Raw genomic sequence first — 70304 nt, forward strand, 5'->3', positions numbered from 1 at the left:
CCGCAGGTACTCTTGAACGTGAGTTTGAGATACACCCTAGACTCTTCATCAGGGAGCCTGTTTCCTTGACTCTAGCTGTTATATTGGGCTTGGGAGTGGCTACAGGTGTAGGGACAGGTGCTGCTGCATTGATACAGACCCCTCATTATTTTCATCAGTTAAGAACTGCCATTGATGTAGATTTGAGAGCTCTGGAACAGTCAGTAACAAAGTTAGAAGAGTCATTGACATCCCTCTCAGAAGTTGTTCTACAAAATAGAAGAGGACTAGACTTGCTGTTTCTTAGGGAAGGTGGCTTGTGTGCTAGTCTAAGGGAAGAATGTTGCTTCTATGTAGACCATTCAGGAGTGATAAAAGACTCTATGAGTAAACTCAGAGAAAGGTTAGACCAGAGACAAGAAGATAGAGAGACTTAGCAAAGTTGGTTCAAAAGTTGGTTCAATAAGTCCCCTTGGTTGACAACCCTATTATCCTCCCTTGCTGGACCTTTTGTGATTTTACTCTTGCTTTTAACCATAGGCCCCTGCATTTTAAATAGATTAGTGACTTTTGTTAGAGAAAGGATAAATGCTGTTCAGCTTTTTGTGTTGTGCCACCAATATTGAGCTTTAGGTCAAGAAAATGATAATTATGACACTGGAGTTTAAACTTCTCTAAAGATCCAAATCGGAAAAAGTGGGGTGAGAATAGACTTATTAATAATTGAGTTTTTATGATTAAAAACAGCCAAATCGGAAGAAGTGGGGATGTAGAGTGAAAAATTATAAAGGCCATTTTATGAAATATGTAGACTTTTTCTTTGCCCTTAGACCTAGGCAGAAGTGCAGATTCCAGAACGAGGAATTGAATGTAAGATTTTCACCACCCCAGGACACATTCCAGGTGAAGGACACTCTGCCCCTGAATCAAGCCTCAAACAATAGGCCCACCTATGGTGGGAGAGGCCCAAGGCAGGAAGACACATTCCTGACTACAGATAAAGATGCTGCCACCTAGGTGGGGCTATAGCCGTAAGATAGTTAATCTGAAATAGTTGGTAATGGCAGGATAGGACATAATGACATGATAAAAACCACATTTTTGAGAAGAATGCAGGGTGATTTCCACATGACACTAAACATTCAGGGTGGGTTTCTCTGGAATGTTTCGCTATTCTTATGTTATGTATCCTTGGCAACCCCTCACTCCCTCCCCACTCCCCTGGTTTGTGGTTTTTCCCTTTAAAACCCTCTATGAACTGGATGTTGAGGTTGGACCTTACTCCTGCACGAGTACGTGGTCAGACTGCTGGCTGCCAGCTCTTTCCCTAATAAACCTCTGCTGATTGCATCCAGGTATGGTTTCTTGTGATCTTTGGGTGGTCGTGATTTTCTGAGACTTGAGGAAGGGTCTCCCGAGTTTGGGGCTCTTCAACACTACTACTCAATTTCTAAATAATCAAGGAAAAGGAAAACCTAACCAGATAGGCATAGCCCAAAAATGTTATTCTTGTGGTCAGCCTGGACGTATTCACAGACAATGTTCTAACAGAGCAGGAGGTGCTATTAATTTCAATGCTCCTAACTCTGCTCAGAACAGAAACCCAAACAGATGTTTTTCACTGTGTCCTCATTGTCAGAGAAGCTTTCATTGGAAAAATGAAAGTAGATCCCGATTTCATAAGAATGGCACTCCCTTATCTGGTGACATTGTAATCTCTAACAATACTGGAATCTTATCTAAGCAGGGAAACTGGGTGAGGGGCAACCTCAGGCCCCTCAAACATTAGAGGTATTACAACAGCCTCAGGCGACCAATACATTTGTCAAAGAACTATACACAGGAAGCACAGGACTGCCTCTCTTACCGGTTGTAAGCTCTGGGGGGTGGGGATGTTGAGAACCATCTCTTTTCTTGGCGTGGACAGCTACTGTTGGCCTTCCTTCTAGATATAGCCGAGGTAGTTGACTTCAGTCTTGCAAAGATAGGCTTTCCTGTCAGATGCCCGATACCCCATGTGACAACCCCCCCCCCCCGAGGTCCTGTAAGAGATTCTGGGTCTCTTTCTGGCACCCCTCTTTCATTTCTGCTGCAACCAGAAGGTCGTCTATGTACTGTACCAGAGTTATGCCTGGGTTATTAACTCTGTACTCACCCAAGTCTTCCTCTAGAGCTCCATCAAAGATAGTGGGGGAATTTTTGTAGTCTTGAGGCAGATGGGTCCATGTGAGTTGTCCATGAATGCCTTTCTCAGGATCATGTCATTCAAAGGCAAAGTACTTTTGGCTTTTGGGGGCCAGAGGTAAGCTGAAGAAAGCATCTTTCAGGTCTATGACATAATACCATTTCTGATCTGGGGACAGAGAGCTTAATAGAGTATAAGGATTAGGCACTGTAGTGTGTATGTCCATCATTCTGTAGTTGACCTCACATAGGTCCTGAACAAGACAGTAGTCATTTGACTTTGGCTTTCTCATGTGCAATAGTAGGGTGTTCCAGGCTGACTGGCATGGCCTAAGGACTCCCAAGGCCACTAATTTCCGGATCTGTGGAGTAATCTCCTTCTGTGTCCCCTGTGACATGGGGTATAAGCAGACTCTTACAGGGTCTGCTCCTGGTTTGAGTTCTACAAACACAGGGGGTTGATGTTTTGTCAGTCCCATACCTCCTGTTTCTGCCTACACCTGGAGAAACTTTGCCAGCCAAACCTCCAGATCTTGTTCAGGGGTTCCTGGTGGCTCGTATAGTCTATATTCAGTCTCAGAGGCTAGGTCAATTGTTAGCACTTGTATTGGGTTACCATTCTGTTCTGCCAGCTGGATTTCCCCAGGATTAAAATGAATCTGAGTTCTCATCTTGGCTAGCAAATCTCTCTCCATTAAGGAGTAAGGGCATTCAGTAATGACAATGAATGAATGGGCTACCCTTCCCATTCCCAAATCCACCATCCTTTGAGTAGTCCATGAATATTGTTTGGCCTCAGTGGCGGCTTGGATACAGGATTTTTTTACTAGACAGTGGTCCTTCAGCCTTCAAAAGCACTGAATGTTGAGCTCCTGTATTTACCAGGAAATCTAAGGGCTTCCCCTATCTAAGGGTGACCCTGGGCTCCGGGATGGGATCTGAGCCCAGACTTCCTCAGCAGTCTTCTTCCTCGGTGACCATGGTCTTCTTTGTGCAATTTTTCCATTGGCATTCTTTGTCCCAATGCCCGTCCTTTTTACAATAGGCACATTGATTCTTACCAAACGCTGGCCAGTAGGTGACCTTCTCCAGATCCTGGCAGACTGTATCCTATCTCCAGCCTTGAGCAGGCCTGAAAGACCTTGTTTACCACAATAGACCAAATAATAGGACCTAGGTGGAGTTACCCATCTTGGCTGCACTTACAACCTGCTACAGGAACTTAGAAGAATAGACTGCCTGCTGAGCTTGCCTTGAGACATCTCTGGCTGTGACAAATAATGGGTTTCCCCACCCATCTCCTGCTGCGACAAAGGATGGGTCCCCACACCCATCTCCAGTTGAAACAAGAATGGGTTCGGTGGGACTATCCCTTTAAATTAGAAGAGCTGAATATTAAACTTTGGGCCTTGATCAGAAAACTATGTCTTGGCTTCATGCTTTTCTCACCTCTCTGTTCCCTCCTTTTTCATTTCCAGCCCCCCTTTCTGGTGAACCCAGTTTGTCTGTGGCTGCAGGTGCCTACAAGTGGGGCCTCGAATGAGGGACCCACTGAGAAACGCTGTCTTAGGTGGAGCTCCACAGAAAATAGAAGAAGAATATCTCCCACTTGGTAAGTAATGAACAAACTCTGATACCAGCTCTAGTGATCTTTTGGAGGCCATGTTCCAAGTGTGTTTTTAGTGGATACGGTCTAGGCTGAATAGGTGTGGACACAACACCGACTTCACCTAGTGGATGACAACAAATTCTAAACAGGCATTTGTCCACAGCCTAAAAGAGCTGCTTCAGTCTGGAGGAGCAGGGTTTTCTTATTTATTTATTTATTTATTTATTTATTTATTTATTTATTTATTTGTGTTGATTAGCATTTTAATTTTTTTAGATGAAACAGAACACAAGAGAATAGACTAAGAAAATATTACAATGTGCCACATATCACAAGAGCAAATACTGGCCTTTGGGACTTTCCTTTCAGTTAAATATGTAAATCCATTTGTGTGTCATGATATAAATACTGGCCACAGTTGCTTCAAAATAATTAATGTTCCAGACCAGGGACACAACCATGTGGGAAGATCAGGAGGATACGATGCAGAGATGGGTGAAGATGATGAGTTTTAATGCCCCAGCCAACACCCACAGTCACATCTGGCACCTTAGACATCTTGATATTTGACTATGGACTTTCATACAGAGTCAAGCAAAGTGCAGAAGCCCCTGGTTTCGTGGGCAACACTCCTTCAGAATGCTAGAGAGGAAGGCAAGGTGATTACATCTCATATCAAAGTACTTTTTATTCTTAAATACTTTGATCTGCGCTGGTTTCCAAAAGGCTCTAACCCCAGGCCCCAAGGGTTCATTTCAGGAAATGTCTTTTCATGAGGGGCCAGCTAAGCAGCAGGTGCCTCTCCATGGTCACCTCTAATAAAGGACATATACAGCTAGGTTTGCACAGGCAGGAAAATTGTGACACAAACTGCTTTGGTGGTATGAACTCCGTAGTGTTTCTTCACTGGATTTTCGTAATAGCTTCATGAATGTAGGTAGCGACATAATCTAGATTCTTGGTGGTCAAGCCGCACATGTTGACCAGACTGCTTGGCAGGAGATAGATGTGCTTCTCTGTGGGGAGCCGCCAGAAGGAGGATATCATCCTTGCAGCCATCTTGAGCCATATACCCTGAGAAGAGGCTTGTTACAATAGCCTACAACAGCTGAGCACACTCTGATAACATCTTGCTTTAGATACCCAGGATTTTCCCTTGGGTGTGTGAGACTTAAAGGTTTGTGACTTAAGGGTGTGACTTAGAGATCTGATTTAGAGACAAGACACAAGGGCATGTTTAAAGGCATGACTTAGAGGCGTGGCTTAGAAGTGAGACATATAAAAGGCGAGAGGCAGACAGAAGGTGGAACAGAGAATCAGACACTTCAGAGAGTACAACTTGGAGTAGGAATAAGGCACTTGAGTCTTGGCACTTGGAGGAAGAGCTTGGAATTAGACATTACACACTTAGCACATGGAAGAAGGAACTTGGAACTTGGAAACACTAGGGACAAGAACTAGGGACTAAGAACTCAAGACTTGGAACTTGAACTAGGAAGAGAGACTGAAGAATAAATGGAATTGAATTACACTCTGTATGGTCTCCATTCTTCATGTTCATCTTCACTCTCTCTCTTGCTGAACCCCAACCCATGGAACAGAGCTGCTTGGAACAGTGCAGGACAAATGAGCCCCCAAGGCTTTTGGGATTGCTGGTTCCAACACTGACAGAATGGTCTGAGACAATTGTCCCCAAATGTGTGGCAGCTTGGGCACAAAACTTCTCATTGACTATGTACTCAACTTGCTTGGGGTTCAACCAGTGAAGCTGAACATTCCAATCTGCTCAGTGATGTGAGACCAAGTCCCAGAAGTCTTGAGAACTTCTAAGCATGCCCTGAATTTGGATCTCATGGTCAGAATCTGGTCAGCCATTGTCTTCACATTACCTTTCCACTCCTTAAAGAGCTCTGGATCAGAGAGGGTGGTGACCATGATCCAAGCTCCCTGGGCTGGGGATTGGACCACTTGATTGGTACAATCTTCTTCATCTGGGAAAGGACCCACAGGATGCTGTCAGATTCTTTTCTGACCACGGTCAGATTCCCCACTGTCTCATTATAGAGCCTGAAGTTCTTGGAGAAGGACTGGGCACAGAAGGGCTTGAAGCCTTCAGACACAAAATAGTAAGTAGCCCATGCATCTTTCTTTAGGTCTCCAGATGCAAAGCCCTGATAGGCTGAGTCAAAGAAGGGAAACAGAAAATGGCATAGTGTTTGTAATAAAATTTAGAAGTTATTATCTATTTTCTTCTTTGGACTTGTCTTCATTTTCCAGATCCTTCAGTAAGCAGGCTTTGATTCATGGCAGCAGTGATCTGCTTCCACTCCTCTTGAGTTGGTTTGGTCCCCATTTGGTTGTGTGCACAGGCATGGAGGACAAAGATAGAGACCTTGGGAGTGTTCTGCAGATCATTCAGAAAACTCTGGAGGTTAAGTCCTCTATTCTTTGCATCCCAGTAGCAGTAGGACTGAATGTCTTTAAAACAGTGGCAGAAAACACAGCATAATGTTCTTCCCAGTTGGCGATGATACATAGATTGGTGTATTCTTGTTGTCTGTGCGATTGTACCATCGCCCTAAGAAGTCAGTTCTAACTAGAAGTGTGCCTGTCCCTGCCAAAGACTGCACACCTCCCACAGGCCAGAGGTTCAGTCCATTATCATCAAGGCAGGAAGCATTGCAGCATCTAGGCAGGCATGGTGCTCCTAATAGTGCTACTCCCTAGGCCAAGCATAGTCAAACCACCACAGATGAAGTACTAGAACATTTATCTAGCATGTGAAGGGATCTGGGTCCAATCCCCTAGAGAGCAAGCGAGAGAGAAAGAGAGAGAGAGAGAGAGAGAGAGAGAGAGAGAGAGAGAGAGAGAGAGAGAGACACAGAGACAGAGACAGAGACAGAGACAGAGAGAGCACTGTCATGAGCAGGGTTTTCAAATCCTATGTTCGACAGATTATTGGCTCAAATAGATTCATGTTGCCCATGGTTCCCACAAGAAGGAACTTTGAATAACAAAACCTGGGAAAGAGGTGGAGAAGTTTTGAGAACCACCCAGGCAGATCCTAATACTGTCTGCATCTGGGAGCTTATGAAAGATGCTATTGATAATAAAATAGATAAAGAGATCTTGCAGGCATTAGCTGCTGCCCAGGCACAGCTTGAAGAAATTCAAGAATGCCCATCAGAGAGTACTTTTACAGAAAAAGGCCCTCTCAACTCTAAATTAGAGAATATATAGACCCAGTACACCTTTTGGCTCAGATAAAAGAAATTGGAGATTGTGATGATGAATTAGACCCAGAGGAGGGAGCTGATTTAAAAGAAAGGGCTACCAAATATTACAATGAAGATTGGCTTCCCTATGTACCTACCACTCCACCTATGGTCTTGGATGCATTAGATGCTGCCCAGATGGACATGAAGGTATATAAATTAGAGATGGAAATTAAACTGTAGAAATTGACTAACAAGCTACAGGAGGTAAAGTGTTTATCAGGTACAATAAAGAGCAATGATTTTGAGATATGCCAATCACCTTTAGAAAGAGCTGTGAATCAGGCTTGTAGGGAGAGGCAAGATATATCTGAAGTGTTAGCTTTTCCTGTAGTTCATACAATCGACCATCAGAACAAAAGAGTCAGACAATATCAGACATTGGAGTTCAAAGTGATAAAAGAATTAAAACCAGCTGTGGCACAATATGGGCCTACTGTCCCCTTTACACAAGCTTTATTGGATACTGTGATAGAATCAAATTTAACCCCCCAAGATTGAAAAACTATATGTAAGGCTACTTTGTTAGGAGGAGATTACTTACTTTGGAGCTCGAAATAGTGTGATACAAGTAAGAGAACGACTATAATGAATGCGCAGGCTGGCAATGCAGATTGGGATATCAACATGCTTCTAGGAGAAGGTCAATACAAAGGTAATGCTAATCATGTCAGGCTACTTTCAGGAGTGTATGCACAGATTTCAATGGATGCCCCCCATGCTTGGAGTCAATTACCTATTAAAGGGTATCTCAGTTGGACTTTACCTTGTATTAAACAAGGCCCTGATGAATCATTTCAGGAATTTGTAAACAAGCTGCTGAAAGCAGCAAAGCAGGGGGTAGAATTTTTGGAGATCCCCAAGCAGGAGTTCCTTTTGTTACACAATTGGCTTATGAGAATGCTAATGTCCCCAGCGGGGCAGCTATCCATCCATACAAAGCAAAGACAGACTTACATGGATACATTCATCTTTGCACTGAAATTGGGCCCTCATACAATTAGGTCCCTTGCCTTACAAGGGACCACTGTGCAAGCAATGTTTTCACAGAACTTTAAAGATAAAAGATGTTTTAAATGTGGAGATTTAGGTCATTTTAAAAATGATTGTTCCAAAACAAAGGCACAAGCATACAATCAGGTATTGTGTCAGAAGTATGTCCTCCTTGCAAGAGGAGTTAGCCTAGGGAATGCAAATCTAAAACAGATAATCAGGGTCGTTCCTTGTTAGAAAGCCAGTGGAGGGGTCAGCCTCAGGCCCCCAGGACTTAACATGCAACAGCTTATGGGGCCATGAAGCTGTTGCCAAGTCAGGGAAATGTATTTCTGAACTTTTCCCAACAACCCCAGGAAATACAGGACTGGACCTCAGTTTCACCACCTAGATGGTCCTGAACTCAGAAATGGGAGTTCAAACTCTGCCCACAGGAGTTTTTGGGCCCTTGCCTTCAGGGACATGGGGATTACTTTTGGGCCAAAGCAGCAGTATTGTAAATGGATTGTAAATTTATCCAGGTGTTATAGATAATGATTATGAGGGAGAAATTAAAATTATGGCTGCTTCCCCCCATGGCATTATAACTGTATCTGCTGACAAAAGAATCGCTCACCTTATTTTAGTTCCTTTGCATCTGGTTCCTTCCAAATTTGTTAAGAATGAGAGAGGACAAGATGGCTTTGGTTCCTCTGATGTGTACTGGGTTCAATCTATTACTAGCAAGAGACCTAATCTTAAGCTAATTGAAGGAAATCTTAACAATTGAAGTAAAATATTTTGAAGGATAAATAGAAACTGAGGCTGATGTAACAATTATTAGAAGACAAAATTGGCCTTCAGCTTGACCTTTATCTAATACTCTCACTCACCTTCAGGGGACTGGTTATGCCAATACCCTGAAACAGAGTTCTATACTTCTAACTTGGAGAGACAAAGATGGCAATTCAGAACAAATTCAATCTTATGTCCTGCCACATTTGCCTACAACCCTCTGGGGAAGAGATCTCTTGTCACAGATGGGTCTTATTATGTGCAGCCCTAATGAAGTAGTGATTAAACTGATGCTAAGACAAGGATTTTTTGCCTGGCCAAGGACTGGGAAAAGAAGGACAAGGTATTACAACTTTTCAAAGGCCTAAGCCTCATTCTAGCACTAGAGGTTTGCGGTATTTTCTGTAATGGCTACTGTCTTGCCTGCATCCCATGCTGATAAAATTCAATGGCCTTATAATGTCCCAGTGTGGGTTGATCAGTGGTCTTTATCTAAAGAAAGAATAGAAGCTGCCTCATCACTTGTGCAGGAGCAATTAGGGTTAGGGCACATAGTAGAATCTTAGTCACCTTGGAATACTCCAATATTTGTCATCAAGAAAAAAAATCTGGGAATGACGACTGTTACAAGATCTAAGAAAGGTTAATGAAACCATGGTACCTATGGGAGCTTTACAACCTAGTCTTCCATCTCTAGTAGCCATTTCTAAAAAAATATTATAAAATAATAGTAGATTTGAAAGATTGTTTCTTTACTTGCACCCTTGCACCCTCAGGATTATAAAAGATTTGCTTTCAGTGTTTCTTCTATTAATTTTAGAGAGCCAATGAAAAGGTCTTACTTTACCTCCAGTCTCCCCTTTAGGTGTCAACCCAAGAAGCCTTATGCCCAGCCATATTTGGCAAATGGATGTAACTCATTATGCAGCATTTGGATAATTGAAATACATACATGTCTTTATTGACACTTGCTCAGGATTCCTTTTTGCCTCTCCACATATGGGAGAAACCTCTATAAGTGTAATTGATCATTGGTTACAAGCCTTTAATGCTATGGGATTAGCTAAAGTCATGAAGATAGAAAATGAGCCCGCTTATACTGGAAACAACTTTACATTATTTTGTAATGAATTTGGAATTGAACATAAAACTGGAATTCTTTATAACCCAATGGGACAAGGGATTGTTGAACGTGCACATTGCACTCTGAAAAACTGGCTTTTAAAAACTAAAGATGGTAATTATAGCCTCCAAGGTCACCAAAAGCACACCTTGTTTTTGTCTTATTTGTTTTCAATTTTTTTTGTAAACTGATGCTAAAGGTCAGTCTGCAGCAGATTGCCAGTGGCATCCAGTTACTTCTAGCTCATTTGTTAGGGTCAAATGGAGAGAGCCCCTAACTAATACATAGAATGTTCCTGACCCTGTTTTAATTTGAGGTTGTGGTTTGGACTGTGTTTTTTTCACAAAAAGAAAACGGAGCCAATGGCTGCCTGAAAGATTGGTCCATCAAGTGGACACAGGTCCTGCACCTAATGATTATGATTCTTATGATGAAGATGGCTCAGAATCTCTATCAACCAGCTGAGTTAACCTGGCATATAGTCTCCACTCTTACTGGAAAGTAAGTGTTTATTATCACTACTGAAAACTACCCACTATATTATACTTGGTGGCCAGGTGTGGGGAGCCGACAGAAGGTGACTATCATCCATGCAGCCATCTTGAGCCATATACCCTGACAAGAGACTTGATTACAACAGCCTACAACAGCTGATCACACTCTGATAACATCTTGTTTTAGATACCCAGAATCTTCCTTGAGTGTATGAGAGTTAAAGGTGTGATTTAGAGTTAAGACCTAAGGGTGTGACTTAAGGGTGTGACTTAGAAGCATGGCTTAGAAGTGAGACATATAAAAGGCAAGAGGCAGACAGAAGAAAGCAACAGAGAGTTAGGCATTTAGCACTTGGAAGAGAACTTGGAACTGGGAAAGAGACTAGCAATTGAAACTAGGATTAGGACCTAAGACTTAGTACTAGGAAGTAGGGACTTGGAGAGAAGAAGAGAGACTGAAGAATAAACGGGATTAAATCCCAATTTGTCTGGTCTGCATTCCTTGAGTCCGAAATCACTCTCTCTCTTGCTGAACCCCGACTTGCAGACCAGAGGAGCTTGGGGCAGTGTGGGCTCTAATAATTTAGCCTCAAGGCTTTTGGCAGTGCAGGTTCAACACTGATAGAGCTGTCTGCAATATTTTAGCCCCCAAACATTGGGCAGCTCAGGCCACAACAGCCAGACTTTTTTTTTGTCTGATCCCTGCCAGTTAACAGTTGGTTTAGATAAATGGAACAGTCCCGCTTACAACTTTATTTCCTACACTGCTTGGAAAATCCTGTTGCTTTAAACCTTTGAACCTTGTATCTCAAACAGATTGGTTGCCTTCACACAGGATCGCTCTCAGCAAGCTCAGCTATTCACTATGGCAGTTATCCATCACTATGAAGAATTGCATTGAGTGCATGTTCACAGGTCCTTTGGTCTGAATATGTCTTTGGTCTGTATGGGAAAGATTGTGCCATAGATGGCCAGTTAGTCAAAGACAGGTAAGAGTGTTCTTGAACTACTATAGACCTAAGACAGAGGCATACATCAATAGTGCTATGTATGTTCTCCATGAAGGGTAAAAGGAGCAATATAGACACCAACCTAAGGCAGGCATGGTCTCCTGGATACTCTTTACCCTAGGTGAGATGAAATCTTGTGTCCCGTCCAGCTGTTGGTACTGCTCATTTTCAGAAATCTAATAAGGGGGAATTGTGCCCTACTCCCAGCCTTCAGCAGGCCTGAAAGACCCTGTTTACCATAAGAGACTAAATAATAGGACCTAGGTGGAGTTACCCACCTTGGCTGCACATACAACCTGCTATAGGAACTTAGAAAAATAACTGTCTGCTGAGCTTGCCTTGAGACATCTTTGGCTGTGACAAAGGATGGGTTCCCACATCCATCTCCGGCTGAAAGAAGAATGGGTTTGGTGAGGCACTTCTTTAAATTAGAAGAGCTGAGTATTAAACTTTGAGCCTTGAACAGAAAAGATTGTCTTAGCTTCATTCTTTTCTTGCCTCTTCATCCCCTCTTTTCATTTCATCTCACCTTTTAGGTGAATCTAGTTTATCTGCAGCTGAGACAGCTACAGCCAACAGCCTTCTTTGGGCTCCCTCCCTTCTGTAATGTTCCAGAGCTGCTGCTTTCTCTCTTTCCGGTCTGGGTTATCATTGGCTAGCAGGACCTTGGCCAGATCCCTGTTTAGTATCTTTCCTGTTTTAATCTTTTTTCATCTTTAGTTTCTCTGTTATGGAACACTTTCTCCACAACCTCTACTAAATCTCTCAATGACTTTTCTCCTAGTGTTTTGTTTGTTTGTTTTTTGTTTTATTTTTTTTTATTGGATATATTATTTACATTTCAGATGCCATTCCGTTTCCCCACTTCCCCTCCCTAGAAAACCCCTATCCCATGCCCCCTTCTCCTTTTTGCTTCTATACAATTTTTCAAAAATATTAATCAAAGGCTTTATAAGTTTTGTAATGCTCAATATCAAGATGCCCATACATTCAGATTCCCAATACCTAACCTAGATATATCAACTATCTTTGACTGGCAGAGACACTTGAACATCTGCCTCCATGTTCCACCACTCTCATTCTTTCTCCCATCACCTAGCTCTTCCTCTCATTCTTCTCTTCCTCTCTGTATTCCCACCTTAGCTCCTCCTACATATCACCCTTCCTGTTAAAATAAAACTTTTCTCTCAAAATACAATTAGAGCATAAGTATACCAATTTGTGTCAGTAAGGTACAAGATAAACCTAATACCCAGTCCATTATTTTTTTTGACTAATCAGAACCTCTGTCATCTCTCCTAACTAAAATACTTAGTTCTGAACCTGGCTTTTTCCTTGGCTTTAGAATGAATGTCAGCTGAAAACCATCCTCTCAAATCTTTTCTCTCAAAGTAAATAGCCAGGATTGGCTATGAGACTGTAAGTCTTCAACCCGTCAGAAATCAAGAATGACTGAGTTAACTGAAATTATGGGAAGAACAAAGCATAGCTTCTAAAACTTCGCCAATTTATAGAGACTGCTGAACACCTGGACAGTCCATATACTACAAAACGTTGGAGCATCCTGTCTTTAGCCTTCTGGCCCAGGATCATCTGACAGACCTACTGATGCAGAATTATTAAGGGCTGATTATTCTGCCTTGGTAGATATAATCAGTTGACTATTCAGCAAGTGTCCTTTTCTGGATAGTAATTTGACTGTAGATGCAAAGAGGCAATTCTTGCCTAGTGGCTGTCTCACCACAACTGGAGTAACTCCAAAGATGCTCAATTTCTTCTTAGAATCTAAGACAGGAAGCTGTCAGGAGCAGACAGGTCTCTAATCAATATGAACATTAATACAGAAATGTTTGTAACATCAATTCTGTGAACTTCTGATGTTTTGAAAACCAACTATTTATGCAAGGCAACCTGTACTGTTGTCTGTTATCTCCTCTCAGCTATTTCTAAATAAAATATAGAAAACACCCTAACAATAAACTCAAAGCCATGAACTTGCTATAGGCCCTTAACTCACAGGCTAACCATCTCAAATCATTCAAAAAAGTTAAAGAAGGACTGGGTCTAAGCCTTGTATTCCTAAATGTGTTATATAGGCACAATGTCCATGAGAGTAACAATATTAATCTCACTTTTATATCAATAGAAAGCTCTTACCAATGAAAACCTTAAATTTGAAATCAAAGTAAATTTTGTACCATTTAAGAAATTATAACTTCACCTTAATAACAATTGTCCATATTTCTACCAATAAGTTATGGCTATGCAATAAATCCTAGCTAATCCTCCCTGTTCCAACAATACCACTACATTTCCCTAGAAAGACAGCCCAACATTAACCACTTCAGTCCCCAACCTCAGGGAATAGGGGTGCTGACTCTTCATTAACTTCTTCAAGCTGATTATGAGCTTTGAGATATTAGAAGAGGGACAGGGGGAAGTGTAAATTGAGAAGCCTCTGATGCTGTGTCTTCACTGCATCCAGCTAGAATACCAGGATATCAGAGTTTTGAGCAGGTCTGCTCAGGTTGCTTGATGAGTAGATACACTGAGGCTGTGTATTCTGCAATATACAATTCTCAAAATAAATTTTAGTAACAAGATAATTTTTTGTTTGAATTCTGAAATCTAGTCTTCTGGCAGCCTGCCTCTGTCATGTCTAATCCATATAATTCTGGGAGTTTCTATTAGGGTGTGCTCCTACCATCCTCCCATTTCTGCCTCCCTGCTCTCAAATTCCCCAGCAGTATCTCCTAGTCTTTCTAACTTCTGTAACTTCCTCTTAATGTCTGGTGCTGACTGACTTATAAATGCCAGTGCCACTGTGTTGGAATTCTCCCTGTCCTCGGGATTCAAGTGTGTATAGAGATGGAAAGCATCCATGATCCACTCCAGGAGCTCTGCTTGGCTCTCATCTCTCTGCCGTGGGGAGATGAAAAGTTTCTTCTGGTGGCCGCCCAACCCCGAAGGTGGGCCACTCTGAGTTGCAGTATGTGTGCATACTTTTTTTTTTTTTGTTTGTTTGTTTGTTTACATTGACCTAGAGACTGTGGCTCTGGGCCTCACTTCCTTAAAATGAGCTAGAATGATGGTAAGTGGATGAGAAGGAATGGTTTGCGAGTCAACCTGTCTCATTGTGTCCATCACAGTCCTGTATAACACAGACCAGACTCGCCGGCAGTAGGCTCTTCTGACTGCAGATTCTAGAGGTCTATTGGGGAATACCAGATGGGATGAGCCCCTCAAATGTTGTGCCAAGGTTTCGGGGTTTCCAAGAGATCTCAAAGAATTGCTGTATCTACTGTAGAGAAACATAAGAACCTTTTATTTCAAACCCAAGTTTGAACTGCACATTGCACAGAGCAAAGTTGCAGCCCCGGGTCTAGGGGAGGAGAGTATATATACAAGCAGATTACATTGTGGGCAGGGCGGCGGGTGAGGGAAGTTATAACGTTTTTCCAAACCAGTCACAGCTGCCTGGGAACGCTCAATTGGCTCGATTTCTCTCAAAGAATGTATGGTTTTTGTTTTTCCCAAGGCTATAAGCCACCTGTGTTGGGGAATGTTTGGCCATCCATCAGAGAGGGTGCCAGCTTCAGGTGGCATGGAGACTGAAGACTGCCTTTGTTTACCTGTTCTCAGGCTGATACCATCATTCCCAGCATGGGAGTGCTATTGGAATGAGGATTTTTGGGCCTTTGGTGCCAGCTGTGTCTTTTGGGAGAGTCAGGTGGTGGGAAGGAATGGGGGGCTTCTGTGTGAGTTGGGGCTGAGGGGGAAGTGCTGAGGTGAGCACCAGCCCCTAGGCTTCTGGGGAAGTGCTGAGGCCGGTGCTAGTTGCTTGGCTCAGCATCTTCAGAGCCTTTCTTTTCCTTACCTGAATCGGTGTACACATATTTCTTTCCATCTGTCTCTCCCATTCCCAGTTTCTACCAGATAACCCTTGTCACAAGAGGATGGGAAAGTATGAGAAATGCAGATCAGCAACCCCATATTTGTGGGCCTGTGACGGTTCCCTTTTCATTTCCCACTTGGCCTTTCCCTGTGCTGCTCCCATGAGTCAACTCTTCTTGCCTAATTGCATGGTCCACACCTCTCAGGCTCTGTTCCTTTTTCCTGGTTTCCTTCCAGAATTTAAAAGGTTAAAAAGTGTTATGTAAATACAGTAGTGTAATGTGTGTGTGTGTGTGTGTGTGTGTGTGTGTGCATGTGGTGTGTTTGTATGTGTATCATTATGAGTGTGTATATGGCATGTTTCATTATGAGATGGTGTGTGTATGTGTTGGTTTGCATGTGTGTATGTGTTTTGGTTATGAGAGTATAACTAGTCTTCAACCCTGTCAGAGATCCAAATAAGGAATTAAACATTACTTGAATATATAAGAAGCACAAAAATGTAGCTTCCAAAATTTAAACAATTTGTAGAGACATCTGATTCCTTAGACAGTTCCCTATATTCCTTATAACACTGTTGGAGCATCTGTCTTCAGCCTTCTGGTTCAGAAGCATCTGACAGACCTTCAGTGAAGCAGGAAATATGAAGGCCTAGCTTACCTTGCTTGGCAGAGCTAAGCTGTTGACTATTCTGCATTTTGTGTTCTTTCCTGTGCAGTATTTTTTTTTGTCTGCAGATGAATTAGGGAAATTCTTGCCCAGTGGATCCCTTGCTACAGTTAAAGAAACTTTATATGGAGGTAATGATTTTAAAACTGTTCTTTGAAGTGTGAAGGAGGTACTGTCAGAAGCAGACATGGATCCTAGTCAAAAGATCTATTAATAATGAAATGCTTTTAAGTATCATATTCTGTGGATCTCTGATGCTTTTGAAGACTATTTTTATATAGTATATCTGAACTGCTAAAGCTTGATGACTCTTAGCTATTTACTATTTGAATAACATTGAAAACCTGTCCATACATAGCATTGGCCTGAGAGGAAGGATGGAGACTGGGCCCTAAGAAAGTCTCTTGATACCATGGGGCAAGGCTCATGGCACTGGACTCTGTCCTTGACCTTTGATTCTTCTCTTGATGTAAGAGAAGCCCAAAGAGCCTTGCCTGAGTTATTCTGGAGAAGGAAAGTTTGTTTATTGCTACCATGTAATATTCTGGCCAGTTGGCCACCCTACTAGATGTTAAAATACTCTGCTGTGGTTGACATTCTCCTCTGGCCTTGACCCCAGTAGTATTCTCCATGCCTGGGCTTCCAGGGGTGCCCCTGAGCAGGAGGTGGCATGGAGGAGCCGTGGGTGGATGCTCTCTAAGTGTGGAGATCTCATGTTAGGGGTCAAGATATGGAGGTGTGTGAGAAAGGCAACAAGGCTGCAGAGGGAGGATGAAGAGGCTGACCACAGGGTTAAGGTCTCCAGGCATGCTTCTTGTGACTCTTATGTGTCGAGAAAGAACTGAGGCCCAGAGGGATGACAAGATCCTTATGTACTGGGCCTGAGTGAGAGGCAGGGTGGGCCTGTGTCGCCATAGGGTGTGGATATTTGGTGTACCATTCTGGACATCCTGGTGTCTCAAAGACAGCTTCCAAATCCAAATGATAATGCATTGGAATGGAAATCCTTTAATATTTTAGAACTAGAAAGGACTGCAGCTACCCAGCCCAGACTCGTCCCTGTGGAGGGAGAACAGGCACAGATAGGAGAGGTGAAGGGCGTCATGATCAATGGTGAACGTTGTTCTACAATGGGCATGTAGGACTCATGGAACAGTATTGCAAGACACTTTGGCACGGCATCAATGCACTTACTCTTGCCGCCAAGGCTTCTCACTGTGGGGCAGGGACTGTTGGATTTACTGTCTGTGGACGTGCCTGCCATAAGGTTGTCTGCACCTAGGCGTCCCTGTTGCTGTCCCTCCAGGCTCCAGGCTGAGAAGCTCACTTCTAGTCACACAACCTGAGTCAGTACTTCTTAGTGTTTTTCTCTGGGCTCCACAGCCCTAGAGCTGGGCAGGAATGCTGAGCCAGCGATGGAGAGAGAGAGAGAGAGAGAGAGAGAGAGAGAGAGAGAGAGAGAGAGAGAGAGAGAGAGAGAGAGAGAGAAGAACACTGGGCTGAACAAACCAGAGTGGGGAGTTGCACAGGACTGACTGACTAAATCAACAGGGAAACCTGGAGTCAGCAGTTGGAGGGCCCTGCCTTCCCTGGTGCATATAAAAGAACCTGGTGTCTGAGGCACCCTCAGCATCTCCAGCCTCCAGTGTGCAGTTCTGTCTTCTCCCTGCTCACTTGCCCACACTCTCACGTTCCTCAGCATGACCTCCTGCAGCCGGCAGTTCTCCTCCTCCAGCTCCATGAAGGGCTCCTGTGGCATCGGTGGTGGCTCTAGCCGCATCTCCTCCATCCTAGCTGGAGGATCCTGCCGGGCTCCCAGCACCTATGGGGGCATGTCGGTTTCCTCCTCTCGCTTCTCCTCTGGGGGAGCCTGTGGGATCGGAGGTGGCTATGGTGGTGTCTTCAGCAGCAGCAATTTTGTTGGAGGAGTTGGTGGTGGATTTGGTGGTGGACTTGGTTGTGAATTTGGTGGTGGATTGGGTGGTGGATTTGGTGGAGGACTTGGTGGATTTGCTGGTGGCCTTGGTGATGACCTCCTGGTGGGCAGTGAGAAAGTGACCATGCAGAACCTCAATGACCGCTTGGCCACTTACATGGACAATGTGCATGCCCTGGAAGAGGCCAACAGAGACCTGGAGGTGAAGATCCGTGACTGGTACCAGAGGCAGCGGCCCTCGGAGATCAAAGACTACACCCCCTACTTCAAGACCATCGAGGACCTGAAGAGCAAGGTGGGTGGAAAAGATGTCAGAACTGCAGTGGCCTTTAGGAAACACACTTCTAGAGAGTCTAATACATAGGCAAGAATACTAAAGACCTTTGGAGTTTAATGGTCTCAGTTATCCAGTGAAGTGGTTGAGGGTCCATTTAGAACATCCATGCCTCAGATAGAACTGGGACCTGACTCTTAATCCCCTTGAGGTTATATTATGCTGCATGCTTAGCTCCTTAAGTCTGGGCCTAGGAACAGGTTGTTGGTAGACATAAGTTCACCCCCATATAACATGAGTGTTTAGATAACTAAGTAATCAGTTGTCAGAAGCTAAAGGAACTTACCTGCTAGTCAGGTGACCACTGGGCCTGGGGTGGCTCCTTTTTATCCTCTCTGTGCATCTCCCTTGAGTAGTAGGGTCTCTGGGTGATCAGACTTAATATCTTTTCATTTCACGTCTAGATTGTTGCTGGCACACAGGAGAATGCACAGACCAGTCTGCAGATCGACAATGCCAGGCTGACAGCTGATGAGTTCAGGCTCAAGTGAGCAGCCAGTATGCTTGACAGAGGGCAGAGGGCAGAGGGCAGAGGGCAGAGGGCAGAGGGCAGACGTGAGAGGGGAGAGGGAAGAGGGAAGAGGGGAGAGGGCAGAGGGCAGATGGCAGAGGAGAGAGGGGAGAGGGCAGAGAGGAGAGGGCAGAGGGCAGAGGGCAGAGGGCAGAGGGCAGAGGGCAGAGGGGAGAGGGGAGAGGGGAGAGGGGAGAGGGGAGAGGGGAGAGGGGAGGAGTGGGGAGAGGGGAGAGGGGAGATAGGAGTGGGGAGAGAGGAGAGGAGAGAGGGGAGAGGGGGGAGGGGAGAGGGGAGAGGGGAGAGAGCAGGACAATAGAGTAGGTTTTTCTATCTTCATCTTTGACCTCTTTCCTCCCAGGTTTGATAATGAGTTGTTCCTGCGGCAGTCCGTGGAGTCAGATATCCAAAACTTGAGCAAGGTGCTCGATGACCTGGGCCTGTCCAGAGATGACCTGGAGATGGTGATTCAGAACCTCATGGAGGACCTGGCCTCCCTTACAAGGAACCACGAGGAGGTGGAGCTGCTGAAGAGTTTGGGGATGGAAGGAAGGTGTGGTGAGGTTCCCAAGAGAGGTGACCACTCCCTTGTGATCTTTCCTAGGAGATGATTGCCTTGAGGGGCCAGACTGGTGGGGACATCAACGTGGAGATGGATGCGGCCCCTGGTGTGGACCTGAGTCGCATTCTGAATGAGATGAGGGACCAGTATGAGCAGATGGCAGAGAAGAACCGCAGAGATGTGGAGGCTTGGTTCCTGAGCAAGGTTGTGACCTGCTTCCTCCCTAGTCCTCCATGACTCCTAGCCAGGGAGGCTTTGGAGAGTCTCACACTTTTTCCTCTCTTCTGTCTCAGACTGAGGAGCTGAACAAAGAGGTGGCTTCTAACAGTGAGCTATTACAGAGTGGCCGCAGCGAGGTGTCTGAGCTCCGCAGGGTGTTCCAGGGCCTGGAGATTGAACTGCAGTCCCAGCTCAGCATGGTATGAAGCATCTGGCCCTAGTGCTGTCCAGTAGTCCCCATCACTCAGGGGCCACCAGGGAATGAGACTGGAACCCCTGGTGGTGTCCTTTCTAGAGTCTGAGAAATTAAAGGTAGAATGTTGGGGAAACATGTTTCCTATATGTCTCTTCTAATTGCTGGTCCATCTGGGGACAAGACCTATGTACCTATCTCAGTAATATTCCCAGGTGTCTTCAGAGACAGTCGTGACCATCACCATTGTTCTTCACCACTCTTCTGTTCCTTCACAGAAAGCAACCTTGGAGAACAGCCTAGAAGAGACCAAAGGCAGATACTGCATGCAGCTGTCCCAGATCCAGGGTTTGATCAGCAGCGTGGAGGAGCAGCTGGCTCAGCTGCGCTGTGAGATGGAGCAGCAGAGCCAGGAGTACAACATCTTGTTGGATGTGAAGACAAGGCTGGAGCAGGAGATTGCCACCTACCGCAGTCTGCTGGACAGCGAGGGTTTCCAGTGAGTTGGCCCTTAGTCCCTGCTCCCAGTACTTCTACCTCTGCTGCTCCCTGCACATCTAATGCTCCTGTGTCTTCTCCCCCAATCCCAGAAGCTCCTCCTCACATCACTCCTCTGGGCAGTCCTCTTCTTCTGGAGAAGGTAAGGCTCCTGGGACCAACAGCTTGACTCTGTAGAGTCAGGGCTAAGGCCCTCTTCCCAGAGTCCTGGAACTCCCTTCTCCTGCTTGGCAGCTTGCTTAGCTGCCAGAATCCACCTCACCTTTTTTTTTCTCTTTTTCAGTCTTCTCCTCATCCTCCCACCAGCCCAGGTCCATCCTGAAGGAGCAAGGCTCAAGCAGCTTCAGCCAGAGCCAAAGTGAGAGTTCCAGGAACTAATCTGTTTTGCGCTGAGCTTCCTGACCCACAGGGCCTCTCATCCTTGAGGCTTGGGACAGAACCCTGTTTTCTTAGTGTGGTCCCCATCTGTCTCCCCTACCCTCTCATGGTTGTAGGCTAATAAAGCTTTCTGGTTGATGCAAACTTGTGTGATGTCTATGTGTAGGGGATGTGAGAGGAGTTGAAGGGACCTCCCAGGAACTCCTCTTTGATTCTGAGACTTAAAGAGGTGCAGAGAACCGACTCTGTTTCAGAAGGGCTTGCAGAGGCTTTGAGAAGTTTTCCATGCAAGAGGTCGTTGGGAGTAGGGGTGGAATGAGGGGACACATTAAGAGAAGACATTCATGTGTGTGGATGGCCACTGTGAAATCCTGAAAATGATGTTTAACTTTCCTTTTCTAGAGACCCTGCAAGGCAGATGAAATTAGGGCCCTTTAGTGGTTGGGAACTTCTAGGATTCAAGGGATACAGGTGCTTTTGTTTAAGACACAGCACCTAACATTTAAACTCCTCTCTAGGTCTACTGTGTGGTTCCAGTTTGCCTTTCTGTTAATACCACTCCACTCTATGTGTTCAGGTATTTCTCCCCTAAAGTGACCTCAGCACTTTGGAGTTGTGCTTGGGAATGGCTCTTCTATCCACAAGTCAACATCACACACACACACACACACACACACACACACACACACACACACACACACACACACACAGTGGGAAAGAAACTTGCAGGGGGCGGGGGGAGAGGTACAGTGGTGGGGTCCCACAGTGGTCTGGGGTCCCGGCGGGCTTCCCACACCACCCGCGGAGGAAGGTTCCACATTCACAGGAAGGTTCCACATTCACACTGCGGCTGCAGTTCAAGGTTCCAAAGACAGGGAACCTGGTGGTGGCAGGCCCAGGTGACACGTGGAGTTTGCCAAAGCTTTTATTGTTCATGTTGTGGTGAATGGGTATAGATGGTATGTGCTTCCCTCAAAAGCCAGGCTCACCTGGCCTTTTATAGGGAGGGAGAAGAGGGGAGGGAATAACTTTATTAGCTATGCCCCTGGCCTTTAAATAACTCATTAATATTTAAATCTCTGGAGGTGTTGACTTGTTAATCACGCCCTCTATGTGCCTGAAGGGCGCAGGTTAAATGGAGTTACCTTGTCCAAGGCCCAACATCCCACTCTCTTTTCTTTCATAAAAAGAGGGGCGACTCTGTATCATCTGTAGTCTGCAAGGTGCAGGTTAATGAGAGATGTGGACCGTGTGGAGTAGTCTGGAATCTGGGACCATAGGGAGATAATTGCTGTCCCTGACAGGCAATGTCCTGTTGGGTCCCCGGCTATCTCAAACCCAGCGGTCTACCAGGGAGACCAAATCATCTCTTTATGGCCCAAATCTCACTCTTTTTTAGTGAAAAATTTGGATGAGGTAGTCAAAAGAAAACACTATGTAGGCCAGAGGGTGTAGCATAACTAAGTCAAGGGTAATGGGAATTGAGGGTAGGGTTTGGAAGGCAGGGGATCATTGAAACAAACACAGGTTGTACGTACAGCTTGAGGGTAATGACATCTGATTAATCTAAATAGACATTATGTTTTCCTCACTAACATGTAACTTTAGCTATGTGACTGGCAAAAGAGTTCATCTGTAGCTGGAAGGTCTGGATCTGTCTTCTGTAGTGAGCGTCTCTGGGTTCTGGTGAGCATCCCTGGAGTCTGGTGTGGGTCTCTGGATCTCAGCATGCTCTGGGGTCTTCAGTCAGATGAGGTGGCTGGAAGAAGGCAGCTTGGCAGGTTCTAGGAGGTGGTGCTGTCTCTGGATCTCAGCGTGTCTCTGGAGTCTGCAGTCAGATGAGGCGGCTGGGAGAAAGCAGCTTGGCATCTCAGGAAGGTTCCAGAAGATGGTGTGGACTCTGTTGGATCTGTGGGTATACCTGTAGGATAATCACAGCAGGGAAGCAGCATCTCTGGCAGGGAGATGTTTGTAAAGGCTGGATATTGAGCATTAAATTGCTTGGGAACAAGCACATTATGGTCTGTCATTAATATCCTGGAAAGGAAAAGGTGTTTGAGGAAACTTTAATCCTGGAAGGTATCTTTGAGTCTGTTTTTGGATGGCTTAGGGAGAAAAACAATGTGAATTATGTATCTGGGATTGACAGCAACAGTTTGTCTGTAAAAGAAATCAGTTGTTAATTAAGACTCAAGAAATGGTGATCAGCACGTTGACTTAACCTGTGGAAGGAAATTAGATGGCTTTTGAACCTTGAAGAAATTATAAAGGTTGAGAAAAAATGTTGGACATATATCATCTCTCCTTCCTCCTCACCTTATTCATTCCTTCCTCTGAATGCTGATGAGTGCCTGGGAGACATCTGCTACCCATTCCCTCTTCCCAATCTCTGTCCATTCCCATGGCTAACACTATTCCTGGAGGCTTTTGTATCCTTGCCAGAAACGTTGTACACATGTCTCTTTCCTCTCTCTCTCCCATTCTTGGTTTCAACCATATGATCTTTCTCACATGTGCATGGTCAGAGTTAGGAAAATGTAGATTAGCACTCTTTACTCATGGGGCTGTAATGGTTTCCCTTCCTTTTCCCACTTGGCCTTTCCCTGTGCTGCTCCCATGTGTCAACTCTTCTTGCCTAATTGCATGGTCCACACCTCTCAGGCTCTGTTCCTTTTTTCTGGATTCCTTCCAGAATTTAAAAGGTAAAAAGTGTTATGTAAATATAGTAGTGTAGTATGTGTGCGTGCATGTGTGTGTGCATCATTATGAGTGTGTATGTGGTATGTTTCGTTATGAGATGGTGTGTGTATGTGTTGGTTTGCACGTGTGTGTGTTTGTACATGTGCATATGTGTCAGTATGAGTATGAGTGTATGTGTTGCTATGAGTGTGTGTATATCTGTGTGTTGTATGTGTATGTGTTGGTTTGCACGTGTGTGTGTTTGTACATGTGCATATGTGTCAGTATGAGTATGAGTGTATGTGTTGCTATGAGTGTGTGTATATCTGTGTGTTGTATGTGTATGTGTGCATATGTGTCAGTGTGTGTGTATGTGTTGTTATGAGTGTATGTATCTATGTGTATTGTGTACGTATAATGTGCATATGTGTGAGTGTGTCTGTGTGTGTGTGTTTGGTTGTGTGTAGAAGAGTCATTCCCAAGCTGGCTATTATTCTATTTCTACCTCCCACTTTCAACCTCAGTTCTTACTTTATAGTTTGCTTCCTTATTTCTAAATCCTAATCTTCTACTTCTGTTTTTATTATTTTGTTTCATTTAAAAATCATTTTGCTTCCTGCTCTGCCTGAAGGATGATGATTTAGTTCTCTTATAAGCACTGACCTTCACTACTTTCTGAATAGAGTCGTAGTTTTGGCTTCATAAACATTTACATTATGGTAACTATACATTTTTCTAGTCAAAATGCATTTTATAGTGCAGTTAATTTCCTTGGAATAAGCATCTCTCCCCCCAGTTTGTTTTGATTTTTACGTAGGTCACTTGTCTGTTCCCAGATTTACTAGTTGGGTGTATGTATCTTCTTAATGTGTCAACATCCTGGAATTTCTATCAGTTTCACCTTGATGATAGATATATATCTCTTTAGGAATTTTCCGTTTTCCTGCTCCAGTCCATGTTATGGTTGCTCTCTGGACTTGTCACCCAGATGAAATCTCCTTAAATAGTCATCCATTTTTTTTTGTTGATCTCTCTCTCTTTGTCTCTGTCTCTTTCTCTTTGTCTCTGTCTCTCTGTCTGTCTCTCTCTCTCTCTCTCTCTGTGTCTTTCTCTCTCCCTTCCCACCATTTTACGAAATCAAATCTTCCATCTATTTCCCAGGAATTCATATAAGTTAGCATTGTTGTTACTGTCATTGAACTTCTCATGTCTGAAAAGATCTTTTGTCTAAGCTCACTCTTGACAGATAGTTTGGCTGGGTATAGAATTCTAGGTTAAACAGTGTCTTTCCTCAGCATCTGAGGGTCTTCACTGGCTCCTGATGTTGCTATTGAAAAGTCTCATGCCAATTTGGTTGTGGATCCTTTGCCTTGTTCTGTTCTTACTTTCTTTATTGGAAATTTCATTGTTTTTTTTTTTTTTTCCCTCTCTCTAGTGAAATGAACTATCATATGTAGTGACTTAATGCAGTTGTGTCTTTTCCCATTGGCTGGGCTTTGAGTACACACTTCTACCATGGGGACTCAGTTCTTAGATTCTGGAAAATTTCCTCATTTTTAGAGCTTACTTTCCCCACTGCCTTTGTCTGGAACTCTTTTTTTTTTTCTTTTTTTTCTTTCTTTTTTTTGTGTGTATTCCCTACTGTTTTCCATTTAACTTGTCTTTTCTCAAGTTTTTGGAAAAAAAAGTTAACTTTGTCAACAAAATATGTTATTTAAAAATTTAAAAATCCTGTGTGATGTTTTTAATATTCCATAGCCAGAAATATTTTGTCAACAGCCATTTGTTCTTGGCTTAAGATGTTGTATGTCATTGTACCTGTCAGTTGTAGCCTAGACAATTCTATTTCCTCTGTTTCCTCAGTTTTCTCTAAGTCCGTTTTAAATTTTTTTTTAATTTTTATTTTTTATCCATCTTTCATACAGAAACTCTTCTCAGATTCCTTCTGGTCTTTGATAGTCAATTACACTTTAGAGAAAGGTACAAAGGAGCTGGTTGGTATGTGTGTATGTGTGTGTGTGTGTGTGTGTGTGTGTGTGTGTGTGTGTGTGTATGTACATCAGAGGGGTTTGTCTTCTGGAAAGTCTTACCATGAAATGATATGGTAAATGAACTGTTACCCTGAAGTACCCCAGATGTTGTACCTGGAGATAATTTCCCTTGAGAGAGGTCTTCTTCAGAAAGGATGTCTCTAATTTCCTGTGTGGGATGTAAAAGCTAGTAGCTTTCTGGGAGATGTGTGGGATCAGTTGTATGGGAAAGGCCCAGTTTGTTATTTGTGAATTTTTTAACAGTCTGTTTCAATGTGTTACTCCCTTTCTTACTCCTGGTTGTTCAGATCTGCTAGAGAATATTTCTTTTAGATTCCAGATTCTTTTAGTCCAGAGGGAGAGTGGTTGATACCTATTTGGCACACAGAAGGAAAGAGAAACTATAGAGACTTTTCTACGTCTGTTTAAGACCTTTAACTCACTCTCCTATTTCTCTAAGACAGGGTCTCACTGTGTAGTCTAGGCTGGCCTGGAACTTGTGATCTGACTGCCTTAGCCTCCTGGATTCTAGGGTTACAAGCATACACCACTACAGCTGGCTCCCAGTCTTCTGTCTCCAGCTTACTCTTACCTCATTTTCACAGGTGTCTGGGGTTATGATGTGGGGTCTGCTTCATTCTTGTTCTCTGCTTGGGTGAGCCTTCTGTTTCTCTTGTGTCTTTCAGATTCTGACACTTTGCTTCTTCTTGCTCTTTGTTCTCATGGATTTTACCCAATTACAGTCATCCTAGTGGTACTTAGAGGGCAAAACTAAACTATGTATTTAGCTTGTCATTTTAATGTGAAATCCTACTTTATGTAGTAAAACCATATTCATCTTTCAAGGTTTTTGCTGATCCTGATTCATTATTTTACAATAAGTAATTTTGTTAATTGCTCAGCAAACATCTCTTCCTCTTTATGATCACCAAGCCTGTCCTCCAGATTATAGGAAGAACCTATGAATCATACTCAATCTTAAATCCCAGTACCCCAAAGCAACGACTGGTAACAAGCCTCTTAATTTCACACGTATCTGAAAACACTTAGGTATAGTATAATTACAGTTACAGACACTGAATTTATTTTGCATTCAGCTTTTCCCATGGTGTTGTGTATCTATGCTAAGAGTCTCAAGAATGTTAGGCAATCGGTGTATGACACACTGATATCACCAGCCTCAATTTATATTAATATTATAAACAAAACACGTTTCTGTATTATTAAGTATCCATTTTTTAATGTTCTTTTTGAACATTTGTGGCTGCTGTCACTATAGAAACAGCACAGCAGTGAACATCCTTCTGCCTTACACTTTTCATGAGTAAATGTTTTTGGATTATTCCCTAAGGCTTGTTCTCGGAGATGTAATTACTAAAGGAACAGATAGAAATGTTTCAAGGTTCTTGGTTTGTATTGCCAAACTAATTTCAAGGGGCACGGTGCCAATTCGAATATTTGCCATCAGGCAATGGGAGGGTCCATTGCAAGACACACCAGCCAACTTTGAGCATTGTCTTCTGGGAGCTTCCTAAATGAAGTGATGTATCCATCTCTTTTACAGATGACATCCTTCGGGGACCCTTGCATAGAGTGTACACAGACTTGGGTTACTGAGCAGCTCCTGGCCTGGTGCACGTGCTTGGGAGTGATTCAGAATAGGATGTCAGAACACGGGTGTGGATCCCACATTCCCTGGCAGAGGGAGCTGTTGGAAAGAGTGGTTGGTGCCACTGTCCTTAAACAGTTTGCCTCTGATCAGTGGAGCTTAGGGAAACTCATGAGAAAGGCTGCCCCCACAGAGATAAGGAAGCTGATATCTGTATTAGCTGGCTTTGTTTTGTTATAATAAATCATGGGTTGCTATTCAACTTCATAAAGGTATTTGTTTTGGCTCATGGCTTTAGAGGCTCAGAGTCCCATTGGCTCAGCCTCTGGTGATGACTTTCTTGCAGGTAGAATCCCAAAGTGGCATAGGACATCACTTGATAGGACACACAGGAGTGTCTGTGCTTATCGATATATCTTGTCTCCTCTTTTTTCTTCTATAACCACCAGGATTCAGTAATGACCTTATTTAAATAGAGTCACTTTGCAAAGGTACCCCACCTCCAAACACTGTAGTTGAGCTTGTCCATCCTCCTGATACCATTGAAATAACTTCAGGAGTTGAGCTCCTGTCTAAGTTCCTGGGGGAGAGAGGTGTCATGAACAGTACTCAAACCACAACAAGGTCCAAGATAATCAAGAGGGGCTGGGAAGAAAAGTATTCTTGGGGCTTGGCAGTTAGTAGAACTCCTTGAAGGGGGGTCGTTTTTCTTGTCCATTGCTATATTTTGCAAACATAAAACAGATGCCTTCTAAAAGACAAGCTTGGGCTGGGGAGGTAGCTCAGCTGGTAGAGTGCTTGCCCAGCAAGTGAAAAGCTCTGGGTTGGGTTTTGCAATACCACACAAATTAGGGTTCAAGAGGTGGAGGCACGAGATTAGAAATTTAAGGTCGCCTTGGCTTTATGATTCAAGGTTAGCCTGGAGTACAGGAGACCCTGTCTCAGCAAACAAACCACTCACAGACCAAATTAATACCCAGCGATATTAAGACAGAAATGGTGCCTTGATTCTGGAAGCTTCTTTTAGACAAGGGACCTGTCTTTCTACCTGGAAATGCTTGCTAATCCAAGTCATAAACCAGCCCTGGCTGCTTCTTCAGCTTCAGGCCAGGATGAAGAGGCTCACAGTGTACCTTGTCACTTGTCCAGTTTGAACACACCCTCAGATTCCTTATGCCTGAGTTAGTGTCAAAGTTTGTGAAACACTGTTTTAGATAATTGCTAAGACAATAGCTAGTGTAAGAGTTAATGACAGCCCGCAACTCTCCCCTGCTGATGCAAATCAATTAGTGGTTAGCGTGTGAGGTTTACTTTCTTTGGGCTTTTTGTTTCCAAGAGCTATAAAAAGTTCAGTGTTTCTTCCCAGTGTCTGAGAGAAGCAATTTCTTATGCTAGACCGTCCACTACTGTGGTTTAAGCCTATGACACTCTCTAAATACAAACACAGATGAAGCTTGGTGTTTTGTTAGTCAACCACCTACCTTAAACTTTAGCAAGGGCGGGCGGGCTCCGTGGGCCATGGGTGGGGCCAAGCCACGGGGGCTTTGGTTTAGAAGTCTGCTCTCACAGGCTGTCATGGAACCTTCTCAGAGGAGTTTCTGGTGGGGAAGCTCATTATATGGGCACAGGGTAGCCTCCACGGGGCGAAGCTGATGTTATAGAAGACAAGCACTCTTTTGAGCCCTGGGGGACGGAGTTCTTGACCTGGCCCTTCCTCTACTGTGTTATCTGGGTTGCTATGGAGACAGATGTAGGTGTATTTCTTCTCCCAATAGTTGAATGATTCTGATGGGGATCTTGTTCAGATGAAGGGGTGACAGTCAAAGATACCAGCACTTCTGGAGTCTTCCTTTCTGATTTTACCTCTTATTGACACATCTGACCACACGGGTCCTTCTTCTTCCTCCAATTATTAAATTGTTACACATAAAGTGGATGCCTCTTTCCTCTCCTTCATGTCTCTATGGCAAAATAGAACATATAAGAAAAACATTTTTCTGTCTCTTGATGGGCAGAGTTTTGAATTAATTTAGACTGCTTTTCTAGCTGCATTGTACATGATATGTGTGGAAGACGATTTTTCAAATTGCACAAGTACTACCTTTAATGTTAAATTAACAGAAAAGGGGGTGGTGGAGAGATGGCTCAGCAATTAGGAGAACTTTGCTTTCCCAGAATTCCTGAGTTCAATACCCAGCAACCACATGGTGGCTCACAACCATCTGTAATGGGATCTGATGCCCTCTTCTGGTGTGTCTGAAGACAGCTACAGCGCACACATATACATTAAATAAATAAATAATTATAAAAAAGTAATAGGAAAAAATCAGTGCCAAAGAATGTATGAACCAGGAACTGTGGCACACCCATTACCCCAGCTATTTAGGAGGCTGAGGCAGGAGGATCACTTGAGCTCCAAGTTGTTTGCTTGGTTCATTGAGTTGGTTTGATGTTTTTGCTTTATTTTTGTTTAGAGGTGTTGAGAATTGAACTTAGAGACTCCTGCATGCTGAGCAGGCACTATACCCAGTATTTGCTTGTTTTGTTTTGTTTTTGTTTTGTTTTTAATCAAGGTCTTATTGTGTAGCCCAAACTGGCCTTAAACTTAAGATTCTCCTGCTTCTGCCTCTCAAACGCTGGAATTACATGAACCACCATACCCATCTTTGCAGCCTTTTTTAAATTAGGAAATTGATGTGGTATTCAATAAATCATTTCCCATTTTCTATCTATTAGTGTTTTGGGGGACAAAGTGTCAAGTAGTTGAGGCTAGCCTCAGACTCTGTTCAGCTGAGGATGACCTTGAACTCCTGAGCCTCATGCATCCACCTCTTTTTTCTGTGTAGCCCTGGCTGTCCTGGAACTCATTCTGTAGACCAGGCTAGCCTCATGTATCCACCTCTTAAGTTTTGAGATTAGATATGTGTACCATACTGCCTTACTAGCTAATTCTTTAGTTTTCAAAAAATTTCTTATTTAATTTCTTTTTTTTTTTGTTTTCTTTTTTATGGTGTGTGTGTGTGTGTGTGTGTGTGTGTGTGTGTGTGTGTATTAATGAGGCTTATTAGCTAGTCTGGTTTAAAAACCCAATCAAACACTGAGCTTAGTACTTGCTTAGCATATACCAGGCTCTTGCTTCAGTCCTTAGTACCTCAGAACAAAAATAAAACAAAAACACCAAAACCAAGCCAGTTATCCAACCAACCAACCAACCAACCAACCAAACAAACGAACAAACAAAAAACAAAACCAACCGAAACCAAAACCAAACCAAACCAAACCAAACCAAAAAAACCCAAAAACCAACCAACCAAGTAAAAAAACCAGTTTGCCTGAGCTAATATTTTGACTTCCTAATTTAAAAATATTTGTCCCATGTATGTGTCTATATCTGAGTACGAGTATGTGCCAGTGGAGACAGAAGCGAGCCTGAATTCCTTGGAACCCTAGTTACAAGCAGTTGCAAGCTGACGAGTGTGTGCTGGGAACTGAACTTGGGTCCTCTGCAAGAAGAGTAAGGACTCTTAATTCCCGAGCCATCTCTCTAGTCCCTGTTCTGTCAATAGAGTCGGTTTTTAATTTGTGCTCAAATAAGATGATTATACTACTAAAAACCCTGATAACTCAGGGAAGACAATAAGGCTGAAGCCAGAGTGTAGACCTTGCAGAAGGTGGCTTGGAGCAGTTGGGGGTGAGTGGGGCCATCGTGGGCTTGGCCCCTGTGTGTGAGCATGGCAGATCCTGTGCTGCTCTGAGTCTGTTTTCTTACCTGCACATTTCCAGTATTAAAACCTATAGGGTTAAGGCTAGGCATTCAAGGCTGCAATAGGTGGGCAAAGCAAACACTTGTTTACCCCTTCACTCTCTGTTTTGATATTTTCTCGGATGACCCTGCCCATTATTGCCTCATTTGAGTCTTGCAGCAAGGCTCCAGATAGGCATCTGTGTTCTGGCACTGATTGCTGAGTTGTAACAAGCGCCTCTTCCCTGTTGGCACGGTTACGTCTCCTTGCTAACTCACACGAGCCTGAATCATCCCATTTTACAGGCAGGGAAACTAAGGCTCAAAGACGTGGAGCAACTTCAGTCTAGATTTCATGACTGGTAGGTGGGGTGACAGAAAAGACCTCAGGTGAACAGACCCCTGGTCTCCCTTGGCTTGATTAGGGTTGCAGAGAAGCCATGTTCTAGAAGCAGCTCTGTGAATCCAGATCAAGTCCACTACAGCTGCTCCCCAGCAGGTGGTGTGCTGGGCTAGGTGTAGATGGGGTTACAGTGATAAATCAGGTACCGCCCTGCCTGTAGGGAAAGACTTCCTCACACCGTCACACAGATAAGGTGCTCTTTGTCCTGCTTCAGGTGCCTACGGTGTGTGGGGGTGGGCAGTGCCCACGGTGGCTGAACTCTTTCTCAACAGCCTGGCCTTGGTGGATCATCTCTCTCCCACTCCTCCTCTGGGCAAAGTGGTGGGGGCTGGGCACTGGAGCCTGAATCATGACTACTGTTTGCCCCGTCTGCTCAGATGGCCACAAGAAGACTTGTAAACTTAGCTGGTTCTAGGTGGTGGCAATAAAAGCCTGTGAAGCCAATCTGCCTGGGCTGGGTTCCAGCCTCCTCCTACCCACCTTCTGGACGTCTCTGAGGGTGGGAAGCTGTTGAGATGTAGTCTAGGTGAAGCCTTTCGAGTGTTTGGAGAGAGATCTGAAGAGAGCAAGAAGTTTTACCTCTAAGCTAACCCCAAGGGGAGCTGTTTCAATTGGGTTTGCTTTGTCCATCAAAAGGCTTGAGTGGTCAGTTTAATATCTGTTCTCCCTACCACCGCTACCATCTCCAGCATCCCCATCAGCACCACCTGTCTAACTGTGACCATTACCATCACCATTACTATCTCTTCCATCTGCCATCATCACCACCATGACCACCACCACTGTCACCACCGCTAGTATCATCACCACCATTACCACCACTGTCACTACCATCATCCCCCCCACCCACTACCTTCACCACCATCACCACCATCTCCAGTACCATCAATAAGCCCAGTACCAGTATCTCTAGCTCTTTCAAGTGCATTTTCTTTACGGGCTAAGTAAAGATGTAAAGAAAGTCTTGGGGCACCCACATGTCATCCACACTAGGATAGCTGAAGGATGGATGTACCGTGGGTGTGACAGCAGAGGGATCATCAGTGCATAATGACAGAGAAGGAAACTAATAGAAGACCTTTGAAAAAGACAGGCTAACATCAAAGCATCAAGGAGGACCCCCCACACCCCTAACTCCCATAGGAATCCCTGGGGGCAGACAGTGCTTGGTGTATCTGGCAAAGGCCGGGTGCCTTCTGCTTCCTCTCACCTAGTTTACCTTACATTATCACTAAGGCCACCAACTCTTCTTCCTTCCGTCCCCTGTGCCCTCCCACCCTTCCTTTTATTTTACTAAGTGGTGGAGTTGTTTGGCTGGTGATGTACTTCCCTCTTAGTCTGTCTGTGGCCTGAGATTCACGGCTCCTTGACATGCTGGAGCTCGCTTATATGGACTCTTCAGAGCCAGGGTTAAATCTCCAGGAAGTTTTTGAACTGATCGCTAAACATGGTCAGTGCTAACAATTAAATTATGTAAGCACAAGTTAAATAAAATGTACTAAGACAAAGATAGTAAATACTTTAAATGTATCACTTCTAATTTACTTTACTAATATTTGTGCCCCCGAGATGTCTTATGACTATTTTATCTGTATATTAGATATGCTATATAACGGTATGTTACTGTACATCTCTTTCCTGTACACCAAATTAGCACAGTTAGAAAACCAAACAGAACAAATTGGGGTTCAAGTTATTGTTTTATTTTCTAGATTTAAGAATTGGCTGGAAAAGTGTAATAATGAAAATTATTATTTTTTTGCTCTGTTTTGTTGTTTTGAAGACAGGGTCTTATGTAGCCCAGGCTGGCTCAGTATGAAGCTGAGGGTAACCTTGAACTCAGTATGCAGCTGAGGGTAACCTTGAACTCCTGATCTTCTACCTCCCAAGTGCTAGGAGTATTGTCATGAGCCAGCACACCTGACTTATTGAAAACAGATCTTAGAAGAGTGTCATGTCTGTCACCGTTAAGTCGTGAATAATAAAACTTCAGATCAATTATTTTTCAGTATTCAAAACAATTCTGATTGTGCATAAAAGTCACTCAGAGTAGTTTTTCATTTTGTTTTATATGTGTATGTGTGTTTGCTTGCCTGCACATCTGTGCACTATGTATATGCATGGTGCTTGCAGAGGCCAGAGAGTGCACCAGTTTCCCCGGGGCTGGAGTTACATCTGCTTGTGATCTGCCAGGTGGATGCTGGGACTCGAACCTGTCAGCCACTGTGCTCAAGCTCTGAGCCATCTCTATAACCTCCTCACCCAGGTTCTTGACAAATAATACATTTCCATCGGCATTCAGGTGAGAGCTGCATTTGGTAACTGTAGTCTTAAGTTGCGTGAGTTTGGGAAGGTATGATACATAAGCTGGGCAGCAGAAGGTACATCCACCCACCTCTTCTATTAATGTGATTTACAATAAACATATGACCAAAATATAGATTCCATTTCTTTCCCAAGTAACTGGTCGTTAAACATTTTCTGACATACAATTGACTTTATTAAAATTCAAAGATTCGGGCACCTTGGTTTGGGTTTCCCCAAAACTGACCTTCAGTACCCTGCCTTGAACCCCAACCTTTCTGACTGTGGAAACCCATAGTACCAAGCAGCCTCCCTCAGACCTGGGGGCAGATGGACTGTAAGACACTGACCTGCTCTCAAACCCCTGACTGCTGGAAAACACTCCTTTACCTTTCCCCTTGAGGTAGAACTGTTGGGGTAGCTTCTGTCACTCTGTCCCTGTCCTTCAGTCCTGGTGACTCAGGACTCCTGACACAGCCATTTTGACCCTGGTGCTGACTCTCTAGCAACTCACCTTGTGGTTCTGGGAGTTCCCACAGCCCCACCCCTGGCTGGCAATGCCCTCCCTGCCCCACCCTCTAGAGCTCTTCCTGCTCCCCGACCCTGAGTCAAGATTCTCTTTTCAAGAAGCCTTCTGTGTGCCACCCACCCAACCTGGCAGCTCCCCAATTCTGGCATCCCTTCAGCCTGCAGAACAGAGAAAGCTTGTTCATTCTCCACCACCAGTGTGCTTCAGTGGCAAAGAATGGGGCTCCCTCATCAGACCAGAGTAATTACAGTGAATTACTATGCTAAGTACCTACCAGGCAAAGCACTTGCAGCTCTCTAAGGTATCCAGGTGAACTGTAGCAGGGCTCAGGTCACCTGGTGGGTGGGATGCTTTGTGGGGACTCCAATGTGGCCTTTGTAAACAGCCCAATAGTATTACTTTTTAGAACCCCAAGAGAGAGTCCCAGTGTTGTCAGGTTGGACACTGAGAGCCTCACTACCTCTGCTTTCAGTCTTATCAGGCAGGGCAGCCCCAGGCTGAGAGTTGCAGCCAGGCTTAGGTGCTCATAGTTTCCATTGGTTTCTTGTCTCTTTTGCTCTGCTCAGGTGCTTCCCTGAGCAATGGGATGTCATTCTTCACATCCTCTGTTGGTTTGGTATCCCCATGTCCCTCAGGCATCAGCAAGGATACTTGCTTCCCCTGTTCTGGGTTGGGCAGATTGCCTTTCTCAGTACTTCCTTTACTGATCTGCTCACCACCTATTTGCCGCCAGTGTGTCTGTCTGTCCATCTGTCCATGCATCCACCTATGCGTTCATCATGCAACTATCCATGCACCCACCCATGCATCCACCCATGTATCTATCCATGTATCATCCATGCATCCACCCATGTATCCACCCATGTATTTACTCATGCATCCACCCATGCATCCACCATGCATCCATCCATGCATCCACCCATGCATCCATCCATGAATCCATCCATGCATCCACTCATGCACCCACCCACACATCCACCCTTGCATTCTAGTTTCATTCATTTACTCATTCTAGTGCTCCCCACCTCCCCCAAACTCCTGATCAAACCCAGAGCCTTACACATACTGGGCAAGCATTCTAATACTGAGCTAACCCCCTGGGTTCCCCTTCTCATCCCTTCATTTTGCATCCCATTTATTCATCCATCGGCCCACCCTCCATCCATCCATTTGACCATCCCTCTATCCATGCATCCATGCATCCATGCACCTGTGCCTCCATCCATCCATGCACCCACTTATTTACCATTGATTTTATCTACACTCCCTTCTTTTCTTCTTCAGTGAGACCTCACCCTCCACCCTCTGTCCTTCCATCCTTTACGAACATCTGCTCAATGCTGCAGTGTCTGTAGAAATCATATCCTAAAGCCATGTGAAGCAGAGGTTTGGTCCTAGGCAATGCGAGGGGTTTGGAAAGGGAGAGAGGACAAGTGCAGAAATGAAGGCAGATGCTGGGAAGGCAGATGTGACGAGCATCACAGTGGAGCATCATGGGTAATGAACTGGAAAATGAAAGCTGCATGTTCCCTGTGCTGGAAGCCAAGGTAGTTAATGACCATATCTATTGCTGGGTCTTAGTCATCTGACCACCAATGTACTTAACCTGGATATGATCTTGGGGCTGTAGGCAGAGCACCCTGTATATAGTCTTACCCTACCTGTCCCAGATCCTTGTGTCACTGTTAAATGTTTTTCATTTTTGAAGGAGGATCATCTGTGTGTTTTGGACATGTCTCACTCTCTCTCTCTGAGCTTTATATTCCCATTTGTAAACTTAAGAAGTTGGTCTAGACAAGTGGTTCTCAACCTGTGGGTCGCGACCCCTTGGGGGCGGGGTTGTGTATCAGAGATCCTGCATATCAGATATTTACATTACAGTTCACAACAGTAGCAAAGTTACAGTTATGAAGTAGCTACAATTTTATGGTTGATGGTCACCATGATGTGAGGGACTGTATTAAAATGTTACAGCATTTGAAGGGTTGAGAAGCACTGCTCTAGACTCTAGAGCCTAGGTTGAGGTTGTGTCTCTTGGGGACCTTCTTGTCAAGGAAGCCCGCCCTTGACAAATGAGGCTTGAATACAGACTGGCTACGCAGGGTTGAACCCTTGCTGCAGAAGTTGAGACATTCCTCACCTCCTGATCGGCATCCATCAGGGATAGCGTGGAGCACATTTTGTGTCCCATCAGCCTTGCAGCACAGCTAGGCTTCAGATGCCTATCTGCTGAGTCAGGCCAGGTTCTTACACGGACACGTGACCTGGATGGCCAGGCTGGCCTAGGAGAGCAGCAACTAGCCAATGGCAGAGCTCTCTGGGGAAAAGGGGATCCTAGGTTTTGGGGGGTTACACAAGGCTTCTGACTGGCTCCCTGTTTACATCCCGGCCTGCTGGCTTGCTCAGGACCAAATGTTTCTCTCCTCTGGCTTCAGAGGTTGCTTAAGTTCCAGCTTCTCTGTAAATGACAGCCCAGAGTGCTAGGCAACTTCTCTCTGAGGCTTGGTAGGGAGGGGGCATGGTAGGGCTTAGGGGCCTGGAAGGAAAAAAAAGGTGCTTTTATCAGAAAAATAAATAGAGAAGTCCAGCCTTGAAACTGGGGATCATATTTCCTACCTGTGGCTGGGGAGGATCCTGCAGCTCATTTCTTCCCCACAGGGTGGAAGCCCCCTAAACCTCCAAAAGACTCAGGGAAACAGGATGAGGCAAATGCTTGGGCCAGACACAGTGGCATGTCTATAATCCCCAAACTAAGGAGAAGCTGAGGCTGGAGGATAACTGTGACTTCAAAGCCAGACTGGCTACACAATAGAGTCTGTCACAAGCTAGCAAGTAAGCAAGCAGCTAAACAAACCTTTCAATGTCAACATCTCTTACCCTCCCCCCCCCCTCTCTCTCTCTCTCTCTCTGTCACACACACACACACACACACACACACACACACACACACACACACACACACCAAAAGAGAAACATGGAGTATTTGTCCAAAGGAAGCCAGCAGGGGAATGTTCTAGACTGGGCAGGGAGAAGGTTCTAGGACACCATGTTTAACATGGGGTATAGAGGAGGGAGCCAAACAATTCTGTCTCTAGGCATGGACCTTCTGTTTCCCCCAGGCCTCTCCTGGAGCTCCATAGCTCTTTAAGGGGTCCAGAACAAATCATATTCTTGAGTCAAAAGGGTGTTCTTTACCTCCATTGATGGAGCCACAAGTTAAAGAATCAAAGCTGAGGTGAAATCAAACTTGTGAGTAACCCCTAGGTCTCTTCTTGGGCAAAATAGAAATATGAAGGTAGAGAATTCCAACCCAAGGTCTTAGCCTCTGTACATGATCAACACAGTAGCAACAAGACACGGTGACGTATCTGTCCTCTCTGACCTAGGAAGACGCTTGGAAAGATACGTCAGTGGGATCCTTGGCAGGTGCACCTGTCTGGTCATGAGAAAGCAGGAAAACCGGAACAGAGGCGTTCAATCAAACCTGTCCAAAGGTGTCAAGGTCATGGATAACAGGGATGGTGGAGGAATTACCCTGGATCTGAGGATGAACAGGGGACGGGACAAGGGAATGTGGTGTGGGATCTACAGCTGTGATTTGTAGCGGAGAAGGAACGGTGTTGGAAAGCCAACAAAATTACAGAATGTTTGTGGTTGATTAAGGACATGATTTGTGTCAGTGTTAACTTACTGTCTTTGAAAACTGTACAGTGCTCCTGTGATGTATTCACACTACGGGAAGCTGGTTGAAGGGTACAATGTATTCTCTGAACTCTTTTCTTGAACTTTTAAAATTTATTGTTATCATTATCATCATCATCATCATCATCATCATCATCATCATCATCATCATCATCATCAAAGAGACAGAGTCTTATGTAGCCTGGGCTGGCCTCAAACTTACTGTGCAGCTGACAATGGTCTTGAGGATGATTCCCCTGCCTCCACCTTCCAAGAACTAGAATTACAGGCATGAGCCACCAAACCGACTACATTTTTTTCCTTTTGAAAGACTTCTGAGAATCTAAAATCATTTTAAAATAAAAAATTAAAAATTGCCAGGCATGGTGGCAAAGGTTTGTGATCCCAGCACTGGGAGGTAAGGAGTAGAGAGGTAGAAGTTACAAATTTGGGGCCAACCTGGGCTACATAGGAAGTTCTTGTTTCAAAATAAAACAAAACAAAACAACAATTCAAACAAAATGAAACAAAACCAAGAAAAGAAAACCAAACAAAAGCTCAAACCAAATTAAAACTAAAATGGACCTCCTATCTCAGAGCACCCATGAGTTTGTGAGGAAGCCGAAGGTGGGGTGGGAAGCCTGGAGCCAGTACTGAGCAGCCTGTATCTCTCTGCTGCTTTGCCCACTGTACCCCAGCTGGCACAGTGCAATAACTGCTTTCTCCAGAAACCTCCTGACTGGCCCTGCCCACCTCTTATCATAATTATTCCTGCCAAGATTTTTTTTTTGGCCAGGTTTTCCCTGCCACCTCCACAATTGGCTACCAGCACCCAGTCTGCTACACAGTGGAGAGGGTTTGTATAGCCTCTTCCCAAAGTAGGGCCTCTGCAGGAACGGATAAGGTAAGGACAGAGATGAAGTCACACTGGACTGGGTGGGCACTAGATCCGAGAAGCACAACTGTAAGAGACAGAAAAGGACTCACAGTAAGGCTGTGGTAAGACAAAAAAAGAGTTTGGAGTTTTGTTGCCCCAAACCCAGGGACTCCAGGAGACACCAGGAGTGGGTGGAGGCTAGGAAGGATCCTTCTCTAGAGTCTTCAGATGGAGTGTAGCCCCCTCCATCTTCCCTAGAGGCATCTGGTTCCCAGAACTGTGGGGGAACGCAAGTGGGCTTGTAGTTAAAGGGTTCAGTTTTCTCAGGCTCCATCCGCTCTAAGGTAACGTTGAAGCTCTCTCTCTCTCTCTCTCTCTCTCTCTCTCTCTCTCTCTCTCTCTCTCTCTCTCTCCCTAACACCCCAATGTCTCTTCTAATATCTTTCCCACTAGCCTGTGAGCTTCTACATCAAGGCTGTGTGTCTCTCTCCTCAGCCCTGGCTCCTCCTCCTCAAGGATGCAACTCCTTAGCTCCACCCAGACCTCAGCACACAATGAGGCTGTGTAGGGGCTGCCTAGGCCAGTCCCTTTACCTGTTTGGGTTGGCATAGGTCTTCCCACCGCAGGGAGGTGTAGGAGACTCACTAACCACAGAGTGCTGGCTGCCCAGGCCCTGTCTTTCCTCCCTGTTCCTGGGCAGATGGAAGGGAGAGAGCTATCTGGTGCTCACATAAAACATGCTTACAGGTGGTAGGGATATGCCAGGTCCCAGCAGACAGAGATGCCTATTTGATGCCCATTCCAACCTTAGCCTTTGCTGCCTCAGAAATGGCATGCCTTGAAAATACTCATCAACCACACCATGGGGATAGGAGTGTGCTGCCTTGTTCCCATTTCCCAACTGGCTGGGCCTTTGGCAGCTCCTTGGCCATGGAGTCTGTGATGTTGGTCTTGGGGATTCAGTCTATGGTGAGGCTGGCAAAGATCTCCCCTTGAGACCGTGTGTGTTTATCTGACATTCATTTCCTACCATCTTTATGTTCCCCTTGGATAAGTTGGAGGAGCAAGAAGGAGAGGAGGAAGAAAAGCAGGGTGAGGAGGAGGATCGGAGGAGAAGGAGGAGGGGGAGCAGAGGGATGAGAGACTGGAGGAGTAGAGGGGTAGGGAAAGAGGAGGAGGGGGAGAGGTAGGGTAGTGGAGGAGGGACACTGGAAAGAAGGCTCCTTGGAGTCCCACTGACTGACAGGAAGCGGAACTTTTCTTGGTTCAGGGTGTAGGTCACTAAAGAAGCTGGAGTTGGACTCTTCACCCTGTCCCTCTCTGGATCTCCCTGGATTCCGTCATTTTCTCCAGGAAGGATACCCCCACCTCTTACCTTACCCAATAGAACATAGTTTCTAACAGAAGTCTCTCCCTCAACCCAAATCCCCTCTGCCTAGTGCTGGGGAAATTGCAGGGCTGGGCCAGGGTTGGGGAGAATATTCTCTGGAAGGAGATTAGAAGTGTCTGTCAGGGGTGGGTGGAGCCGGGTGGGGCCCCAGGTTACTCATATCCTTGCTAGTCCTTAGACAGGCAGATTCGGGGGTGGGGGGGAGCTCTCAGCCTCAAGAGTACGTCTTAGCATTGTCTTCTGAGCTTTTAAGCCCTGTTGTGGGGAGGGTGCTGATTTCTGCTTTGGTGGCAGTCAGGGTCAGGTGGGGTTGGCTATCTAAGGTGCTGCGTCCTTTCTGGGAGGAGTTGATACCAAGAACAGTGTAGGAGCCTCAGCGGGGGCTGTTGGGGCCTGTCTGGGAAGATAGGACGTGCCAGGCAGTCCCAGACACGACCACATTCCTCCCAACATGCCTGCAGGGGTCCACAGAGCTGAGGGGCTGGGAGAGGATGTGTGGGACAGGAAGTGGGTGTTCTGGGGGAATACTGGAGCTTGGTATACAAATCTCTGAAGCAGAATTAGCTGGGTTCTTGGAGCTGTCCCCTGGTCCTTAGGGACTCAGGAGTCAGAAACCCTCTCATCCACTTTGGCCATGCTCTTGGCTCAGTCCCGGCTTACTCTCAGGTGCCTGCATTCCTCCCCATGGGAGATCAAGTGGGGGTGTCTGAGTCGGCCCTCTGCCTCCCATCTCAGCTGTCTTGGCATCTGAATGGACATCTGGGGCTGGAAACAAACAAATAAACAAAAGAACAGACAAACACATCTCTCTAGGGTTGCTCCAGGCATGTGTCCTTACCTGCTTTGAGGTCAAAGTAAGTTCCAACCCTCTATCCAGACTCCATGCCACACAAAGTTGACAACAGTCTAACATCATTGTCCCTTTGGACCCTCAGAGCTCTCTGTGGTAGAAACAATGGGTGCATGCTTTGCTCCCACTTTTCAGAAGGGCAAATCAGGGCTCTGGGAAGTACCTGACTCTGTGCTGTTTCTCACTGTCTCTGGCTATGTCTGTGAGACCTTTGGTGACCTACTACGGTCTGTACCCAGGGCTTGGGGGCTGCCTGGAGTCTGAACCACTTGGCTGGCTGAGGATGTGACAGATGGCCAGTCCTTATGTACCTCCAGCTACATGCCAATCTCCTGTTCTGGTGGTCTTTCTCCACATGTAATGAAGGACTCTCCCACCCATTTAATGGGAACTAACAGGTCAGCAAGTTTATGGTGTGGTACGGCCCTACTTTGTCATCGTAGTCGAGCCCAGAGCCCAGAGTGTGGGTTCCTAAGGGCTGTGGCTCCCAGGGCCTCATGGGAAAGCGTAGCCTGCAGGTCCACCCCTCCCCTGATGAATCATACCTGGCGGGACGAGAAAGCCCAAAACACTTGAAACAATGAGTTTCCAGTAAAATATGACAGACATGATGGGGCGGAGGAGAGGAGGGATCTGATCGGGAGTTGGCGCTGGCCTGGGAGTGATGAGAGCCAAGGGGAATGGAATCTGCCAGGCCCGCCCCCTCCTCACCACTATAAAGCACTATCCTCCTTTTCTAACTCACCTGAGCAGCTCACTCTTCTCTCTGTCGACTCACTTGCTCACTTGCTCACCTCTCTCAAAGCCATGGCCACCTGCAGCCGCCAGTTCACCTCCTCCAGCTCCATGAAGGGCTCCTGTGGCATCGGTGGTGGCTCTAGCCGCATCTCCTCCGTCCTGGCTGGAGGATCCTGCCGGGCTCCCAGCACCTATGGGGGCATGTCAGTTTCCTCCTCTCGCTTCTCCTCTGGGGGAGCCTGTGGGATCGGAGGTGGCTATGGCGGTGGCTTCAGCAGCAGCAGTTTTGGTGGTGGATTTGGTGGTGGCCTTGGTGGTGGACTTGGTAGTGGATTTGGTGGTGGCCTTGGTGGTGGACTTGGTGGTGGACTTGGTGGTGGACTTGGTGGTGGATTTGGTGGTGGCCTTGGTGGTGGTCTTGGTGATGGGCTCCTGGTGGGCAGTGAGAAAGTGACCATGCAGAACCTCAATGACCGCTTGGCCACCTACCTGGACAAGGTGCGTGCCCTGGAAGAGGCCAACAGTGACCTGGAGGTGAAGATCCGTGACTGGTACCAGAAGCAGCGGCCCACAGAGATCAAAGACTACACCCCCTACTTCAAGACCATCGAGGACCTGAAGAGCAAGGTTGGTCAAATGGACAGCAGGACTTGACGTTCTGCTTTCCTCCAAGGCTTCAGATCATCTCTAGACTCCTAGAAAGGAAAGTCTCTAGTCCTAAACCTCTCTCTCTGAGGCCCTCCCTGAACATCCCCCAACAGGGCTGGTCAGCGAGAAGACGGTGTTGCTTCCTAGCTTTCCCACATGTTTTTATGAGCTCTGATCCTTAGCCTGCATGAGAAACCAACGGTTTCCACCCTTAACATTTTGCAGAGGAAGAAGTAGAAGCATCGAGGGTGCTGTGATTTGCTAAAGATCAAGAGGGGGTGCGGAGCTGAGACTAGAGTGCAGGTGGCTCACCCTCTGCTGTAGGAGGCAGTTACCTCTCCAACAGAAGGGAGGAGTGAGGCTGTAACGGGACCCACCAAGCTAGACACCCAAACCGCTCATTAGCTTGATAGTCTGGGCTGAGGCTGCCGCCGCCCATGAGCTTTGGCACCAGATAGCCTCTCCCTGTAGCTGGGCAGACATAGAAAAATCCACACCCACAACTAATCATGGCCCTGTATATTTACTCCAAACCAGAGAGATCCTGGTGGGGTTGTGCTTGCAGGGTCCTTCTTTCTCCTGTTAAAAGTCCTTGGCTCTTGGGCCTCTCATAAGTTATGGAAATTAGACTAGTCCCTGGCAGAAACTCCAGCCAGGTTCAGGGATTCTTCTGTCTTTTTTTTTTTTTCTCTTCTCCGGTTTCCTCTTTTCTAATCCCCTGGGCAAGTTGGGTTTTGTCTCTTGGGAAAGTCCCACCTGAGGTTCATGCCCCATGGGCTTAGAAAGGAATGCGTGTGTCTGCAGAGGGCCGAGAGGGCTGTTCTGTACTGAGGGAAGGATCCAGAATATGAAGCTATTTAGAGAGACTTAAGGGGACGGTAAAACCCCAAGACCCATCTTAGGTTTTACAGGTGAGTGGTAGCAATAAGACCTGAATTCTGGAGCTTTTGAGCCTGAGGCCAGACCTATTTGCAGTTTTTCTGTTAAGCAGGAGTCAAAATCTTGGGTTGAAACTGACTGTGTGGGGTTGCCTCTCAGGCTGCTTTGGTAAACAAAGGCCCAGGAAATGAGAAGAACAGGATTCAAGCAAGAACGAGAAAGGAAGGCCAGTGCAGGCTGCAGTGACATCTGCCTACAGATATCTGTTTAACTGATGACCCATGGCTTTTCTGTTCTACAGATCCTGGCAGCCACTGTGGACAATGCCAATGTCCTCCTGCAGATTGACAATGCTCGCCTGGCTGCTGATGACTTCCGAACCAAGTGAGTTTGCGGTGTTGGTTCAGAGCCTCCAGCATGTAGGGCGGGGCATCTTGGATCAGTGCTTTCTAACCAGGGTTGGTTTGTGCTGGGAGAACCCCCTGTGGTGCTTGTAAAAATATAAGATTGTTGGACTCCACCCTTGGAGCTGGGTTCAGTTATTTGTAACCGGTTACCTAGAAGATTCTGATCCATGTCCAAGTGTGAAAGCCATTATGTTAGGGAGAGGTGCTCCAAACTTCCCTCACCTGACCCTAAACTTCAGTAGGTGGTCATATTTGGAGGCCTTGAGCCTTACTGGCTGGCTGGAGCTGGAAGTGCTTCTTTTGGGCACATGACTAAGGGTGAATTTCCTTATTCTCTGGACCCTAGGAATGTTCAGACTTAAACAATCAACAAGCACTGTCTCTCCACAACACCCCGGGTGCCAACTCTAGGAACCATGCTTAAAGGGAGAGAACAAAGCTTCCAGTGTGGCTGGGATGGATAGCTCATTCCTTTTCTCTTGAATCATTGCAGGTTTGAGACGGAGCAGAGCATGCGCATGAATGTGGAGGCCGACATCAATGGCCTGCGCCGGGTGCTGGATGAGCTGACCCTGTCCAGAGCCGACCTGGAGATGCAGATTGAGACCCTAAAGGAGGAGCTGGCCTACCTGAAGAAGAACCATGAGGAGGTGAGAGCTAAGTGGAAAAGCTAGACTGAGAGGGTGAATGGAGAGAAGCAACAGAATAGCAGATGGTGTTCAGGTTGGAATCACCTCTTGCTGGAAAACCCTGTCAGTCACATGGCTCTTGAACTATGGGACATTTTCTGTCTCTGCAGGAAATGGCCTCCATGAGAGGCCAGGTGGGTGGAGATGTCAATGTGGAGATGGATGCAGCACCTGGTGTGGACCTGAGCCGCATCCTGAACGAGATGCGGGATCAGTATGAAAAGATGGCGGAGAAGAACCGCAAGGATGCTGAGGAATGGTTCTTCTCTAAGGTGGGTATCATTTGGAGAGGAAGGAATTCAGAGTACCTGCCTTCCAGGGATTTCTGGTGTGAATGGTATTTTTTTTTTTTTTTTCTAGACAGAGGAGCTGAACCGCGAGGTGGCCACCAACAGCGAGCTGGTGCAGAGCGGCAAGAGCGAGATCTCTGAGCTCCGGCGCACTATGCAGAACCTGGAGATCGAGCTGCAGTCCCAGCTCAGCATGGTATGCACATATGCTATGCACATAAAGGTTGGCCTTGGACTTACCATAGGGGCATGGCCATTCTGAGTGATCCATTGCCTTATTTCTCTTCTTCACAGAAAGCATCCCTAGAGAATAACCTGGAGGAGACCAAAGGCCGTTACTGCATGCAGCTGGCCCAGATCCAGGAGATGATCAGCAGCGTGGAGGAGCAGCTGGCTCAGCTGCGGTGCGAGATGGAGCAGCAGAATCAGGAGTACAAGATCCTGTTGGATGTGAAGACACGGCTGGAGCAGGAGATCGCCACCTACCGCCGTCTGCTGGAGGGCGAGGATGCCCAGTGAGTGCCTGGTCTACCCTTTAGTTCATGCCTCTTCCCTTCACAAATGTCCCCCACGCATCTAATGGTCCTGCCATTTTCTGTTTTTGCAGCCTTTCATCTTCCCAATTCTCCTCATCCTCTCAGTTCTCCTCTGGCTCTCAATCATCCAGAGATGGTAAGACTCCATCAAACCTCCACGTCACACCTGGGCCTGGGAATGCCTTCAGATCTTTCAGCAGATCTACAACCTAGATTAGAACTTTGTTGGGGATTAGGCTAACTGTTCTTACCCAGTATCCTCTATGAGTCCATTCAGAAAAAAAAAAAAAAAAAAACCCAAAAAACAAAAAACCACTTTCTAACTCTCCTCAGAGCTAGGACTGGTGACCTTAACCTTGTTCCTCCAATGGGTGTTTGGGTAGATTCCATGGTGATGAAAATCAGCACCACGGAGAGCACCCACATCTTCTCTCTCCTTCAAAGTGAAGTGCTTGGGTTTAGTTGGACCTTCTAATGCCTTTGGATCGGTCTAGTTGGACAGCACCAGTTGAGTTCTTCAGTCTGAGGACATAGACTGGACATGAGGCAGCAGGAAGTGAGGTGGCAAACTGGACAGAGGGCAGCAGGAGACAGCTTACTCCTCAGCTTCTTGGCTTCTTTCTCTGATTTAGAACACTCCATCTGCCCACCTCACTAATGCCTCTTCTCTCTCCTTCTCCAGTGACCTCCACCAACCGCCAGATCCGTACCAAGGTCATGGATGTGCACGATGGCAAGGTGGTCTCCACCCACGAGCAGGTCCTGCGCACCAAGAATTAAGGCTGCACGTACTGCTCAGGCTTAGGAGGCTCCTGTGTGGACACAGATACTGCAGGGAGAGCCCCTGTATTGTCCCTACATGTCTCACCCTTTACTTGACCCTTGTCCTTCCTGGCAAGCAATAAAGCTTTTTTTTCTGAGTTGCACAACCACTGTCTCTCTGGTCATTGTCAGGAGTGGGGGTGGAAGGAATGTGGAAAGTGTTGCTCTGGAGCACCAAAGAGCACCTGGCTCTGGCCTCTGGGACTGGGAGAAAGGGCCCAGGGGCGGGCGTGGCTCAGGTCCCAGGTCCCAGGTCAGGTTTCATCACCTCAGAACATATAGGTAACTGTGTACCAGGCCATGGGATCTCTTAGGACAGAGGTGTAGTTCCTCATTTATTTGTCTGTCCACACATTCACCAGAGACGGAGTGCTTTCAGGTGTCAGGCAGTGTGCTAGGTGAAGGATTCTTTAAAAATAAAAATTATTATTATTACTGTTGTGTGTGCATGTTATATATGTTATATATGTGTGGGTGCATGTGTATGTGGAGATCAGAGGGCAACTCTGGAGAGTTGATTCTTTTCCTCCACTGTGGGTTTGGGGTATTGAATTCAGGTTATCAGGTCTGAGTAGCGCTTCTACCTGCTGAGCCATCTCATTGGCCTTAGGTTAAGGATTCCTAATGGTTTTGTGATCCTTTAAGATGATTCTGTATCAGAAAATTTTCTCTATATGTCCCATCCTAGATAAGTGGAAAACTTTGTGTGCAATGTCATGGGCTTACTTTACTGTGAGCCCCAATAAAGAACTCATGCTCTGTTGGTGGTCATATCTCCCTGATCTGGACTGTCTAGAATTGAGTCTATTCTTGGTCAATTTGGAGCAGTGGTTCTCAACCTTCCTAATACCATGTTTCATGTTGTAGTGACCCCCCAATCATAAAAATACTTTCACTGCTACTTCATAACTGCACTTTGACACTGCTATGAATCAAATTGTAAATACCTGTGTTTTCTGATGGTCTTAGGTGACCCCCATGAAAGAGTCATTGGACCCCAAAGTGGTTACAACTTCCACATTGAGAACCACTGATTTAGAGGATGTTGATGACCTCTAAGCCTCAGTTTCCATATCTGTAAAACGGGGATGATGATAGTCCTGTCTCCTGGTCTTGTGGATGTTGTCTGTAAGAGCATTGTCCAGCACAGTGCCTGGAGTATGCAGGCTCAGGGCAAGGTTGTGTTACCATTCAAGACAAGGGCATTTCTAGAGGCTTCCAGAATAGGCTAACTGGTTTCTAACCTTGGCCCTGTTCTGTATTAGTGATCTCAGAGATCTTAGCTCTCAGTTTTCTCATTCGTACAATAAAGATGATGTAACCTGTGTCTTGTGGTTGATATACAAATCTAATGAGTAAGTTACATGTTAAGAGCCAGGCTGACCTCTGACCTTACATGTGAGCCACACATATAAGCCAGCACTAGGGAGCTAGATCCGAGAGGATTGTTGTGAGTTTAAGGGTAGAGTGGGCTCAGTAGTGAGGGCATTGGAAGCCTCTGCTTGGTGGAGGAGTGGCTTTTGCTTTGTCATGTGGTTGACTCAGGAGTACAAAGGGGAGAAGCATTATCTGGGTGCATGGCAGACATGCCAGTGGTGGGGAGGGCTCACTGTCCCCTGGGCTAGGAAAGAGTTGACTAGCTCTGTATCAGTTCCAATAGCTTATTCATTTGGCTAGGTGAAGGAAATTTCAAGGTAGAGTTGAATGTGGGCGAATGAAGAAAGACAATTTGGACAAGAGGCTAAAACCTTCGACCTGAGAACCCTGTGTTTCATTCATCCCTGGGTTCCCACTTTCACCAGCCTTGGAGAACTAGGACACGATAGAGAACATACATTCCTCTTTTTTAAGGTGGAGGAGAAATACCTTCACTACACACTGCTAATGAATTGAATGATCTCATGGAACCGATGAGCTTAGCATCAAGCTTGGTGTATAGTGCTCTACCTGTGGCAGCTCAAGATGTGGCATTAGTAGTGAAAGGAATGAAGTGTTGCTAGTGTCCCTTGTTCCTACCTACACAACAGGAAAGTCGTGACTGGTCTGTGACTTTGAAACTCTGGGATAAGTTTTACTTGAGTTGTAGTATCCTGCAAGATTGAGCTGGGGTGAACATTATCTGGAAGAAGTGCATCCTGGAGCTAAAGGACTGGATCCTTAGGGAGGAGAGATATCAGGGCACCCATCAGGGCAATGAGCTTCCTGTCAAATGTGACACAGAATATAGGGGGTGGGTCACACTTGAGGGGGTCATCTGGGCTGGACTGAGAGCAAAACACAGCTACACTGAGTAGTGGAGATGAAAGCCCAGAATGCTGTGGATTGCTTATGGATCTCCCAGCATCGCCCTACCTGGAACACTGGAGTTTCTCCTCCAAAGAAACCGGCTTTGGAGGATTAAGCTCGGGAGTTCCTTAGCGCTAGTGTGGTAGGGTAGCAAGCACCCTCTGTCCTTGCTTGGATGGCTGCCACTGCGGTTGGAAGGAATACAGGCAAAAGGCAGACTTGCTCGAGGCCACTTGGCTATAAGCAAGCTCAGAATGGGGGTGGGGGCCATTAAGCTTAGATTCAAGGGCCCCAAGGAACAAAGGGCAGACATCACAGCAGTTCTAGGGTCTCGCATGGACAACCTCCTCTCCTGATTTTCACCACCACATTCGGTGGGAAAGGTAGAGCCAACAACTGATTTCTACTAGTGACTAGTTCTCTGATTCATAGGGCTAAAACTGCCGTACCTACTGGAGACCTGGGCTCTGCCCCTGCCACTGAAACAGACCAGAAAAGTGACTCGATAGCACCGCCTGGTGGAAGCAAGAGAGGTTGCCTCTCAGAGTCCTGGAGTAGTCAAATGAGGGCTGTGGCTCCACACCCCTTGAATGTAATTTGGGAGGCGCTATCTTCTCCACCTACTCTGAATGCAGAATGGGGCTGTGCTAGGTGGATGGAGGTCATCTCTCCGGTGCTCTCCTCTTCTAAGGGGATCATCCTGCTCCAAGTCTTAGAGTTTGAACCTTGCTACATCCAGCCTTCAGGTTCCTTGAGGGAGGGACTATGTGCCCTGAACAGCATCCACTTTGACACGAGTTCTTGATCTTAAGGGGGGGGGTGAGTGCATTAGAAGGATGTCCTAGTCATAAGCAAGATACATGACACCCAAGTCATCCAGATGGACCAAGAGGAAGGGCATGCCCATTGTCACCGAGACTCAGGTGACATATTACAGCATGCTGGGGCTCAGCCCAGCAGTTACTCAGTAGCTCGTGCAAGCCTCACATGGAGTTGTACTTTAGCTGTGTTGGTTGTCTGATTAGTGACCACTTTCCTGTTTCCACACCAGGACATTTTGTTCCTCTCTCAGGGGGAGTGTTGCCTACTCTTCTTGCTTGCTCACGCTTGCTCATCCCTCACTCAGGTGTGGTGATTCTCAAATGATTGCTCCTGATCCCTCAGATCACTCACAGGCTTGACTCTATGCTCCCCAATAACATTTATCTCACGTCCGAGTTTTATGTTTGCTGGAGGAGAGTCTGCGTTGTCTCAAGGAGACAGGGCTTGCTTATCATTGGTGTGTGTGTGTGTGTGTGTGTGGTATATGTGTTCACATGTATGTGCACAGGTGTGAAGGCCCACTTGCATGTGCATACATGCGTAGGCCAGAGATCAAGGTTGAGTTTCTTCCTCAACTGCTTTCTACTTACTTTTAAAACATCTTTCAAGTCTCACCCATTTGGCTAGACTGGCTAGGAATCCTCTTGCTCTGCTTCCCCAACAGCAGGAATATAGAAGTCTACTGCCAAACCTGGCTTTTTGCATGGGATCCGAACTCAGGTTCTTATGCTTGTGGGGCAGACGCTTTACTGACTGGGGCTTGTTCATCATTTTATCCTCAATCTCAGTACAACGTGCAGAACACAGTAGACACTCAAGGAAAGATACACTCAAAACTTACCATGGGGAAGCTGGTTCTGGGATGAGGTGAAGCAGTATTTCTTCAGTAGATGGAAGACTCAGGTTTTAGACTCACAGCACCTTGGTCTGGTGGGATCTGGCTAAATGGGATGGTGGCAGGTGACTATTCAACAAGAAAGAGTCACCGTTGAAAGACACATGTGGGCACCTCCAGCGATGCACCAACCCAAAGTGCCCATGTGCATAGGTGGCTCATGAAGGGGTGGGCCTATGAGCCAGGAGAGGAGCCTGTGAGTCATGTTTGTGTCCCTTTGGCCAGTAGCCAGCTTCAGGATGACTCAGGACTTTCTGGTTCAACCTGAGCTCAAGAAAATATAGTGGTGGGAAAAAGTGGGGCCAGAAAGCTCAGGTGGTTAGATACAGGCAGGCAGGAGGCTTCTATAGTGAGAACCAGGTTGGTCTTGTCTTCTCTTAAGTTCCCATACAACTTAGTAGGGACTGCTACCCCTGACACCTTGCAGGTAGAACTCATTCACGATTCCCCTCTCTGACACTCTGGTCCTTGAATCTCTTCTATTCAGCTCCATCAGTGCTCTGAGGGCTGGGACTGCACTTGGGAGACTGGTGTGGGGGCCCAGTTGACTAAAGGGATGGGTTATAATAATGAGCAAGAGGGTTAAATCCATCTGGGTCATCCAGATGGTCCAAGAGTAAGGGGAAAAAAGCATACTTAGTGTCACTCACAATCTGGATAATGTTTCTAGATATGCTAGAATTTTCATGGATGATAGATTTGTTTTTACAGGGACTTGAGGCAGGGTATCCTGAGTTACAGGAGATCTAGTCCTCATTCACTGCTTGGAGGAGTGGGAAGCAGGGCTTGGAGGGAAGACCTGGAACCCTGAGAGGGTAAAAGAGTGATCCATGCCACTCAGCCAGGAAGAGGTCTCTTATTCAGTCCAGGACAGTCAGCTTCCTCATCTATGGCACTGCCTTTCCCATGCCAGGCAGAGCTGGGAGAAAGGAGAAGATGGTACAAGATGGTAGCCCCAATTCACATCTGGCTCATGTTACTCAGTGTGGTTGGCTTCTCTTTGGGTTGGAAGAGATCCAGGTGTGGGGAGGGGAAGGAGAACAGGGAGGAGAAAGGATAAGATGGAAGGTGGAGGAGGAGAGAAGGTAGATGGGGTGGGGGAGTAGGCAGTGGGAGGAGGGAGAATAGTAAGAATAGATATGGGAGGAAAGGGAGGGGAGAGGATGCATATGAGTGGACGGTGGTCTTTTATAAATGGGAATCCTCCATCTTGCACTGGGTTTATGTTCCTGGAAACTCTGCACGAAAAGACTTTCTATGGGGAAACTGAGGTCAAAGCCACAAGGATAGGAAGCATGAGACTGATGGTGGCCCAGGCTTGCCTCATTGGCAAGCTGCTGTTGTCTCCACTGCACTGTCTCAGAGGCTCAATGAGGAGGAATTGGAACCATAGGCAGAGACTATCCAGATGCAGGGGAAAGGCCTGTGCCTGCCTTGAACTCAGATGGGAGGGTTTGCTTAGGGATTTTTGGATCCAGGCAGAGGATGGTCTAGATAGGTGTAGCCTTCAGGAAAAGCAAGCAGACAGCTGTAATCCTAGAACTTTGAAGTCTGAAGCAGGAGAATCATGAACTAAAGGTCAGTTTCTAGAGTTAGACCCTACAACAAAACAAAGTCAAGTCAAGCCAAGACAACCTGAGCTAAGTCAAGCCAAACTAAATCTAAAAGAATCATTGATTAAAAACAGGGTACCAGAATCTCCCTGAATATCCAACTTTGCCTAACCCACTCTCACCTAGCTCAAGCCCTGGGACTTGGGGTTTCCATCCCAACTCAGACTCGTGATGGCAGTATACCTATGGCCAAGCTGAGAGAAAGGACATCAGAGTGGGTCTGGGCCTCAGACCACATGGATGCCAGGTCATGGGTGTTTCTCATAGAGACAGGCAGGAATGTGGATAGAGATTTAGAACCATTGAGAAGCGTGAGAGTGATCAGATTCTTCTCGAGCCTTGGCCTGAGGGTGTCCTGTGTGCTAGGCTTGCAAAAATGCTGTTAACATTCAGTTCTGCCTACCTAATTGCCCATTTTAATTAACATGTTCTGCACCACCTATTTAAATATTCACCTTGCTCATTTTGGTAAACTAGCTTACTTTTCATCCCAACAGGCAAATTTGTAGAGGGAATCCTGCATTACTACAGAAAAAAAGAGAGGAAAGTGAAAATCAGTTGTCACTCATAGAAGCCAACGAGGCAGACATGTCTGAATAGATGCTGTTGCCTCCTGTAGGATCTGCGTTCATGGTGGGCTTGGTTTTATTGGCTAGGATGGTTGACAGGTTGGGGAGGCTGCTCAGGACTGGCTGGGATGATTGACAGGTACAGAGGCTGCTAAGGGGACTGAGATTTCTTTTTCTTAAGAATCAGGAGACTGAAAAAAATTAGAAAAGGAAATGCTTTTCTTACTGTGCAATTAGTACTTTTGTTGATGTTTTGACAGGATCTCGGTATGTATCTCAGGCTGGTCTCCAACTTGTAATTCTACTGCGGCAGCTCCTGGACCACTCCACCGCTGTTCCTGAACATAGTCTCCATGCATCTCCCATATGCTACTCTTTCTAACACCTTCCACCCAGAGACCTTCTTCTGGACCCTTGCTAGGAAGAGACTTGTACCCCTCAGCCACACCTCTAACACTTCAGGCCCTTCTCGACCCTTGCAGCCTCTCTTCCTATCTTCAGTTCTCTTCCAGCCCTGGGCATCTGTCTAAAATAGCTTTCTTTTTCATTCTGTTTTATTGGATCTTACTTGGACCAAGCATGGGCGCTGGGGCATGTGCAAGATAAACAGGTACAGGCTTAGAGGAGCCCCTGCCGAGGAGGGGAGGGGAGGAGTCCTCTTTGCCGTGGGGTGGTGCAGCTGGTGGTAGAGGCCCTAAGATGCTGGATAAGATGTCAAAACTGGACAAAGGACAAGTGGGAATTCAGAAGGGGAGCACTCAGGAAGAGGAGGCACACAGGTTTGCCAACGGCAAGTAGGACAGAGAAGATATAAAAAACATTTTAGTGGGAGGGGACTACAGGAGATTGAGGGTTATCTAGGGAAATATATATATGTATATCACATATATCACACACATATGGTATATATTACACATATACCATATATACCATATATCATATATAACACATCACACATATACATCATAAATATCACACACATAAATATATCATATAAGACATATCACATATATATATGACATATATGTCACATATCTCATATATATCACATATCCCATATATATACATACCTACCTACCTACCTACATACATACATACATACAATATATAATATATATGTGGTTTGAAGAACAGGGATTAGTGGGGCAAGGATGCAAAGGACTCATGGCTCTTGTCTTAAGAGAACAGAGAAATCAGAGCAGAGACATAATTAGATGGGTCATCTTAGGGACAGCTCAAGAGGTCAGTGGGTATAAAGACACTTACTGCACAAACCTGGAGACCTGGGTCCTCAGGTCCTTAGGTCCTCAGGTCCTCAGGTCCTCAGGTCCTCAGGTCCTCAGGTCCTCAGGTCCTCAGAACTGGAGTGAATGTGAAAGAAGAAAACCTTCCCTGTAAAGTCACCTCCTGTCTTTACTCATGTACTGTAGCAGTTACACCCCCATCAGGAACATGTACACACACTAATTAATTAATTAATTAATGATTTAAAAATTAAAAACAAGGTCAAGGGGTATGGGAGGGACAAGGAGAGCTATTAGAAGCTGATATCCCAGAGCTAAGGAAGGGCAGTGGAGTTGGGGGACTTAAGCAGTTGAATGATCAGAAACATTCTAGTCTTTCTTGAGCCTTTCTCATGCCACCTTTTCTGGGATGGGCAAATTGGTTCTTTTGTTTTTTGTTTGTGGTTGTTGTTGAGGAGGAGCAGAGAACAGAGGCACAGCATAGAAAAGCAAGTCATCACACAGCCTGGGAGCATGGAGTCTGGAGTGTGCTCAGATGATCTGGCAGCAGAGTCAACAGCCTCCTTACCACTCTCTTTTGGCACTGGTGACCAGAATACATGTGGGGCTCTAGCATGAGCAAGGACATCACATCATGGTACCTTGACACCTCCAGGGCTGAACCAAGGGAAATTCTGTACTTACTGTGGGACAAAAAAATCAGGAAAGAGGTTGAGGAGATGGTTCAGTGGTTAGGGTACTTGCCATGAAAGGACAAGGTCCTGAGTTTGATCCCCAGAACCTTTGTATAAAGCTGGGCAGAGTGGTGTAATTCCACTCAGTGCACTGTAATCCTAGTGCAGGGAAGGCAGGGGTAGGAGGATCACTGTGGCTTGTTGGCCAGGTCTTGATGCATTAGTGAGCTCCAAGATTAGTCAGAGACCCTGCCTCCAAAGATAAGGTGAAGAGTGACAAAGGAAGTACACACAGGCATATGACACATATGTGCACACACGTGCACACACACAGACACATATATACACACATACACACATGTACATACATAAACACATACACACATACACATAACTCATGTATACACATACACGTATACACACCTTTACACGCATACATATATACGCATATGAACACGTGCACACACATACATGTATACACACATACACACCATACACACATATACACATACGCACATACTCGCACATGTACACACATACACATGCATACATACACATAAACACATACACACATACATATACATATGCGCACACACATACACACACCATACACACACATACATATACATATGCACACACATGCACACACATATGTATACTCATGCACACACATGCACACACATATGTATACTCATGTACACACACACACACACACACACACACACACACACACACACACACACACAATGGTTCAGACAGGCCCATCATGTTCCTGCTATAGGCATCCAGCAGTAGCAGGGCTGGATTTATTGGGCTTACTTTCTTCCCATAGTCTTCATGCTGATCTGGAACCATGAAGGATGCATAGCTGTGCATCTATCTTCATCTTTTGGCCATAACACTCTCTCAGCAAACTGGCATGTCCTGAGAGCAGAGCCCTGTCTCTCCTGCCAGCCTAAAAGGATGTGACAACTGGGTTTCCCATCAGATGGGGGCATCTCCAGGGCAGGTTCTGGCTTTCTGTTTATCCTGGCAGCTCCCTGTGGGCAGTGGCTGCACTTTTCCTGGCCCTCACAGTAACTTCTGTTCCAGGCTCCCATCTTAGCCCACAGTGACCACCAGGTATAGGCAGAATGATTTTAGAGAGTAACAACCAACCAAGAGGGAGTTTTTTTTTTTTCTTAGATATTGAGAGGGCTGAGTCTCAGGCCTGTTGTCAAGGTCAGCCAGACACCAGACTGTAGGATATAGGTCAGCCCCTCAGCAGTAGGGCTGATTTATGGTGCCCTTGACAGCCTAATATCTTCAAATTACCTCACACAATGGAGAGAGGCTGGGTTGCTGACGGGCAGTCACCAAGGGACGCAGAGCCTGGGGCTTCTCTGCTGCTTCCGTATCCAAGACCTTCTCTGAGTCTATGGGGGGAAGCTGGCACAGAGTGAGGACACACCCAGGCGTGCCATCTTCAGCAGGGGGTATAAGTAGGCAGCTCCAGGGATAGCTCAGTACCCAGCAACCCTGAGACCGCTTCCTGCCTACAGACTCCCGCAGGCAGCACCATGAGTTGCAGACAGACCTCATCTTTCTGGAGCAGCAGAAGCAGCTGTGGAGGGGGCATCGGAGGAGGAGGCGGCAGAGGGGGCATCGGAGGCAGCATTCGGTCTTCTTTCAGTCGCTCCTCCAGGGCTGGTGGAGGAGGAGGCCGCTTTAGCTCTTCTGGTGGCTTTGGTGGGGGTGGCTTTTCAGTCTGTGGCAGTGGAGGCGGTGGCAGCTTTGGCTCTAGCTATGGTGGAGGGATTGGAGGGGGTTTTAGTACAGGGAGTTCCAGCGGTATGTTTGGTGGAGGTTCTGGAGGTGGCTTTGGTGGAGGTTCTGGAGGTGGCTTTGGTGGAGGTTTTGAAGGTGGCTTTGGTGGTGGCTCTGGAGGTGGCTTTGGTGGTGGCTCTGGAGGTGGTGAAGGCAGTATTCTGAACACCAATGAGAAAGTCGTCATGCAGAACCTCAATTCCCGTCTGGCCTCTTACATGGATAAAGTACAAGAACTGGAGGAGGACAACACTACCCTGGAGAAGCAGATCCAGGAATGGTATTCAAAGAAGGGGCGGAGAGTCTTTCAGAAGGACTATTCTCATTACTATAGCACTATCGAAGACCTGAAGGACAGAGTATGTATGAGAGTCAAGTCTCTGTCTTTCTGTCTCTCTGTCTCTCTCTTCCTTCCTCTCTTCCTCCTTCCATGCCTCTGCCCCTTGTTCTCTGCTTCCCTCCCCTTTGCAATCTCTCACAAAACAGTGAGATTCTAGAGTCCAAGCAAAGACATACAAGAGAATCGTCTTTTAGAAACTACACTTTCATCAGAAGCAAACCTGTGTTTGGTTTCTAAGGTCTTAGGGGCTTAGATTTGAACTCTGACATTTCATTCTGAGTTTGGGCACAGCAGGGAGAAAGCCTTGGTTAATACTAGCAAAGCTAGGACCTAACTGGAACATTCTTTTGACCTGGTTTCAAGTCAGCCTTATTCTTCCTTTCCCATTTCTCTCAGGCTGGTCTCTTAATCTTCTCGGGTACTTAGAACTCAGGCATGTAGGGTGGTTGATCAAGTGATAGAGAGAATCTCTGGTTGTGAAGATGACACCCATCCATCCATCCACCTACCCACCCACCCACCCACCCACCCACCCACCCACCCACCTGCAATCCTCTTATTTATCCACTAACGTAAATTGGTGGCTACCCTCTGTGTTGCACTGAGCAGTCACAGTGATAACCCACACTCAACTTCCACTGTAAAGGAGCTCACAGTTGGGTTCCTTCCGGTTCTCACTCATCCCTCCTGCTTCTACACCTTTGTATTTCTGAATGTGCTGTTTCTCCAACTGCAGATATGTTCCATCCATTCACTCACAGACAACCTCAGCCATCCTCTGGGACCTAGTTCAGTTGTTATCTCCTTCCCAAGGTCTTTCCTGGTTTCCCAGGATAGCCAAAGCCATCTTTCCTTTTCATGAGTCTCTTGAAATAAGCTGGACTTTGAGGTCAATGGTGGGCTCCTTGGGATTTGTCTTAGACCCTACACTGCCTTTGCAGCAGATGTTTCAAATACTTGCTGAATGGGTGCAGACTACACTGGGCACATCTGTTGAAGGCTGTGTGGGTGCCATGCAGCATAGAAGCTCATGGAAAACCCCTCTTGCTTCCTGAATACCTTGGATGGGATTATCCCCTTTGCTGGCTATGTGTGGTCTCTTCCTCCCTCTGAAGTTGGCCATATCAAGGGAGCATGGCCTATTTATGCAAACTTGTCTTTCAGATTGTGGATCTCACCGTGAAGAAAAACAAAACACTTGTGGAGACTGACAATACTCGCATGACTCTGGAGGACTTCAGAGTTAAGTGAGTCCTATTCCCTTCTTTCCCCCATACTGCTGTCATCCCCTCCCCCACCCAATTTTCAGAGCTCTGGAGGTCCCAATAGGATCTGGTGCCCTCTTAATCATTTTGTACCTATGGCTGGCCTACAGGCTTGAGATAGAACAGAACCTGCGCCAAGGGGTGGAAGCTGATATTAATGGCATGCAGAAGCTGTTGGATGAGCTGCGCATGGGGAAATCTGATCTGGAGATACAGCTTGATAGTCTGGAGGATGAGCTGAAGGCCCTTAAGAAGAACCACAAGGAGGTGGGCTATTGCTATTGTGGCTTGGTGGGTACAGGGAGGAAGAGAAGGGCAGAGATCATAGGGGGCGCTGTGGAGCATGGACTGAGAGAGCCCTCTTCTTTGCTCTTGAAGGAGACACTCCCGGCTCCTTACAGGTGGCCTGCAATGACAGCTGTGCTTTGGTTTCACAATGATGTTCCTTGCTTGCATTCTGAGAGGACTTGGCAGGAGAGGGTTGAAAGGTGGCAAGAAGGGTCCCACTTCATACCTCATGTCCTCTTCCTCCTTGCAGGAGATGAGCCAGCTGACAGGCCAGAATGATGGAGATGTTAATGTGGAGATAAATGTTGCTCCTAGCACAGATCTCACTCAGGTCCTCAATGACATGCGTGAGGAATATGAACACCTCATTTCTAAGAACCGCCAGGACATTGAACAACACTATGAGTCCAAGGTAAGCAGAGCGGGCTTCCTAGTCAGTTTTCTAACCCACCTTTCAGGTATCCTTCCACTCCCCATCCCCTTCATCATCCTTCTGCCTCTTCATCTCTCAGCATAGCTCTATCTATCCTTTCATCTTCCAATGGATGCTGTGCATCCTTCTTCATTCACCACGGAGACACAGTTGTGGAGTGGTACCAGTTTTAGGCGAAGAGCTAATGTCTCAGAGGTGAGACAAATAAGATGGCTACCCTTGAGGATCTCATAGTTTATTAGTGTATGTTGTCCAGATAATGGGTGACGCCCTATAGGTCTGTAAGTGTAAGACTCTAGTAGAGACATTAGCATCTTCTGCAGTACACTGAGTTCATGCCTGCTCCCTTCTTCCCTGGTCTCCAAAGCATGAAACAGAGCATGATAGATAAAGTCATGCCATTCTGCATGTAAATAAGAAAATAAGAGTAGAAAGGGGACATAAGATGAAGAGCCTTGAAACCTTACTGAAAGTGAGTACGGTATCCAGAGAACTGGTCAACCTGGTCACTGGGACCCAGAATTCAGTAGTATATCCTTGGCTTGGTCTTAGCCTTGATTTTATAGGTAAAGAACCTGGTGAGTGAAGTACAGTCTTTCTCACAGATGTTTTTTGGCTGTGTCTGTCCCTTTGGTTTGCAGATGACCCAGATTGAGCAGCAAGTGACAAATAGCGGCCAAGAGATGGAGAGCAACATGAAGCAAGTGTCCCAGCTCCAGCACAATATCCAGGAGCTGAACATTGAGCTGCAGACTCAGCTATCCACGGTTGGTAGTCCTGGTCCAGATTCGCTGCCAGGGCAGGGCATAGAAAGAACCTTTAGGAGGGGCAAGGAGTGGAACATCCCTCCTAAAGTTTCCTTTTGCTTCCTAGAAATCAGCCCTGGAGAAGGCTTTGGAAGACACAAAGAACCGCTACTGTGGCCAGCTGCAGCAGATCCAGGAACAGATCAGTGAGGTGGAGGCCCAGCTTGCTGAGGTCCGGGCAGAAACTGAATGCCAGAACCAGGAATATAGCACTCTGCTCAGCATCAAGACACGGCTGGAGAAAGAAATTGAGACTTACCGAAAGCTCCTTGAAGGCGGCCAGCAAGACTTGTAGGTCCTTAGGAGTCTGTAGATTCTATAGTGTAGATCTCAGAGGAGTCTCTGGGGTGTGGGGGACACTTCTGATACCAGTTCTAGCCTTCTTGAATAGAAACAGCTAAAAAAGTTCTTGTATGCAAGGGTCTGATGGATTGAAGACTTCATCCATATGGGTGTGTTTGGCTTTTGAGGCTTTTGAGCTTTGGAAAGGAGAATGGTAACAGTGAGAGAAAGGAGATACCTTCTACTCCAGAGAGAGGAAGGCACCCTTCCCTCCCAGCTGGGATGCCTCAGTTCACACTTAAGTCTTGATTCTGTTCAGGTTCACCCTTGTATATGTATCTATGTGTTTTACTTTATCCTCAGTGAATCTTCTGGAGCTGGACAAATTGGCTTTGGAAGTGGCAGAGGAAGACAAAGAGGAAGTGGTGGCAGCTATGAAGGAGGAAGTGGAGGGAGCTATGGAGGAGGAAGTGGAGGGAGCTATGGAGGAGGAAGTGGGGGTAGCCATGGTGGAAAAAGTGGAGGCAGCCATGGAGGAGGACGTAGGGGCAGCCATGGTGGAGAAAGTGGAGGCAGCTATGGAGGGGAAAGTGGGGGCAGCTATGGAGGAGGAAGTGGGGGAAGCTATGGTGGGGGAAGTGGGGGAAGCTATGGTGGGGGAAGTGGGGGCAGCCAAGGTGGAAAAGGTGGAGGTAGTTATGGAGGAGGAAGCAGCTCTGGGGGAGGAAGTGGAGGCAGCTATGGTGGAGGAAGTGGAGGTAGCCATGGTGGAAAGAGTGGGGGTAGTCATGGAGGAGGAAGTGGGGGCAGGTATGGAGGAGGAAGTGGGGGAAGCTATGGTGGGGGAAGTGGGGGAAGCTATGGTGGGGGAAGTGGGGGCAGCCAAGGTGGAAAAGGTGGAGGTAGTTATGGAGGAGGAAGCATCTCTGGGGGAGGAAGTGGAGGCAGCTATGGTGGAGGAAGTGGAGGTAGCCATGGTGGAAAGAGTGGGGGTAGCCATGGAGGAGGAAGTGGGGGCAGCTATGGAGGAGGAAGTGGGGGCAGCCATGGTGGAAAAAGTGGAGGTAGCTATGGAGGAGGTAGCAGTTCTGGAGGAGGAAGTGGAGGCAGCTATGGAGGAGGAAGTGGTTCTGGAGGAGGAAGCGGGGGTAGCTATGGTGGAGGAAATAGAAGGCCATCTCAGTCCCAGTCCTCCTCAAAATCTGCTGACTGCGATGATGAGTCACAAGGTAAGGAATTACTGAATCCACAGCCTCGTGACTACAAGGCAACTATCCTTTTCTGTGTATCTTTGGACGTCTTGGCAGGACTGAGTGTTCTGAACAAAATGGATTTTTAGAAAAGTCTTTAGAGTTGTATAGACCCATACTTGGTTCTAAATTGACCAATGGATGAAGTTAAGTCTGCACATGATCTGAGTCTCAGTAGTTAGAGGAGATGGGTTGAAAATGAAACCATCAGGTACATTTCTGTTGTAGCCCATAGGTAGATTTTACTTATGGAAAATGAGGTTCAGAAGGAGTAAACTGTTTCCTCATGATCGTGTCATTTCCAAATGATGGGGTCAGCCCTGTGGGGCTCCATGGCCAGTCCCTTCAGCCATCATTAACATGGGAGGCCCAGATCAGTAATAACACAGGGAAAAGCGATGCAGGAATCTCAGTCCATAGTCAGTTAGTACAACCAGCACACAGTACAACTGTGGAAAGGAGGATGTCTCAGGGGTCATCACCTGCCTCTAAGAAGGACTCATGCAGGAGAGGTGGTCTCTACACCATGAAATAATCTCTATTTACAAATTGAACTTAATGAGGTAAAAATTAAATATATGGGTTGGAGAGATGCTCAGCTGTTAAAGTCACTTGCTTTTGTAGAGGACTTAGGTTCAATTCTCAGTGCCCATTGTGATTTGAAACCATCCATAACTCTGGTTCCAGGGGATCCTATGTCCTTTTCTGATGTCTGAGAGCACCACGCACATTATGCAGTGCACATACATACAAATATGGAGGCAGAAAATACCCATGTAAATAGATAAATAAAGCCACTGTCCTCTTAGCTATGGTTTCATCTTTTTAAAAAATCCATATGAAGTTATAGTAAATGGTTGGATAACAACGCTGCAATGTGTAGTTCTGGGCATCTTTTTAGAATCAGGGAACTGTCACTTGCAAGGTATCTTATGTATTTTGAATGTCCAGTTGCTCTACAGGGGCATGGGTGTGAATCTAGGAATGAGGTTGGTGTTATCTTTGTCTGGGTAGCCAAAGAATTTACTGACAATGCCGTGGGATAGTGAAGGGTTCAGTCCATGGGCTCTCCAAACTCAGGGTTGTTACAGGACAGATGGGGAACTGGGTGGGGGTCACAGGCTTGGTGATTTCAGTGCTCTGATCTCAGGTGCCTCCAGCTCTATGAGGCCCAGGTTTCTTGTTTCCAATTTCTTCTTCAAGTCACTGCTTAAAGTCTCTCTTCTTACTGTTCTCTCTTTTCCACCCCACTACAGACCACAAGATCCGATACTAGAACCCTGATACACTTTCTCCACCTGACCCCAACTGAGACTGCCCCAGGAGGGCAGAAGCTACACGAAGCATCCTTACTGCATTCTGACATCAAGATTAGCTGGCAACAAGCTGGGCCATCCGTTTGGAACTGGACGGCATTGTGCCTCTGTTCCTTGCTGGGGAGGCTTCAGGGCTGGAGAGAACTTGATTCTTTCATGTGTCCTGGGGGTGGCCCCACTCCCTTCCTTGTCCTGACTTCCTAATAAAGCTTTGCTATTGCAAATTAAACTTGGGTTCTGATGTGTTTGTAGCTTGAGATGACGAAGCGTGATGTTTGATGTTGGTTGTGAACTTGCTTGGGTTGCGACACTCTTGGATGACAGTAATGCTCATTTGGGGTGTGTCTGTGAGCATATCTCCTGAGATAATTAACTATGGGGATGAAGATCCATGTTGACTATGGGTGACACTGCATGCTGAGCCCATGGACCAAATTTTAAAAAAGGGAGCTGGTCAACTGTACATACAGTCTGTCTCCTTACCTTTGAGAGCGAGGGCAACAGACTCCTTTTGAGCCAAAGAGCTGAAAAGTCACACAGTGAAAGATACGGGTATATAAGGAGCAGTAATGGAGTCCATTTTTGGGCAAGCAATCTACTGTGCTCTATGAGGAAGTCACTTGTTGACGACAGAGTGAAACAAGAAAAAACACGGTGTGACTTGTGCAATGGAAGATTTCACAGAGAGTGAAATATAGGCATAAGCAGGGTACTCCAAGGAAGAGTGATGAACATCCCATGGGAAGTATCAAGGACTCGGATTGGGCTGATGGACAAACTTCCTTTACAAACTAGGGACAGCCCTGCCCTTTGGGCAGTTCTTCAGAGACCGTGACTGCATATCAAGCCACTTGTGATAGATTTTAAATGGACTTTAAATGACTCCCAAAGGCTTTTGAGTTTAAGCCCATCCCCAGATAACCTTGTTTGGTTTAGGAAGCTGGGACAAAGGACTGAGGTGCATATTTTACTTATCAAAGCAGACCTGGCCTCCAAGTTCTCCCGGCATCCCTTTGTCCTTACCCCAACCCTGAACTTTCTAGCCTAGGGGCTGGGCTGCCCTTCCTCCAGAGGCTCTTTCCTATTTCTCTCTCTCTCTCTCTCTCTCTCTCTCTCTCTCTCTCTCTCTCTCTCTCTCTCTCTCTCTCTTCTTCCTCTTTCTCCCTCCTCCTCCTCCTCTTCCTCCTCCTCCTCTTCTCCTCTCCTCTTGTCCTCTCTTTGTCCCATGCCTACTTCTCTGGCCTCCTTTCTTGGGGCCAGTGAACTCACCCAGCTTGAATTGGCTCATTTCATGGGCGGACAAATAAACTATCAAACCTCACTTTTGGGAAGTGGTGGAGACTTTGGAAGGTGGGTATACAAGAAGAAAGCTAGGCCATTGAACTGCGTGTCTTTGAAGGGGATTATTGGCACCCTGATCTCTCGCCTCCCTCGCCTCTTGCTTTCTGACCACCTTTAGGCGAGCACTTTCCTCCACTCTGCTCTTCGAATAGTTTACTGTTCACAGGGTCAAGGGCCCAGGGCCAAGTTGCCAGAGACTAGCTAGAATCCCTGGGCTAAAGTCAATATTTTCTCCTTCAGAGTTGTCTCAGGTCCTTTGCCACAGTGATGGGACCTAATACACTATCTCAAAGCCTGAACGTGTGTCCAAACTTCTTTAAAAAAAAAATGTGTTCATTTGTATGTGCATACACATGAACTTCTGGGGTGCATGTGGCCTGTGGGTCTCAGGTTGGACATATGAAGGCCAGAGGACAACATTGAGTGTTATCCTTAGGACCTCTGTCCACCTGCTCTGAGACTGGTAGCCTGCCACCCACACAGTAGGCTAGAATGTATAGCCCACATGCCCCAGGTGATGGAAGTGGAAACCCTGATGGACTGGGTGAATGTGTGTTGTTGGCATGGGCATGCATGACTGTGTCAAGGACCCTGTCTCAGACCTAGAGGAGGACAAAGCCTTTCCCCTCCCACCTTCACAGAGGTGAGGCTCTGAGGAAAATGGCAGAGCCTTCTCTTCTGGTCCATGTGAAGATGTTAATAGTGTTTCTGGAAAATGTCCGCCATAGTTTTCCTCCTGGATATTTGCAACCTGATGACTGCTCCTCTACAGATAGTGCTCCTGCTGAGCTTAGCTAAACCTTTTTCTCCTTCCTCTAGTGGGTATACCAGAAACCCTGACTCTTTTTAAATCTGCGTGTAACTACTCTGTCCCCTTCAACTGGATGCCATGACCTTGCCTTCTGCCTGATTCAAGAGGGTCTTGAATAGACCTTATGTTAAATGGACTCCTAAGATGCTCTCCCCATGATCCTTGGCCTTGGGTACCCATACTTTCTCCTGTTTAAGCATGAGCTTCTGGGGTGCTGAGGTTTCTCTAGCTGAGACTTCGTCCATCTGACTAGGTATTTATTGTTTATTTGGATGTCTGTCTTTCTGTCTCTTCTTCATTCCCTTGATGCCCCAGGCACGTCTGTCAAGGATCTAGATGTCTCCACCTCTCCAGTGCTGGGATTACAAATGTGGGCTGCCATGCCCAGATGGAAACAGAATCTAGATGATCATACTTCTGAGGCAAAAATTTATTGACTGAACTACTTCCCCAGGCCAGTGCTCAGCCTTTAGATGTCACTGATTGACTTTGTCATCTATAAAGTTTATTCTAGAGAACCAAACAATTGAGTTACAAATAAACAAATGCCAAAATTATCTCATGTTTTTAGGAAGTTTGCAGTTTTGTATTGAGACATATCCATTGCTATCCTGGAGTGTGTGTGGCTCGTGGGTCAAAGGTTGGACATACCTCACCAAGGTTTAAGACAATGTTTGTCTCAGGAATGTACAGTCTTGATAAGGCTCAGCAAAGAAAACTCCTGTCGGTCCCCTTGGTGTCACTGTCATGGGCTGGAGGCGTCTGAATCCTTTCTAATTTCCATGTCCCCAGACGGGCTGTCTGGCAGTACTTTGTCTCTACGGAGATTCTCCGTGGGATCCCTCCAGAAGGGGAGCTTCAGGGCAGCCAAAACTCTTTTCAAGGTAGCTCTCAGATCTGAAGACTTCATCTTAAGTCAGGGAGAGTCTGCTTCATTTCAGTGCCTACACCCAGAAGTCACACATACTAATGTCACTTTGGTCTCAGGCCTGGCTGATTCAAGGAAATCTCGAATAGATCTTATGTTAGGTGGACATCTAAGATGATCTCTCCATGATCCTTGGCTTTGAGGTACCCATACTTCCTCCTACTTAAACAGGAGCCTACTTACTATTCGGATTTTGCTAATTAAGTTGTTTAATATGTTGATCTTTTGAAATGGAGTGTTTTTTTGTTTTGTTTTTGTTAAACAAAAATGTGTCTGTCTGAACACAAATAGGGAGACGGTTCAGTGGGTAAAGGCTTTTATATGAAAGCTTGGTAACCTGAGTTTGATCCCTGGAACTCACATGGTGGAAGGAGAAAAGTGATCCAGTTATCTTCTGACCTCTGTACATGCACTGAGACATGTGTCCCTGCATGCACACACTATACACTACACACACACACACACACACACACACACACACACACCTTATAATAAAGCATTTCCTGTATAGTCATAGAAGTCAGAATTGAAGAATGAAACTTTTAAAAATTCTTTATGACATTTGCTAATTGTGTGTGTGTGTCTGTCTGTCTGTCTGTGGCCACAATATATGTGTAGAAGTCAGAGAACAACTTGGAAGAGTTGATTCTGTCCATCTACCATGTGGGTCCCAGGAATCAAACTCAGGTGGTTAGGATAGGAGGCAATCATCTCTACCCATTGAGCCATCTTGCTGGTCCTAAATCATGAGATTTCAGTGGAGGTTGAAGACCAAGGGGGCTACATGGTGAGGCCTTTGGAGGATGTCCTGCAGAAGGCCCTTGCCAGAAAGGGAACTTCAGGCCTCTAGCTGACATCATCCAAAAACAACAAAGCATTTGGAAGCAGATTTTACGTTAGTCTGTGGGTGAGAACTCACCTTGATTTGGGCCTTTGGATATTCTACAGAGGATATAGTCTCATTTGTAATCCTGCTGGGTAATAATTAAAGACGTTTCTTAAGGCCTTGAGTTTGCAGACTTTGGTAGGAAAAATACAAATGTAGACCCTGTGACAGCTAGTGTTAACTGACAATGCAGCAGACTAGAACTATCTGGGAATGGCCCTCTGGGGAGGCCTTTGGAGGAGTATTTTGATTGTGTTGGTGTGGCATAGTGTGGTGGTTTGAATGGGAATGTCCCCCTTAGGCTCAGGCATTTGAACATTTGGTCCCCAGTTGATGGCACTAAGTAGGGAGGTTATGGGACCTTTCGGAGGTGGAGCTTTGATGAAACGTGAAGTATCACACTCTCTCTTTCTCTCTTTGTCTGTGGATCAGGATGTTGCTGTCAGCTACTGCTCCAGTGCCTGCTGGCATGGTGCCATGCTCCTCACCATGATGATAGCAGACTAAACCTCTGGCCCAACTTCTAGTTTGCTTTCTCTGCTCCTTCTTTGCCACTGAAGTGGTTTCCCAGCTTCCTGATGCAGCCTCCCTCGCCCTTTTGGACTCTCCTGGAAATTTTAGCCCAGATGAACAGACTCCTTCCTTAGGCTGATTTTGGTCATGGTGTTTTGTCACAGCAATGGAAAGTAATTAATCCAGGTGGGAAGACTCGCCCACTGTGGGTTGTGCTATTCCATGGTCAGGGGACCCTGAGCTTCATGAAAAGGGAAACTGTAGTGGTTTTGAATAACTTTTTCTGAGCAGAGGGGTGACCTTGAACTTCGGGTTCTTCTGCTTTCACCTCCAAAATGCTGGGATTACAGGTGCTTGCTACCACACCCAGATGCCTGTGCATTTTTCATGGCCAGAGCCTCAACCAGCTGTTCTCAACTTGTGGGTTGTGACCTCTTTGTGGGGTGAGCACCCTTTCACAGGGGTTGCATATCAGATATCCCACAAGCAGATGTTTATATTATGGTTCATAAAAGCAGGGAAACGACAGTTACAAAGCAGCAGCAAAAATAGTTTTATGGTTGGAGGTCACCACAACATGAGGTATTAAAGGTATGAAAGGGTCCCAGCATTAGGAAGGGTGAGGACCATTGGTCTGGATGGTGTCGTTGGGAATGACAGAACAGGCTTTTGTATGAAGATTTCACTCAACCTCCCAGGCCCCCTAAGTCTACTTCAGAGTGCTTCCTCTTCAGGACCACAGGGGGTTCTCTGGAAACAGCTTTATGCTGAGCAGAATGGACCTCAGTTCCTGTCATCCGGCTGAGCAATTGTTCCGACCTTTTCCCACTCTCAAGCTGGACGCTGGTCATCCGGTCTCCGTGTCTTTGTACTGACTCATTGAGTTTGGTCAAAAGTCCATCCCCAAGGCCAGCCTTCGCATTCTGCAGGTAGTATCTGAGGGCATCCTGAAGTTTCCCTGTTGTGCAAGCCTTGAAGTTTGAAATTGGCCTCCTCCCCTAGGCATGTAGGATCTGGCTTGCCTGTAATTTTGCAGACAATTCAGGGTGGATCTTGGGAATAATTTGGAGCTTGGGGTACTGTGAGTCAATTAATTTCCCTAAGACATAGGAAATGTTCCAGACAGTGCTCTCAGTTTGTGGGTCTCATCTTTCCCAAGCCATGGCCTAACTGCCCCCCCACCCCTACTCCCCTTCTTCACTGGGATGGATTCAGGGTCTCAAAAATGCCACTCGGCCACTGAGCTGCATTCTTCTCTTTTTAAGTTTTAAAATTTGAGTCAGAATTTTGCTAATTTGCCCAGGCTGGCCTTGAATTTGCAGTCCTCCTGATCCAGCTTCCTGAGTAGCTGGGGTTACAGGTTTGTGCCCACTAGGCCTGGCTTGGTTTACATTATCTGTAGGAGAATATTGTGGTTCAAATGGTAAATGACGTTGTGACTTAGGAAATCCAAACTTGAGTGCACTAGCTACTTTGGCTTTGTAACTACAAAGAAATAAACAAAAAGTACATTTATTTGTTTGTTTGTTTATTTATTGATTTACGTGATTTACGTGTGTGTTGTTGCTGCCCGCTCTGTTCCGCACTTGGCAGACACTGTTTCCTGGCCCAAGCTGCCGATCCGGTCTTCAGGTCAGGGTCTAGCGAGAGTGAGTGAGAGAGAGAGAGAAAGAGAGAGAGAGAGGATAAAGGGGAAGAGACTCGAAGAATGGAGACAAGACAGAGGTTCTGATCAAGTCTCAAGTCTCCTTTATTGAAGGGAAATCTGGGGTATTTATACGCTTTTGCCACGTGCCTTGCAGGTGTTGATATGACGTAAGCCTTACAGGCGTTTGTAGCGTGGATAGCCCGTGAACCGAGTGCCTTACAGGCGCGGATACCACGTGCACTTTACAGGCATATATGGTGTGGATAGCACATGGATAGCACGTGAACCTCATGCCTTGCAGCTGGGGGCAGTGAACAGCAAAACAAAATATGTGGGATATCAGAGTGTGCTTCAGCTGTTGTAGGCTGTTGAAAAAACAAGTCACATGTCAGGGTATATGGCTCAAGATGGCTGCAAAGCTGATAGCTGCTTTCTGCTAAAAGTTGGCTCTCAACAGTGTGTGTGTGTGTGTGTGTGTGTGTGTGTGTGTGTGAAGCCATGGTGCACAAGTGAAGTCAGAGGATAGCTTGTGGAAGTTGGTTCTCCCCTTCTACCATCTGAGTCCCAGGGATTAAACTCAGGTCATTGGAAATTGGCTGCAGGTGTCCTTATCCGCCAAACCATCTCACCGGCCCAAGGAATAATAAAAAAAAAATCTGGACTAATAGTGGAAAGAATGTGTTCCTCTGCTCATAAAATCAGTCTCTCTCTCTCAGATCTCTAAGTCCACTGCTTCTTCTCTGGGATGCCCAGGTATATTCAGGAGGAACTGGCCAACACCTGCTTCTTAGCATTCAGGAGCCTGGAGAGTCCTATGTTCTAATCACAATTGCATTTTACTGACTTCTACATCGAGAGCATTTGAGTCTCATGGTATTCATTCAACTTTTTTTGGACAGGGTCTCCTGTAGCTGAGGCTGACCTCAGTCTCACTAGGTGGACAAGTATGACCTTGAACTACATCGTCCCACTGCCACCTCCCAAGTGCTTGAGGTTGTGGGTGTGTATCACATGACAGTGTATATGGTGCTGAGAGGATCAAACCCAGGGCAAACGGTCTATCAACTGAACTATACACCCAGCTCACACTCAGCTACTCTTAGTAGATAAATGCTTGTTAAGTTCTTTCTATGCTGGCCTCACTTCTCAGTGGTGGGAGGACATCACTGACTGAACGGAAGAGCCGAATATTCTGCTAGTATTGGAATTATATCACAGGTAGGGGAGAGGAAACAATACATGTGGCATATAAAAATAATACAGTTATTTTGTGAAATAGTTTACAGTTGGTATACAGTAGTTTCATGTGGACGCATTTGTCACTTCTTATTTGGCCAGGTCATTCAGTGTGAAAGCTGACAGATATTTACTAGATGCTTTCTTTTAACCAAGTGCTATCTTCATTTAATATTCAGAAATGCGAAAGTGTGATTTTTTTTAGTACCAATTCCATAGGTGTGTTTATTTTTTAAACCATTTTTTTGTGCCCTAGAAAGACCAAACCAAAACAGTTAAAAGGTGATTTTTCTGCAACCCAACCCCTCTTTCTCTATGAATATGTGCATATGAATGTATGTATTTAAAGGTGATAGGCACATAAAGAAGGGGCGGTGGGAAGATGACAGGTGCACTGTGGCACTGGGAGGGAGGACTTTTGTGGTAAGGTGGCCAAGGTGGACTATAAGTGGGACTTAGAGTCCAGAGTCAAGTATGTGGCCAGGGATTACTCCAGGTACACACCACAGGTGTAAAAAGCCCTATGGTGAGAATGTATTTGGTGTGTACAAGGGAGACTGAGAAGGTCCCTGTCGCCAGAGCATTGGGAGAGGGAAACTCAGCAGACGTTGATGAGGTCAGAGTGGGGATCACACATAGCCTCAGAGGGCTGTCTAAGGAACTTGGTCTTTGCTCTCAGGGAAGCTCAGAACACACAGACAAAGGCAGAGAGCTCTAAGATGTGAGGCAAGGAGACTCCCTAGGAGTGTGCTGCTTGGACAGGGACCTTCAAGGGAGCTGCCCAGCCAGGAACAGCCACATCAGTCTCTATGTGATCAGGAAACAAATGCTCATCACGAGGGAAATGAAGGGATGCTGAGGTTGTCATGGCAGCAGGTGTTGATGAACATGACTAACGTATAACGTATAGGCTCTGAGCAGAGGAGTGACGTGCCATTCAGAAGATGCTGGAACAGAGATGGGCAAGAGAACAGTATTCCAGAGAGAGAGAGAGAGAGAGAGAGAGAGAGAGAGAGACAGACACAGAGAGAGAGAGAGAGACAGAGAGAGAGACAGACACAGAGAGAGAGAGAGAGACAGAGAGAGAGAGACAGAGACACAGAGAGACAGAGACACAGAGAGACACAGAGAGACACAGAGATACATAGAGAGAGACAGAGACAGAGAAACGAGAGACACAGAGAAGCGAGAGACACAGAGAGAGAGTCCCTGATGCTTAGAGTGGAGATGGCTGGGGCTGGTTAGGCTGTAAACACAATCTGAAGGCAGAACTCATTGTCAGGATTTCTTGAAGAACTGCATGGTGCCAAAAAA

At 46.1% G+C, this 70304-nt stretch overlaps 3 protein-coding genes and 1 pseudogene across 5 annotated transcripts; 3 read left to right on the forward strand and 1 right to left on the reverse strand.

The window, feature by feature from the left end:
* Positions 1-4675: 4675 nt before the first annotated feature.
* On the reverse strand, positions 4676-8018 carry LOC117710004 (aspartate aminotransferase, cytoplasmic-like; annotated as a pseudogene).
* A 9674-nt stretch (positions 8019-17692) lies between these two features.
* LOC117711924 (keratin, type I cytoskeletal 16-like) lies at positions 17693-20635 on the forward strand. 2 transcript variants are annotated; one of them, XM_034507870.2, is made up of 8 exons: positions 17693-18235; positions 18679-18761; positions 19147-19303; positions 19390-19551; positions 19641-19766; positions 20038-20258; positions 20350-20399; positions 20541-20635. In XM_034507870.2, exons 1-8 carry the CDS (start codon positions 17705-17707, stop codon positions 20633-20635), a joined length of 1425 nt encoding a protein of 474 aa, XP_034363761.1. In that variant the 5' UTR covers positions 17693-17704. The 2 variants fall into 2 exon arrangements, with proteins under 2 accessions (XP_034363761.1, XP_034363762.1); XM_034507871.2 differs by having other exon boundaries at positions 20353-20399.
* A 20776-nt stretch (positions 20636-41411) lies between these two features.
* Positions 41412-45845, forward strand: LOC117711928 (keratin, type I cytoskeletal 14). Of its 2 annotated transcripts, none has more exons than XM_034507878.3 (8): positions 41412-42094; positions 43296-43378; positions 43895-44051; positions 44201-44362; positions 44451-44576; positions 44675-44895; positions 44988-45052; positions 45599-45845. In XM_034507878.3, exons 1-8 carry the CDS (start codon positions 41537-41539, stop codon positions 45694-45696), a joined length of 1470 nt encoding a protein of 489 aa, XP_034363769.1. In that variant the 5' UTR covers positions 41412-41536; the 3' UTR covers positions 45697-45845. The 2 variants fall into 2 exon arrangements, with proteins under 2 accessions (XP_034363769.1, XP_076791928.1); XM_076935813.1 differs by lacking the exon at positions 41412-42094 and adding an exon at positions 42898-43026.
* A 9555-nt stretch (positions 45846-55400) lies between these two features.
* Krt9 (keratin 9) lies at positions 55401-61825 on the forward strand. Its single transcript, XM_034507877.2, has 8 exons — positions 55401-56006; positions 57152-57234; positions 57363-57519; positions 57791-57952; positions 58615-58740; positions 58847-59070; positions 59425-60290; positions 61568-61825. The coding sequence occupies exons 1-8, from the start codon at positions 55401-55403 to the stop codon at positions 61585-61587; spliced, it is 2244 nt and encodes a 747-aa protein (XP_034363768.1). The 3' UTR covers positions 61588-61825.
* The last annotated feature ends 8479 nt before the right edge of the window (positions 61826-70304 follow it).

The sequence above is a fragment of the Arvicanthis niloticus genome, chromosome 6, assembly GCF_011762505.2.
Source record: "Arvicanthis niloticus isolate mArvNil1 chromosome 6, mArvNil1.pat.X, whole genome shotgun sequence".
NCBI lineage: Eukaryota > Metazoa > Chordata > Mammalia > Rodentia > Muridae > Arvicanthis > Arvicanthis niloticus.

Coding starts and splice junctions, on each gene's coding strand:
- LOC117711924 (XM_034507870.2), top strand. CDS start 17,705: ATGACCTCCTGCAGCCGGCAGTTCTCCTCCTCCAGCTCCATGAAGGGC. Junction 18,762..19,146: donor GCTGATGAGTTCAGGCTCAA/GTGAGCAGCCAG, acceptor CTTTCCTCCCAG/GTTTGATAATGAGTTGTTCC. Junction 19,552..19,640: donor AGGCTTGGTTCCTGAGCAAG/GTTGTGACCTGC, acceptor CTTCTGTCTCAG/ACTGAGGAGCTGAACAAAGA.
- LOC117711928 (XM_034507878.3), top strand. CDS start 41,537: ATGGCCACCTGCAGCCGCCAGTTCACCTCCTCCAGCTCCATGAAGGGC. Junction 43,379..43,894: donor GCTGATGACTTCCGAACCAA/GTGAGTTTGCGG, acceptor GAATCATTGCAG/GTTTGAGACGGAGCAGAGCA. Junction 44,896..44,987: donor CTGGAGGGCGAGGATGCCCA/GTGAGTGCCTGG, acceptor CTGTTTTTGCAG/CCTTTCATCTTCCCAATTCT.
- Krt9 (XM_034507877.2), top strand. CDS start 55,401: ATGAGTTGCAGACAGACCTCATCTTTCTGGAGCAGCAGAAGCAGCTGT. Junction 56,007..57,151: donor TCGAAGACCTGAAGGACAGA/GTATGTATGAGA, acceptor CTTGTCTTTCAG/ATTGTGGATCTCACCGTGAA. Junction 59,071..59,424: donor GAAGGCGGCCAGCAAGACTT/GTAGGTCCTTAG, acceptor CTTTATCCTCAG/TGAATCTTCTGGAGCTGGAC.